Here is a 72,089-nt window from a genome sequence, read left to right on the forward strand (position 1 = left end):
CTGACAAAAGGAGAGGTAATCTTGGGCTCAGTACTCAAAGGGAAAGTTGATTCTGGTTTATCATATTCAGGAGGAGGAGCAGAAGTAGTTACCGAATTTTCTGATTTGATAGTTTGCGCCTTCTTATGCTTCTGATGACGGTCAGGAGTAGCCTCTGGTGGAAGAGGAGTATTATTTTTCATTCTACGTGAACGAAGGAGTGGGGGATTTTGTTCTTCCATGTTAGATAGTAAATTTTAGAAATTAACACAAAAATAAATAAATAAAAAGAGGGTAATCTAGGAATAAAGGATTACCAAGCAACCGTGAACTGCAATATACACCTTGGCTAACCAAGCACTTAATGTACGTGCAAACAATCTCCCCGAATGATGTGTTTGATGTATCACGGTATACAAGGCGACCAACTCGGTCACCTATGGTGAGGATAACAATCTATAAGGGGACTTCCAAAATATACTCGATGGTAAGTGGAAGTGTAGTCCGTAGTAGTGTTGTCTAATGCGTAACTATTCGATGAGAGTGTTCCCATATACTTTACGTGCATGGAGTGTCATCCAATATACCCAAAGGTACGTGGAGAATGATCCTATACACTCACGTATGTGGAACAGGATTTCACCCCCGGGATACAATGTTGGCAAACAACGACAACTCCTACGTTTAACAACACCGGAACACATCTCTAGCCTAGACCTCTAAGTGTTTGCGTTAATGTTACAAATGCTCCTTAGGTTGATTCAATAAATTTTAATGTTTATCTTCAATTAAGTTTCAGTTTTTGGGCTCACCGCGAATTTCACCTGAATATCCTAAAATGCAAACTAGCATGAGGAAATAAAATCTTTCTCATTCAATGAAAATATATCTAAGGAAGGGAAGAGACAAAGAGTATGCAACAAACAATATGCAACAAACAATGTGCAAAGTACAATTCCCTTTTAATGCAATTGTTCCAATGTTGATGCACACACAAAACCCTAAATGTCAATGCAAAGATTTTTCTTTTCAAAACACTTAATTTTTTAAAATGATGAAAACTAAGATGCAAAGTTTAATCACTGATTCAAACAAACTTTTCAGAACGATGACTAAAACATCAATTCATCTAAGCATTCAATGATCAAACAAAATCAATTTGCAAACGACCTAATGATAAGAACAAAGAAAAATCTAAACAAATCCTTACCAAAGGCACTAAAAAATGAAAGAAAACCAATTGGAGGCTTCAAAGAGACCACAAGACACTCAAAGACTCAAGGAAGAGCAGCTGGAAGAAGGCTGATCAGAGAGGAAATCAAGACAAAGGCAAATTTGTGCATGAATAGGGGCCAACACAGGTGCAAAGGAGGCACTAGTGCTATGCAATGAAGGCACAAAGGAGGCTCAGCTGGGGTGCAACGCTCTATCTGAAGACCAGAGGGTGTGTTGGTCATAGGATGCAAGATTTTGACGCAAAGATTGCAATTGAGACTTAACGAAAGGTCTTCCTATGTCTATTCTTGATTGAATAGGACAGTAAAGGTCTGAAAAAGAGGTAAGACAAGCACAATGGACAAAGAAACTACCAAGGGAATACATCGCTCCCCTATGGAGTCGCCAATTTGTTATACGGAATCTACGGCTGCAGATAGAAGTATCTTCCCTAGTCCTGGTGGACTGACCTAGAACAACATAAGGATAAAGGGACTAATGTTTTCCTTAAAGTAAATAGATAATGGGCTGAAGCCTACCTGGAATCTGTTGTATGCTTCACTCGTTCCTTGGCTTGTATGCTCCAATCCTAGCTCTGATCGCTATAATTAGAACTTGCATAATCGGACAACACAAGCCAATGATCTACGAGATCAACATGGTATTGAAATACATTAAGTCATAACATCATATATAGGAGAGCAAAGAACTCTTTTCATTAATGGAAATAGAGTGAGTTACAACCAAAAATAGGTGTTGATCTTGTAGAATAACTCCTCCAAGTTGACTTGTCCTTTCCTTGCCACAAAGTTCACCTCTAACCACCCTAATGCATGGAATAATATCTCTCACATCAACAACATAAGGGTATAATCACTCTCCCAAAGCCAACCCCTTGCTTATGGATGACAATAAATATATAGGTGAAGGAGATAGTTCATGAATTCTTATCCTTTTACCAATTTGGGCTTGAGATCCACTCTTGATGGGAGGATGAACTAAAGGGATAAGGGATGAAAAATCCAAGATAGGATATGATAGGATTCAAGACTTTTATCCAAGGTAAACAGTTATAACAAATCTTGGAAGCTTATCGAAGAGGAAGCTTCAGGATTCTTTTTTGTTTTCCCAACTTTCTAGAATCAACGCACCTCCAACACTGAGAAACCTGTTGATGATCAATGCATGTGTAGATTAGGGAAACCTGGTAGTTAACGTTGGCCAATGACGGGCCAGAGTACGTTGGTCCTAAAAATGAGTGAAATAAAGCAGTTTCAGGCAAAAACTTGGGGATATGACAGAGGCATACTTTAGGGTTTTGTGTAGGGAGGATGACAAAGTGTTCAAAGGATGTGAATGATCCTGTTTGAAGGCCTATTGACCAGATGTGACAAAATGACCTATCAAAATATATCCAAATTTATTCTTGTTGACATTCTTGTTTCCCTTTCTTATGTGGCTAGCAAGGATGAGGTTCTCATCATCACCCTTCTATTAGCCTAGTGGATGTTCATCCTAAATATCCTCCTCGATGAAATCATCCCATATCCCATCGAACTTGGGAAGTGTATTTGTGCAACAATTCCCTCAATTAATGGGGACCATGGCTTTGGTGAAACCATTTAAGGTCATCCTCACCATATCTTCATATGTCACAACCTTCCCAACTGTTTTCAGATAATCGCATACTTGATTATTCTTGGTGAGATAATTGGTCGTAGTATTTGATTTGGTAATCTTGGTTTTCCTTAGATTATCTCTTAGCACCATATTCTTGCCTATGTTATCAATCTAATAAAGCATTTTTGGATCCTCCCATGTCTCCCTTATTGTCTTCTTCTTAGATAGGTGAGGAATCACCTGATCCTTCATCACATTAAAGATTATCCTGATGGATTTCAAAACCATTTGGTTATAAATGATTAGTTGTGCAACATCTACAGGTGGGATGAGCATGCTACTAGAAATCTTCCATAAACTATTCTCCGTCAGGATCAATGTAAACCTCACCTTCCAAGGGATGATTTAGATGCACCCTCCAACCTTTGTGAAACCTCAAATCAGTTGCACCCATCTCACAAATCAAAAACCTAACTGAAAAATATACTACTAATAATTTGATTTTAGCACATTGAAAGAATATATGGACTTTCCCACGTCATCATTGTTGATTGGATTCATCTACAAGCCTATACCTCTAACTCGTGTGAGACTTTGGCTTTACCCCTCGACTAGCTCAACTCCTAGAAGTTGGCTAGGACTTCGATTGCTCTATTTGTCTATCAGTTGGTTGTTACAAGATTTACCCTATGGATTTGCATCCTTGTGACTATCACTTTTCCAACTCAACCTATGAACTACTAGTGGTTGTATCTTCCTTATTGACTAACCCACATTCTTTGTGTACCCATGTTGTCTTATTCTTAGCTCTCGTAGTCTCTTTCATTTAGTTGTTGGCTTACTATTGATAGCTCAACTTATTCCCATGCATGGTATAACTATCCCCCATGCTAATGACCCTATTAGGTTTTTAACCTATTTTTCCCACCCCATGTCTGACCCATATAAAGCTCAACTAGTATGTTGTTCTAGTTAGCTCCTATGGTTGCTCCCACTAAGCCCCACTCACTACACTATGACCCTCTAGATCACCCTAGTAGTTGGAAAAGATATTGGTTGGCTATTGGACAAGTCTACTATGGCTTCTCTGCCTTCTGATAGTGGCCAACAACTAACCCCTTATGGATCTCCAACACTTGTAGAAAGTGGACATTATTGACCTCTTTTACCCATGAACCTTATCTCCTACATTGACTCCTCTTATGAAACTCCACAATATTGAATTGACCCAAGAATTTCTGGTGGATAGCTACATGGTGGAAACCTTTTGTCTCAATGGATACAATAGTTAGTGGTTGTTGGCCACTCACAGCCACATCCTTCTTATTTTTTGTTTCTTTCAACTTTCAGTGTAACCTAAATCTCATCCCCCCATAAATAAATAAATAAACAAACAAAACAAAACAAAAAACAAAATTAAATGTATTTACTTGGTCGATGATGTGTCGCACCATCGTATGGCCCAAGTACTCAACCTACAAAATAAAATAGCTCCTTGTATAGTCACTGGCCAAACCTGACTTTTAATGCCTATATGAACTTGGCATAATGATTATGAGATGAGTTATTTTGAGTTAATACTCCAATACCATGTTAAATTTTGAAAATAACAACATGGAAATTTAATTCCTAACATATTTATCATGAATCCTTTGAATAAAACCATGATTGGGATCATAACATAAACAAAAATTATTCGGTGGAAGAACAACCAATCTCAATCACACTTTACACAACAACAACAACAAAAAAAATTACCCAATCAAATTAGTTCTTCATTAAAATGATCAGAACCTACTTGGGCTAACTTATTGGGAAATTGACCCCAAATGAGGAAAACACATACAACAATAAATCTAGATATGATCCAGTTGATCAAGCCTAGATCTATCCCTAATTTATCTTCACTAATTTGGATCTCCTTTGTTATTCCCTTGCATCTTCCTAAGACTCAAAACACTTGGATGAAACACCTCCACCCAATCACTCAGATCCACCCTCAAGTTGTTATGAACATGAATATATAATTAATAACTAATAATAATCAATAGGTTGAAGAGACATGTCTTAAAGGGAATGATTATTCATGAAAGGGCACCTTGCTTAGTATATAAACAAGGCCCCCTTTTGTAACTAACACATCTCTTGTACATTCGACAATCTTATATATAAATATTACTTGTCCTATCATGGATATTTACATATTTAAGATATTACGAGTATTCATGAGTATACAAACCTTTTTTGTTCAATTGGTATCAGAGCTAATCTGATCTGACCATTGACCACAAATTATTTTTAAGGAGGGCTTTAGCCACACTTTCAAAAAAAAAATAGGGTTTCTCTAGTGCCAACATTTGCAACGAAGTGCATAGAAATTAGGCCTTTGGCCCTATATAGCTCAATTGATTGAGTCATCATTGTTAAATCACCTTTGTTATTGAGAGATCACAGGTTCAATTCCCTCAACACTCTCGAGGTTAGGCTCCGTGGTTGAGTCAGCAAGAAGTGATCCCTTCAAGTGGATCTACCTGGTACAAATATTTCGTGGACGTAGCAGTCACCAATCTCTGGGGTCCATGAACCACATAAATTATATATATATATATATATATATATAACAAATTAAAAGATAAAATAAAAAAAAAACTATACTTGTCGTTGTCTCTAGACGCTTTCCATTATTGCCACCACATGTAGCATAGCAATAATCGCCATACCTAGCCACAACCCTAATCACTTCTTCGTTGCCACCATCAAATCATTGTTGCTATACAAACTATACATGAACCGACACTACAACCATTGCTTGATTCCCTCATGTTGCTCAACAATGTTGTCCTACCACTACTAGATTCCCTTCAGCACTTCGAGCTCCACCTTCTGTGGTGCAACCTTCCTCCTGCCACTTCCAAATCACATAACATCCTCAATCGTCATTACACTTGCTGCAATCTATAGGTGTCATACACTTTTACCATTATTACTTATAATCCTTGCCATCCTACCCATCTTAACCACTATCATACAATGCTCTGATATCTGCCACCTCTACTGTCACTATAACCAAACAGGTGCACCTTTACATGGCCTCTTCGCCCAATCTTTGTACATTGTCACATGTTTTTTAATGTAAATCGAGTTGTTGTATGACTCGACGCATTCGTACATCCACAATTGTCATCTGTGCAAATCTATACCCTCATATAGTTTGGTACCAATTAGTGGATTAATTAACCAAGGTTATATTTAAGGTTATAAGGGTCCTAGAAAATTCATATAAAAGCATAAAAAAAGAGGATTATATATATATATATATATATATATATATATATATATAGCCCCAAGGGATAGATCAATTGGTTGAATTCTTGTTGCTAAGTGCCTCGCCTATCGAGAGGTCACGGGGTCAAATCTCCTCGACGCCTTGGGGTTAGGCCTTGCTAGTTTGGCTGGCGAGTAGATCCCTTCAGGTTAATCTACCTGGATTTTCCCGTGGATGTAGCGGTCACTCAGTGTCTATGAAACACCTTCACACACACACATATATTTATAAAAAACGATTTTATATTATATTTAAATTAAGGTTTATCATAAAAGGGTAGGTCAATATATTATAATAATACTAAAAGAAAAGGAAAAAAATTAGGGAAAAAAAAGTTAAATATCAAAGTATATTGAAATAAGTTTAATAGTTGTGAAGTAACATAGCCCCTACCTCTATTGCTAATTAGTTTATTAATATGTAGTGTTGTATAGGATAGAGGTATGTGAAACAAATGTGTAGAGATGTGGAAGTGGAGATGTGTGCAGAACATTATAGAGGAAAGTTTGTGTTCCTTCTCTCCTTCCTACATAACCCTTCTTCCCCACACAACCCTTCTTCCCCACACAAGACACTTTTGTGATATAGTTAAAAATGATTAGCCAACTTACAAAATTAGGCGATAACCGTGAATGCTTGAACGACAGGATAAACTATTCTATATTTGACCAGAAGCAAAAAAAGGAGAACATATCATTTTTGTTTATGGAGAGATTTTTCTATTATTAATAATATTTTATGATCCATAACTGCATTAATGCAACAACAACATGTAACTTGTTTACGGTAGATTCCAAAATTTACAGAGAACTCAAGGTCTTTTATTTGTCTGTTTTAGTTTAATTTGCAACGTTTTGCGAGAAATGGAGTGATTCGCTATTAAACAGATCTAGGAGCTACACAATTGAAGAACGCAAAATTATTTTGATTTTCAACATTATCTACTATTTGTTTAACCAAAACTTTAGGTTTCTGGACAACTAATATATGTGTGAATCCAACTTTATGATATTTGGACAGCTAATATCTCTGTGTGGATCATAATTTTAATTTTATATTTGTACAATAAGCCTTTGTAGTTCTAGAAATAGTGATAAAAATGGAATCTATAGCTACAATGTCAGGGAGAACATGTAGAATCATATTTCTTGACCAATTTCTTTTATACATTTAGGTGCAGGATGATAGTTTTGTCACAGTTACGGCTATGAATGTTGTTTTCATTGAATATTGGCCTCTGATTTTTTTTTGAAGGTTTTTTTTGTCAGACGAAAAATCAAAATATATTATATTCAGGAAATATAATGATCTGTTTACATATCAAAATCAGAGATAAACAGCTAAAACAAAACCAGCAGGATTGGCTGTTGCAGCAGCATATAAACCCCTGCATCCAATCATGATAAAACCAGCAAAAATGACAAACCACACATCGCCGAACTGAGTGAAACTAAAACGCCTGAAGACCATCATCAACTTAACAGAGCGCTTCATAAGGGGCAGCGGACATATTACGCATCCAGGGGATGGATCAAAAACTGTATTGGAAACTATTGAATCACTTAGACAAAACAGCATGCCAAAAACCTATAGAAACACCCGCATACCAAAATAATATTATTTATCAATGATAAACCACGATGTATCATAATGATACAAATCCGGAACTGGCTCAGTGGGTCGCTGCTCTCTTTGGCATAAATCTTGCGCTGATAAAGGATGGGTTCAAATACCTTGGATTCCACCTAAAATCAAAAGGTTATCGTGCTCGGGATTGGCTGTGGCTGATTGAGCGTTTTTATAACAAAATCTCTTGCTGGGAAATGAGGTTTTTATCCCTGGCAGGCAGATATGTTCTGGTGCAGTCCGTTCTTACTCAATTGGCGTTTTATTGGAGTCATCTCTTCCTTCTCCCTGTCTCCATCACCAGTAAAATGGCCACCCTGGCAGCAACCTTTTTATGGAGCGGTCGCCCTAATCATCCCAAGATCCATCTGGTAAAATGGGATTTCATTTCGAGACCGAAGAAGATGGGTGGTTGGGGCTTGTTGCACATGCCTTCTTTCGGCAGAGCTCTTCTATGCAAATCCCTTCTTCGGGGCATATATGGGAAATGTCAATGGAGCACATTCATAAACCAGCGATATCTCAAAGGAAAAAGCCTGATTTTTTGGTTTCGAAGGCGCTCTCTGGGTATCAGAAGAGGCTCCCCCATCTGGCAAAGTTTCAGAAAGATTCAGTCTCTTTTCTTTATGAATTTGAGATGGATTTTTGGCTCGGGTTCTAGCATTTTCATTGGCATTGATTCGACGGTGCACAATCTGGAATCGGCGATCCCCTCTGACCTGATCTCCTTTTTTCTCTCCAGGGGCTATTTCACATGGGATAAATTAATAAAATCATGGTTATCTCAGTCCCCCATTTGGAAGGATGCAGCGGAATTATCTATGCCCCTCTCTCTTCGTCCTCTATGGACATCTGCTATAAACTGTTTCACTTCAAAAGGCCTCACTCAATTGGGACCAAAAGATGCTCTTATCTGGTCTTTTCAGAACTCATCTCAACGCACCGCCGTCAGAGACATCTATGCTGCAATCCTAGCTGGCCACGCGCCCTCCTCCCCTATCTTTCCTCTTAAACTATGGAAGGCTAATTGCCCGCTCAAAATGATCCTTTTCACATGGCTTATCTTCTCCAACAGGAACCTCACTTGGGACGTTCTACAAAGAAAAGGGTCGCAGGGCCCGGGCAGATGTCAGATGTGCCTTTCGGAGGCTGAATCCAACACGCACATGTTCTTCAACTGTGCCTCTTCATCAACCATCTGGTATGAATTATCCTTGATTTATGGCTTTCCTCACCAAGCCTTTTTTTCTGTACAGGATGCTTTCAATTGGTGGTGCGCGAATCCTTCCTGACGCACACTATTTATTCTCACCTGCTGGTTCCGATGGAAGTGGCGCAATACATGCATTTTTCAGAACATCAGGAGGCCCCTCGATTCCGTCCTCATCTCAATCACGGGCCATATGCCCTCCTCTGATTAACCATGGTCTGATATGTTTTCTATACTTCGTCTTCTTGGTCCTCATTCGCAAAATGCGGGTGTTTCTAGAGGTTTTTGGCATGCTGTTCTGTCTATGATGATTCTATAGTTTCCAATACAGTTTTTGATCCATCCCCTGGATGCGTAATATGTCCTGTTAAGTTGTTGATGGTCTTCAGACGTTTTAGTTTCACTCAGTTCGGTGATGGGTGGTTTATCATTTTTGCTGGTTTATCATGTTTGGATGCAGGGGTTTAATTGCTGCCGCAACAGCCAGTTATGCTGGTTATGTTTTAGCTGTTTATTTCTGAGTTTCAAGTTTCATATGTAAACAGATCATTATATTTTCTGAATATAATATATTTTGATTTTTCGTCTGAAAAAAAATGTGCTAATAATCCAAAATTGGAATGAAAATGATTTATCGTAGGTTTTTTTTTATTATGTCTAAAGATGGAAATGCTTTTGTATTTCTGGATGAAATGCATTGTTAATGACTGATTTATTTGTAAAGATCTGCGCAAGGTCATCTATTATGTGGATTCTCATAAATTTAAAGTTCAGCTTGTTTCTGAACAAGTCTGATCCCCGAAAGTAGTGAAAACCCCTTCATTTGAAGTTCTTAGACAAGTGAGATCATGGAATGCCAAACGACTGTAAATTTCAATTCTTGAATTTATATTTGAAATAGCCGGTCTCACATTTTAGAATTTTCTTGAATAGAGATCCATGATTCTCCTCATAAGTTTAAAACGTTGTAGGATCTTGCTTAGAAATAAAAAGAGTGAACTTCGAAGGTAACGAAGAATCTGCTTCGCGTAATAAAAAAATATATAAATAAATAAACACAATTTTGTTTTTTTTTCCATTTTCAAGCCTGAAGAATGGCTACATTTTTATTTTTATCTTTTTTGGAAAGTGGTGTAAATAGAAATGAATGGAGTCAGCTAAAGAAGTAGAGAAATTGTTCCGATGGTTAAAAGTGGTTGAAATTTGGAAAAATTCAAAAAATCTTGTAGATACAGTGTTTGAATCATGTTTTTGATAATGGAAATAGATTAAATACAATCAAAACAATTTAAGACAGCGAAAATTATAAATTTTGACAACTTTTACTTAGATTTACAAAAATTCTTGTTAAATTTTTTGAAAATATAACTAAAATTTCCATATCTTTTAAAATAAAATAAAATAAAAACATAATTTTTACACTGCAACAAAATAAATACAATATGACTAGTGCATTAATCTTACCTAATAGTCAGACCTTATAATTTCCTCTATTATGTTACAAGCAGTGAGTACATCAAATCTCATCAGTATGGCGAAGAAATATATTACCGACATACTTTTAGTAGTAGATAATTTAGTGTGCCAGTAGGAAAATAATGTGTCTACTACATGTTTAACTGTGACTTAGGGCAAGGCATCCAGTAAGGTAGATATTAAGTTTTTTAACTATTCAAGTTTTTCTTAATGGTTGGAAGTAACGTTTTATTTATGTGTTTTATGTGTATTAGAAATTGTTATTGAGTATTTTAAAGTGTCATTTTAGATGTGGTTGTTTTCTATGTATATGAGTTATTTTTGCATTATGTCTCTGTGATAGATTCAGTTTCTTAAAATCTAGATTTGTGGAATTGTATCTTATATATATGTAATCTTTGTGATCAATAAAAATATGAGAATGATTTGTGTTGTGTGTAATTTTTCATTACACACAACAACTTGTATACAAATTGCATGTATATTTATTATATTTATAAAATTAACCATAATAAATGTATTCATAAATAATTATAAAAAATGTAAATATTAATTTTGATATTTATATTTACTTTTATAAAAATAACTTAGAGCAAAATAAAAGTAAGTTATATACAGTGATTAAATTTGGAAGGGCATATATGTATCTAACCCTTCTGAGATGAAAAGTTATAAAAAAATTGTACATCTAATGGCAAGTGTATATTAAATAAACCCTTCACAAAAAAAAATACAAAAATGAAATAGTATCCTTAAAAATGATTAACAACAATTTGGGGTTGCTTAGATGAATTTAGCCAAAGGTTTATGCAATTGGTTAGAATCCTAAGTCATTTGAGATATGTAATTTTATAGGGTTTTGCTATTTGAATTGTATTTTCCCAGATTCAAGTCAATTCAAAATTCCATATGAATGAAATAAATAACAACTTCATATCTGTTTCAATATTCCAGTCAAGGTTGCCTATAGCTCATAGAATTAATGCATTCCCAAAGGCTAAAACTAACTATAAAATATCATTATGGTAGTTACCCTTTTTTTTTCAAATGAAAAAATATGTGCAGCGACCACTTTATTTGTGGAAAATCCCTTGTCACTGGAAGATCTCAGGTGAATATCTATATGCTTGCCTTATTCTAAGGTGTTTTTGTGTTAGAAGTCGTTTGATATATTTTTGAACCAAATTTATACAAAATTTAACAAGAATTGGTTATAATTTTAAATTTGATTTGTCAACTCCACACAATCTCATGTATAAAAACTTTTATACTAGTTTACTTAAACCCATTTAAACATTCTAAAGAAATTTTGAATAGCTTAAAAACAGTTTTACCAAGTTCCAACCCAAAACTCCATAAATAGAAAATCCCCATTGTAGTGTTTTAAGTGGTATTTGATTAAAAAATGGCTACATACATGTTGAAGAGCCTTAGATAAAGTGTTGTAATACATTGAATAATATGTTCAAAATTAATAGTCTTTTCTATTTCAGTGTATTTTATAATTTTGTTTCTTATTTTACATTTATTTCCCAATAACCACCGACCCATGTAGATAACTGAATTTGTGGATCACATATTCAGTGTGGATTTATGTTAGGGAGGAACAAAAAGCAATGGTAGAAGAGACCATGCATCTAGTTTTAAAACAAACAAAACAAAAGCGAGACAATAAAAAGGATGTCTAATGCTGAGAAATACCTGTGAATCCCTATTGAAATTTGGAATTCTGATGTCCTTCTCTCGGTTCTTAACAACATATATATTTTGGTAGTTTTTCGTGGTTATAAGACAAGTAGATCCCCTTCAAGGGGTTGGCCTCGAATCAATATGGTTTTATCACCAGACTTCCTTGCTCTCCCTTTGGTAGAGCTAACATCGGACTTCCTTGCTCTCCCTTTGGTAGAGCTAACATCTTTTCACCTCTGTTAGGTTCTACGCCCTTAGTTCGAGATAGACATAATAATATGTCTTGCAGTAAAAAGCTTACAAAAAATTTTAAGCCCAGTTTGAACCCTCGACAAATAACCCACCAAATAAGCAAATCAAAAGAATTGATATAAAAGAATGCACCAAGGTAGATTAGCCTTCCTCATGGGTGGGCTCTATTCCATTGCATGAATCAGCCAAGTGAGGTGTGAACATTGAGTTCTAAAATTGATATCATTGGATCATCATATCAGGGAATTTGGCGTTAACCGTCCATTTGATTGACCAATTTAAAGCGGTGTTGTTGGTTTAAAAGTTTAACTTTTGGCTTAACGTCCATAATATTATTTAAATTTAATTATGAGTTGCGTACTTCAAACATCATGCAAAATACTTAATCGTGAGGTGTGGGATTCATGGCGAACTAATGCCTTAAACTTCACAGACACAAACTAGTGCGAGTGGTGGGCAATATTTACTACCAATGATGCCTGAAATGTTGTTTCATGCACAACATCTACTGCTAATAATGCCTGAATTGTCGTTTCATGCACAGGATCTATTGCTTTCGGCCAAGACTTTCAACCGAACAAGACAAATGCACAGATTTAATGCATAGGGAATTTCAAAGAACGCTCTTTACTAATCCACCAACGGAAAATAGAAGCAATGTGACAGAAGAAGCCCAATAATACTTTAATTATATTAGGTAAAGGAGTGCACAATTTTAGTGAATATTTCAGGAATGTCATATATTTCCATGGTGGTACCAAATACCCTCACTTTTTTTTACTGCACATATTTTGTTTATTTTGAAAGAGTGGATGGGGAATGCGTTTGTGGAGCAAGAAACATAAAAAAAAATTGTGCAGATGTGAAATTATTATAATATGGGATTTTTTTAATAAATGAAAAAAGTGATGAAATTTATAAAGTTAGATAAATGAGATTAAAATATAAAATAAATGTGTAAAATTTTAAAATGAAATAAGAGGTAAACAATGTTCCTCACTCTTGCTTACACAAAAGGTCTAAGTACAGCATTAGCAATGTTACGCTAACATTGTTAGTGTTTGAGACATGGTTTTGGCGATAATCACATCGAAATTCATTAGTCGATGGGTTTCTAATCAGCAAGTCTGGTTCATCCTCAGGACAAGATGAAGAACCAGACCTTGGCAATAGATTAAATAGAGATGAAGAACAGTGTTAGTGTCAATGTCAAGCTACTAGTGTAGTGTTAGCGATAGATTAAATAGAGATGAAGAATAGTGTTGTCAATGTTAGTGTTAGAGCACTCACCTACAAAATAGTCATTTAGAAAATTAGTCTTTTTTTTTTTTTTTAATGATTTGTTAGTCCCTCACAAATACCAAAAATGAATTCACCTCAACAAAGGGAATTATGTCACATCAAGGCTCGCTCAGTGAATGGAAAATTAAAAATATGATTTCCAAAAATTAGAAAATTATTATTGAATTTATGGAAAAATAGAAATATTCAACATTTTACCAAAACTTTGGTTAAAGTTACAAAAATTCGGCAATATACACAGTTGGAAGCAATTTGTATAGTCCCTAGCGAAGGCATGGACTGATAAAAAGAAAAAGAGAGAGTATTATTGATCCTCAATAAAATTAAAAGAAAGAGAGTATTATTAATAAGTGGAAAAATGCCCTGGATGCGGGTGTTAATTAAGGCGTTTACGGTGATGAGACGGGGTGATGGCGGAGGGGGTGGCCACATGGCCCTCTGCAACCATCCCAAGATCAAAGTTAATGATACTCAGGGCACCTCGCAGGCGGCATTAAATGCCTGCTACAGTCGAGGCAAGGTCATTCCTTGCTGAACCATGGCGCCAGAAAACATTCCAGTCATTCTGGCCCTGTTTCACTGTGCTTGCCCTCTGCAAGCGGAAGAGCCGAATGAGCGAACCAGCACGGGACGTCGATGTTGGATTGTGTGTTGCCTTGACTTGGGTAATGGCTTCCACCATTCCCATACAAACCTCTACAACTCGGCTCTTGTCCTCTAGCATTCAGTAACCTCTGCGCAAAATTCCTCTGTCAATTCTCCTTTAGCTTCCCCTGACTCTTTCACTGCTCATGTTTCCACCATGGTTCACCACCGCATGTGTAGCAGATGCAGTGGCACGCAAGGAGGCAGCTCTCGCTCCCCGGCTTTGCATCGACATAATTCGGTTTCCCCTGCTTCCTCTGCTGAAAATCCCCAGTATCCGAATACCAGAAGTGGCAGAGGCAGAGCCGGCCTCCACTGCTCAAGTCGTGAAGAGGCAGCTATTCGCACTGCTCCCTTTCCATTGCCTTTGCACCAGGTCCCTCACATGACGCAGTTCCGGTTCCGCAACTCTCTGAATTGCCCGGTAATTGTTGCCACCATCTCCATCTCCATTACAGAAGAGATTGAGCAGCACATCCCCATGACCATCTCCATGGAGGAGACGCACAGAGCTGGTCCAAGTCAGAATAGAGGCAACAACGACGAGCAGGAAGGTAATGGAGGTTGGAACAGATGACATGGGAAAGCCATTGCTGGCAGCTCGCATGATGATTTGGGCATTCAAAGCGACACGCAGGCCGTGGAAAGCCACATGGAGGACACGTCGGGCCCGCAGGTTGAAGCCGGCAGCAGGGAGGGAGGACATCAAGATGCGGGACGTGGCGAGGCGGACAACCCGGAAGACTGGGCTTGTCCAATTGTGGAGGAACCTGCCACGGATGAATTTGTGGCGAGTGTTACGTCTGCCAGGTGGCATTTTTTCTAGTTCTTGGTCTAGTTTTGTCTTGTATTTTGTGTCCTCAGGGTTTTCTGAGGGATGGTGGTCTAGTTCGGACAAACTGTTGTTTTCTGGGTGGTTTTTTAATGTTGTTTTTTATAGAGTGGTCTCTTCAGGAAAACTGTGGGTTAAATCTGGTTGTCTTTTGGACTTTTTTTCTCATTCACACACTGGTTTCCCCTTTGTTGGGGCAATGTCAGACAATATTCATGGTTGCATGCTGATTAAGGTCGGGTCCCTTTACGGCCAGGAAACTCTGTAACTACTTTTTGTATTATATAAATAGATTAACCTTACTTAAAAAAAAAAATGGAAAAATGAAAAAGATTGAAAGTATTCAAATATTCAAGACGGAGAATGACTTATAATATGAAAATGAAAGAAGATTCTCTTATAAAGGTGGCACGATCACATGTTATGGATTGTATACATAAAAGACAATATTAAAAAAAGGGATATTAATATCATTATGAATGAGAACCATGGGGAAAATTACATTAATGTTAATTTAGAAAATCAATTATTAATTCAATAATCAAATATAATTAAGAATAAAGATGCATCTTATTTTGAAGCAGAATAAAAATATAAGAACTTGCAAGTAAAAATTAATTATTATAATGTGTATGTCGGTTTAGTGTGGCAACTATATTTAATGAAAAGATTGACATAATTTTCACTTTACCTTGGTTTAAAGAACTAGGTACGTTCATGTTAAACATGGAGATATTTTTTTTTATGTTTCCCTATAAGAAGAAGATGATGACATTCCAGGACATGACAATGAAGTCAAAATTGATAATACCTTCATCAGAAGACTTTAAAGATATTTTAAAATTGATGCTTCAAGAGAATTAAAAAACAATATCAAAGATGCAGAAAGAACTTGAAGAAATTATCTCCAATAAAAATAAAGAAATTTCTCGTTTAAAAGATCATAATCAGAAACTACTTGCATAAGTCAAGAAGTGTAAAGCTACGAAGCACAAATTAGAACAAGAAAATGAAGCTCTTGAGAAGAAACTCAATGGAAGCTTATTAGAAACTAAAGAAAAGGGAACAAACATTGATCTAGATAGTATCACAATTCAGAAAGATTTAAGTTCAATTGAAACAATGGGAATTTCAAGTGAAGACCCAATGATCAAACCAACGACACCAGTATGCGATGAAGATCATATTCCAAAAATAAGTCAGGAGAATGCTACAAGTACATTAAAAGGAAAGCAGGTCAAAAGAACTCCTTATTGACATCTTAATCATGGCAGATCAGGTACATTAATCAGTTAGTGCATTTGCTTTAGTCAAAAGGAAAACAATCAACATATCTTCTGAAGAATATTGATATCAGTACCATCAAGTCTCATGATAATATTTCATCTTGGAAGGCCTATAACTGCAACATTCCACAGAATATTGATTTAGGATGATTAGATCATTTCACACTACAACAATTCTTTACCACACTCAAAAGTTCATATCATCTTGTATTGTCGAAGATGACAGTTTCAAATATTGAAAAGCTGAGAAAATATTATAAGACAAAAAGATATCAAGCCTTATCATTAGTAAGCTTTGAGGACAAAACTTTTCTATGGGGAAGGCAATGTTATGAACATAAATATATAGTTAATAATTAACATATTGAAGATACATGTCTTAAATAACATGATTATTTGTGAAAGGGCACCTTGCCTAGTATATAAACAAGGCCCTCATTTGTAACCAACATATCTCTTATACATTCAACATTCTTATATATAAATATTACTTCTCATATAATGAATATTGATATATTTATGATATTTTGAATATTCGTGGGTATAAGAACCTTGTTTGTTACACAAGTCTTGCGCTCAATAATTGTTATGTCTGCTCCCTTAGCCTAGCCTTTCTTTTTAAGCTTGAGTATTGAATCCATAACCCTAATCTATAAAGTGATTAATGATTTAGATTATATCTCAACAGAATTTGAGATCGATGATTGAGATTACCTCTAATTCGCTAGTGCAAAAACTTTAGCATTTCATTACATTAACTCACTTTATCTTATAAAAAGAAATATTATAATTGCTAATGCAATTTTCTAAGGTTCAAGGTGTATTAGGTGACTTATGCATGCTTAAACACTTAGGTCTATGCAGAAGTACAAGCATGTACAAACTTCAACATAAAACCCTGATCCTGATCATTATCGGACTATATTGAATATCGAACCGCTAGGAGGAAAAGGGGTTTCATTCTATGCCATTGTATTTGTTCCATATCTATGCAAATAAATTAGGAGTGATAAGTTAGAGAGTTGCAAATTGGGGATAAGATTATGTAACAAAATTAAATGTGTTGGGTGTAGAGCCTGATTATCTTCTGTGTTCAAAGGCATTGCTGCATTGGACCCTAGTTCAAAATAGGGTGGCAACGCCACCCATAAAATATTCGTTGTAGGGGGGGTGGCTGCGACCTTTTAAGAGACCCCCCCCCCCCCCCCGGCAGGGGGTTTCAAGGGCAGCGCCCTCGAAGCTAAGAATAGATGTAAAATTACCTTGTAAAATGTTGTAATTTCATAGTCAATCTGGGCCATCCATTAGGTGGAGATCTGACGGTAGAAGTTAGGATTAATTTAGGGTTTTTTGCCCTAGAAGGCAACCCCTCACTATATATGAGGGAATTTTATTGCGTCTTTGTAGATCTGTATTATGAGTGAGGAAGAGAGAGGAGATTGAGAGCGAATAGGGAGTTACAGCTGATCTTTTGTAGGTTGTATCTCTTCAGTTTGCTAGATAATATAAAAAGGACTGGCTGTTTCTCCATGGGCGTAGCTCAAACTAGGTGAACCACGTATATCTGTGTCTCTCTTGTTATATGTGTTTTCTGTGTTTATATTTCTGCAATATTTTGTGTGTTCCATTGCTCTGTAATATATAATTTTCTTACAACTGGTATCAGAGTCGAAGGTCTATTTGGCTAATAAACTCGCAGGAGAGAAGGGTTCCTGGTTTAAGTGGGAGTAATGGCAGAAGATGGTAAGTTTAGGGTTGAAAAATTCAACGGCCAAAACTACCAGCTGTGGAAGATGCAGATGGAAGATTATCTGTATCAGAGAGATCTGTACCTACCATTGAGCGGAAAGACAAAGAAGCCAACGAGTATTACAGACACAGAATGGAATATTCTTGACAGAAAGGCACTTGGAACAATACGGCTGTGCCTAGTGACGTTGGTAGCGTTTAATATTTCAAAAGAAACAACAACAGAGAGTTTAATGTCTACATTGGCCAAACTATATGAAAAACCCTCGACCTCAAATAAGGTATTTCCTATGAAGCGTTTATTTAATATGAAGATGTCAGAAGGTGGATCTGTTGCAAACCATTTAAATGAATTTAATACAGTTACCAATCAATTAAGTTCTGTAGGGGTAAATTTTGATAATGAAGTTAGGGCTCTGTTATTTCTGTGCTTATTGCCAAAAAATTGCAATGGTTTAGTTATGGGCATTAGTAACTCTTTCTCTAGATCTAGTACTTTAAATTTTGATGATGTTGTCGGTGCAATCCTTAGCGAGGAAATGCGACGGAAAAGCTCCGGTGAGACATCAGGTGATGCTTTGACTGCAGAGACTAGGGGAAGAAAAATGGAAAGAGGAAAGAGCCTAGGATACCGCAGTAAGTCAAGAAAAGGCAGATCCAAGTCTAGATTAGGGATAGTGTGCTGGAAATGCGAGAAGAAAGGACACCTAAAGAAAGACTGTAAGTCTCAGAAGGGAAAAGAAGGAGACGCGCAGCAAGAAACTAATCATGAAGCGAATGTAACAAGTGATGTGTTGCAAGATGCTTTGATTCTTTCATTAGAAAATATTATTGATGCCTGGGTGGTAGATTCAGGGGCCTCATTCCATGCCACACCTGATAGGAAACATTTTCATGATTATGTTCAAGGAGATTTTGGACAGGTTCGATTGGGTGATGATAAACCCTGTAAAATCATTGGAATGGGTACAATTTTCATAAAACAGAAAAATGGAAATCAATGGCTATTGAAGGAGGTAAGGCATGTTCCAGATCTGAAGAAAAAATTGATTTCAACAGGGCAGTTGGGAGGTGAAGGTTGCGTAACTACTTTCACAGATAAAACCTGGAAGGTCACTAAAGGATCCATGGTAATAGCGAAAGGAGGAAAGGTTGGTACATTGTATTTATGCAATGGTATTTCTAATTCTGTTAATGCTTTAACCTTTACAGGAGAAGATACGGCATTGTGGCATCATAGGTTCGGGCACATGAGTGAGAAGGGGATGCAGATTCTTCACCCAAGAAATTTGTTGCCAGGTTTGAAGCATGCTGATTTAAAATTCTATGAGAATTGTGTTTATGGAAAATAGAAGAGAGTCAAATTCCTTAGAGTTGGGAAAGAAAAGAAAATCGAAAAATTAGAGCTTGTTCATACAGATGTATGGGGACCTGCTCAGGTATCATCTCTTGGTGGCTCTCGTTATTATGTTACATTTATTGATGATGCAAGCAGAAAAACTTGGATTTATTATATTCGAAATAAATTTGATGTATTTGATACTTTCAAGAAATGGAAAGATTTGGTTGAAATGAGACAGGAAAAAGGTTGAAGTGTCTTAGATCAGACAATGGAGGTGAATATTGTAGCAAAGAGTTTGATCAGTACTATTTATAGAATAGAATTCGTAGAGAGAAGACAGTTCCAGGAACACCACAAGAAAATGGTGTGTCAGAAAGGATGAACAAGACAATCATGGAGTGTGCATGGTGCATGAGATTGTATGCAGGATTGCCTTTACAGTTTTGGGCAGATGTTGTAGATACTTCTGTTTATCTAATAAACAGAGTACCTTCAAGTTCCTTGGATGGTGGTATTCCAGAGGAGGCATGGACAGGTAAAAAGGTAAACTACTCTTTTTTAAAGACTTTTGGTTGTGAAGCCTTTGTCCACATTAATAAAGAAAATAGAACAAAGCTTGAGGCAAAATCAAAGAAATGTACCTTTATTGGATATGGTGTTAATGATTTTGGTTATCGCTTTTATGATTATGAAAATCACAAAATCATTAGGAGCAGAGATGTCATATTCAATGAAAAGGTTTTGTATAAGGATCAGCTGCAGGAAAAGAAACAGGAAAAAGAAAATAGAGAATACACAGTGCTTGACGAGATCACAGAAAAAGTGATGGTGCCTGAAAATCATAATGATCAACAGCCAAAACAACAACCACAATAGAAACAAGCACTTCAAACACCTGAAAGTGGTGTTAGAAGATCTACCAGGATAAGTAAACCCCCTGAACGATACTCTCCTTCATTATATTATGTATTGTTGACTGATTCTGGTGAACCAGAATGTTATGAAGAAGCAGTGCAGGTAGAAACCAGGAAGAAGTGGGAGCAAGCCATGAAAGAAGAGATGGACTCCTTAGCACATAACCAGACTTGGGACTTAGTCAGGTTGCCTGCACGTAAAACAACATTGCAAAATAAATGGGTTTACAGGCTGAAGGAAGAAGATGGAGGAAGACAGAGGTACAAAGCTAGGCTTGTGGTGAAGGGGTTTGCATAGAAGAAAGGTATTGATTTTGATGAAATATTTTCTCATGTTGTTAAAATGACTTCAATCAGAACTATTTTAAGTCTAGTAGCAGTTGAAGATTTGCATCTTGAGCAGTTAGATGTAAAGACGGCGTTTCTCCATGGGGATTTGGAGGAAGAGATATATATGCAGCAGCCACAAGAATATGAGGTAAAAGAGAAGGAGAAACTAGTGTGCAGGTTGAAGAAGAGATTGTATGGCTTAAAATAGGCTCCAAGGCAGTGGTATCTAAAATTTGACCGGTTTATGTCTGAACAAGGTTATACTAGATGTCACTTTGATCATTGTGTTTATCTCAAAAGGCAAAATGACGGCAGGTATATTATATTGTTATTGTATGTAGATGACATGCTTGTTGCAAGTTCTAACATGCAGGAAATAAATGTGCTCAAAAGAAAATTGGCAAACTCATTTGCAATGAAGGATTTGGGTGCTGCAAAACAAACCCTTGGTATGAGACTAACTAGAGACAGGAAGAATCACAAATTAACATTGTCTCAAAGTGAATACATAGAAAAGGTGTTGAAAAGGTTTAATATGCAGAATGCAAAACCGGTTAGTATACCTTTGGCTATCCATTTCAAATTAAGTAAGGAGTGTCCCAAGACTCAGGAAGAAATGGCCCATATGTCTAAAGTTCCATATGCATCAATAGTTGGAAGCTTAATGTATGCAATGGTTTGCACAAGGCCTGATATTGCACATGCAGTGGGAGTTGTAAGCAGGTACATGAACAATCCAGGAAAAGAATATTGGATGGCAGTGAAATGGATTCTCAGGTATTTGAGAGGTACCACAAATCAAGCATTATGCTTTGGTGGTTCAAACATTGCTCTACAAGGATATGTTGATGCAGATATGGCGGGTGATAGAGATAACAGGAGGAGCACAACAGGGTATGTGTTTATTGTAGGTGGAATAGTTGTCAGTTGGGTCTCAAAATTGCAAAGTGTTGTTGCACTCTCAACAACAGAAGCAGAGTATGTTGCTGCTACAGAGGCTAGTAAAGAAATGATTTGGTTACAAAGGTTTCTAGATGAATTGGGTAAGAAGCAGGAGTTGGGCAGGTTATACAATGACAGCCAGAGTGCCATACATCTTGCAAAGAACTTTGCATTTCATTCCAAGACTAAGCATATACAACTCAAGTACCATTTCATACGGTCAGCGTTGGAAGATGGACAGTTGAAGCTAGAAAAGATACACACTAGCCAAAATCTTGCAGATATGTTAACAAAAGTTGTAACCAGGGAGAAACTGAGAATCTGCTCAATTTCAATTGGCCTTCAAGTATGATGAATAAGATGAGAAACAGCTAGGTCCAAAGTGGAGTCATTGTCTAGCAAATGAAGCAGCGGTGGAGTTGCTATAATCAGTCTCCAAGTGGGAGATTGTTGGGTGTGGAGCCTGATTATCTTCTGTATTCAAAGGTATTGCCACATTAGACCCCAGTTCAAAATGGGGTGGCAATGCCGCCCGTAAAATATTCGCTACAGGGGAGGTCCAGGGGGGGCAACTGCAACCTTTTGGGAGTCCCCCCCTGGCGGGGGTTCCGAGGGCAGCGCCCCCGAAGCTAAGAATAGATGTAAAATTGCCTTGTAAAATGTTGTAATTTCGTAGTCAATCTGGGTCGTCCATTAGGCAGAGATCTAACAATAGAATTTATGTTTAATTTAGGGTTTTTTTCCCTAGAAGGAAACCCCTCACTATATATGAGGGAATTGTATTGCATCTATGTAGATCTGTATTCTGAGTGAGGAAGAGAGAGGAGATTGAGAGCGAAGAGGGAGTTACAGCGGATCTATTGTAGGTTGTATCTCTTCAGTTTGCTGGATAATATAAAAAGAAGGACTGGCTATTTCTTCGTGGACGTAGCCCAAACTGGGTGAACCACGTATATTTGTGTCTCTCTTGTTTTATGTGTTTTCTGTGTTTATATTTCTGCAATATTTTATGTGTTCCATTGCTCTGTAATATATAATTTTCTTACACCACAATGTCTCCCATTACTCCATAGAGAGTACCTCTTTCTTTGTATTTGCATGTTTCTATACAAGAGAAGAGAGAGCATAGAAATCTCACCTCCTAACTAGGTTTTCTATTATAACGGGTCTCCCAAAGTAATTCTTGTATTTATTCGTGGATGGTGTGTGAGTATTTTTCTCTTCTCTGTTTTTCTCATTTCAACTATTTAATACATTTAAGTAGTGAATCATTAATTAGATAATTTTAGATCTAAATGAAATTAACCTTCATACAAAAGATTTCAATATTTTATTAGTTCTATTATGATGAATTATTCCAACAAAATATCCATGGCAAGTTGCTAATCATATTGGTAGCAGAGAAAGTTTCTTTGAGATATTCAAGGGAAGTTGCAGGGATCAAAGAATTACTTAAAAAATAAAGTCAACAAAGATGTGGTTGATGAGTCTATTCACAACAACCTTCAATATTGAACAAAAGAGAGATTTGTGAGCTTGGAAGTTGAAGTCACCAATATCAATCACAATATGAACCTCCTCATGGAAGATTTAGTAACCAAACTCAAATTATTTGGAGAGGATGGATGATATAACTTAGAGATCAAATTGGAGGGGAAATCGGGAGATTGATAAGACCTAAAAAAGGAGTCATGGAAAGAGAAACCCAATTTGAGTGTCATTAACCCTTTACAATCCCTATTCAAAATGAAAGTGAAAGTGGACATAAGGCCATCCCAAGGTAATATTGATGCATTAAATATCAATAGTTGGCTGCAACAAGTAGAATTTTATTTCAACATTCACCATAAAAATGAATATAAAAATATAGCTTTTGCTAGACTCGAGTTAAAGGGCCATTATTTACTTTGTTGGAAATCCATATGAAAACCCTTAAGATGGAAGGTGATCCACCGATAACTAGATGGGTGGAAAACCCTCATTAAGGCCTAATTCTACCTTATTGATTATCTAGAGGACTAATGGATTTGGTGGCACTACTTCATACATAGGTAAGGGTAGAGTGTATAGGAGTACACCATCAAGTTCGGAAAAATGGCCATCATATTGAGCATTTCTCCCAAGAACGTAAATGTACTCCTCAAGTATCTAGGGGGGCTACATAGCCATCCGCCAAAGAAAGTGATGCTTTTCAAGTCAAGGACAACGGATGAGGCATGTGTACAAGCACAATATCTGGAAAAAATAATCGGCAAGAAAGGGTTGTTGGGGTGTGTTATATCCTTTCCACGACTAGCCTACCTAGTTAATCGGGGAGTTAAGGGGGTGGGGGCGAAGCACCCCCTTCGTTGCGCCAATTGCGCAGCAGGGGGGTCACAGGGGGTTTGAGGGGGCGGGTAGGCCCCCTCCATGGGGTTTGGGGCAGCGCCCCGGGGAATTTTTTTGGACCCTATATTAGGTGGGGCAAACCTACCTATGGTTTTGGCATGGTTTTCGCACATGATTTTGGGCGCGATGGTTTTTAGTCCATGGTATTGGATGCTTTGGCATGTATAAATATGTATTGTAAAATTGAACTGAACATAATGAAAAATCAAGCTGGTAGTCCCGGTTTGGGATCCAGGGGAAATCTTTGTGTGTATGTGTTTTATGTGTTATGCTCTCGCATTGTTTATTTTCTGTTCTTAGAATTCGTATGCAGGTAATTTCTGTACGGGGTTAAAACCTACAAGGGCATCCAAGTAGTTCTAAGAAAAAGAGCATTAGGAATCTTCCAGGGAGGGGAATAATAAGTGGAAAGGGTGGAAGGATGAAAATCAAAGCCAGGATCCTAGAAACTATTATAACCATTGCAATATTGATGGTGCAATTAAGGAAAAATGTTGAAAACTACATTTGGATCTCAATCCAAAGAATTGTAAGGAGGATGCAAAGAAGAATAATATTCAAGCCATGGGTTATAACAAACACGTTGAAAGTAGATCTGATGTGGATGAGAATATTTTGTGCACATTAGTGCAGAAGGAGGTGAATCTGAGAAGCCTTCATCACTAGGAAGAGAAGGAGATGACAAAACTCTTCCACATCAAGATCTTGTTAGAATTCCATGCAACCCAAGTCTGGTCTATGATTTAGCTAGAAAACATAAACACACCAAATATTCCTAACTTTAAAACTTTTGCACGATGGAATATATCAACAATTAGATCAATGCATAATACACAATAATTATGCCAAAACATGTTTTCTTATTATTCCTTTAAAAGTAAAAACCATATTGATCCCATATTAGGGATAGTGGCCCTTTACATCTCAATACCATGCTAAATACAATGTCAAATCCTTTTGACCAAACACCGAGGGACATAGGCTTTGTCCTCTAATACTTTCCTGCCCTAATAACAACACCTACGAAACTCTAATACTACTGTAGCAAACTAAGGCATTACCATCACTTCTTAAATTACTCAAACACCAATCAACTTATCTAACAGTAGCTTTTATCCTTGTTATAGCATACTTACCTCCTTTTTAATCCACAACAACCCCCTTCTAGCATTCATGTAGCCTCGTCCTAATCCCTTAGGCCTACGACCACCTTTCTAGCCCTTTGCAGTCCTTTAGCACACTCAACCTTCTTTTCTAGCATGCAGACCCTCGACATAGTCATTTATAGAGCAACAACCCTCTCATTTTGATTGTGCCCTCCCTGTCTTACCCTTGACCAACTTCCTATAGGTATGTATAGGCCTCAACCTTGACCTCTTGTTCCAACCCTAACATACCAACCTATGATGCCCTAATAGGCTTGTGACCTCCTCCCTGGCTGCGACCTCCTTTAGCCCTCCAAAATAACCTTACTCGGCCTCCTTCCAACCACATAAAATAAACCTTGCTTCCTCCTTGGATGCAGTTTACTTATTATGAATTTTTTGGACATCTTTAACCTTGCTTAATTGTCCTTCCATTCTTATCCCATGTGTCCATTTGCTTCCTATGGCTAGGTCACATTTAGCCTCTCACAAGAAGAATGGTCCTTGATATTCTTGTCTCTAAGCCTCTCCATTAGCTCCTTATTTATACTTGTCCTTAGGTATCTTAGGAATTCTTTTTTTCCTTAAAGTAGCCTCCAACACCAACCTTAAAATTAAATTAAAATTTCCTTGGCTTCAAATACCACTCACTTTTAGTCCAAAACCTCGAATTTGGGTGCAAATCCCACACACTCTTTGTGAGTGTTTCCCTCTCACAATTCTAGTACCAGAGACATGCTAGAGTACCTCCCAATGCTACCAAATTTTAACACTCCCTCTTATAAAAGGAGGTACTTCCATTCATTGGAAGCCTCTCTTTTTTCCACACGACAACACAATCCTCTTCCACAACCATTCTCCAAAATTTGTCATAAGTTTCAGATTTCATCATAGAAGTTAAACCTATTGTAAGAACATAATCCTTCTTGGAATTTTCCTTGCTACCATAATCCTCCTGCTTCTTGCTTTCTTGATAGGCCTTTAAGCCATTCCATGGCTCCTTCTTTTCAGATATGGAAGTATCCTTTCTTCTCTCTAGTGATGCACCCTTCTAGGGTTGTTGATTCTCACTATGAATCGGTGAAATCCCTTTGAAACTAGATTCCCTATGAATCTTTGAAACCTTCTTCTTTCCTTGGTCAATAGGCTTTCCCTTTAGCTTGTACATACCATTATCTCCAACTCCAAGAACCAATCCTGGGATAGAGTTAGATCCTTTGGGCTTGAGCATCACTTTTCCATTCTAGAATAGAACATCAAACCCATTTTCCTCAATTCCTGAGACTAAAAGCATGTTTCATCTAACCTATAGTACCAAAAGTACATCTTGGACTTGCCACAATCCACCTAAATCAATCCTGAACAATACAGTCCCAATTCCTCTGAATGCATGTTGAATCTTATCACCAACATTCACATGTAGATCAAAGTCCTACTTGGTTAGGCTCTCAAACACAACTTGTGTTCTTTTCATATGCTTCAAAGCCTTGTTATCTAGGAACCAAGTACCCTCACGAATGGTGCTCTTGGAGAAATGAGAGATAAGAGAAAAATCCTTGTCAACTGTAACTAGAGCAATCATCACCATCTAATGTTGCTTCTATTTCCTCCTTTATTCTTATGCAGACATTTGCTCTAATGACCAAAATATTCACAAGGAAAGAATTTCACTTTGCTTAAGTCCTTCTTCTTGATGTTTAACTTCCCCTTTCCCTTCTCCAACTTACTAATGAGGGAAACATTCTTTGTATTAGGACTCTTCTACCAAAGATACTCATCCCTCGTCCTAAAGTTACTCCTAAATGAAATCATCCCATAACCTATTCCAATATGGAATATTCTCTTGTGATACTACTCCTTTGATGAATGCCTTCCACTAATCTGAGAAGCCCTTTAATGCAATCCTCACCAACTTTGATCCTTCCACGTTTTCCCCTATAGTTGCAAGATCATTATGAACTTGAAAAATCCTTGTAAGATACAAAGTCATGTTCTCCAAACCTGTCATCTTCATGTCCTTGAGTTTCTCTATCCCATACAATCTTCTACTTTTTGTTCTTGTTCTAAGTAAACGTAGCCAGAGCTTCCCACATGTGCCATGCAATTCCTTTTCTAGTAATATGAGGTAACAAGTGATCATTAACTCCATCAAGAAATATCAACTTGGAATTTGCATTAGCTATATTATACAAAGCCAAAGTTATTTCATTAGTTGGTGACCAAAGTTATTGCATTAGTTGGTGACTTGATCTGGGAGTTGGCATAATCCCATAGAACATTCTCCAAAAACAATAGCTTGATTGTTTCCTTCCATGAACTATAGTTAGATATCCCTTCCAACCGATCCTCAAAACCCAAGCCAAAAACCATATTGTCCACTAAATCCTTATCAAGAGACCAGTTTTTAAACCTTCAACAACAAGACAACTGAAACCCTCTTGGAGCTTCCACCCATGCACAATTATGACCTAATTTCGTTCATAGTAGCTTTGACACCATGTTATAAATCCATGCACCCTAGGTCTGGTCGATGCTTTAGCTAGAAAACATAAACACATTGAAAATTCCTAAATTTAAAACAACTTATACCATCAATTAGATCAATGTAAAGTACACAAGATTTATGCCCAATACTTTTTTTCTTATCATTCCTTTAACAATAAAAACCACAGGGATCTTGTACCGGGAATAGTGGCCCTTTACATCTCTGTGCCATGTTAAATACAATGTTAAATCCTTTTGACCAAACCCCCAAGGTTGAGGCTTTATCCCCTAAGCCTTTCCTGCACTAAATAACAACACCTACAACACTTTAACACTATTCTAGCAAACTAGGGAATTACCAACACTTCTTAAATCACTCAAATACCAATCAACTTACATAGAAATATATTTTCTCTGTGTTGTAGGAAAAAATCCTCCTTTTTTATCCACAACAAACCTCTTTCAACCTTCCTATAGCCTTGGCCTACTCTCTTAGGCATGTGGCCACCTTTCCTATCCCTTTACCAGTCTTTCAACACACTCATCCTTTTTTTCTAGCCCATGACCCTTAGCGCAATCCTCTATAGTGATACAAACCTCTCCTTTTGACTGCAACCTCTCTGTCTTACCCTAAACTCGCTTCCTATAGGTTTGTCCAAGCCTCAGTGTCTTTTTCCTAGCCTTTGTCCTCTTATTCCAGCCATAACATACCAACGGATGATGCCCTAATAGGCCTGTTACCTCCTCCTTGGATGTAGTATCCTTCATCCCTCCAAAACAACCATAATGGCCTCCTTCCAGCCACAAAAACTCATCCTTGCTTCCTCCTTAGCTACGACTGACTTCTTATGAAATTTCTAAAACTCTTTAACCTTGTTGAGTCATGCTTCCTTTATTCTCCTACAACTCCTTTTGATGCTCGCAACTAGGTCACATTTAGCCTCTCACAAGAATAATAATCCTTAATCTTCTTGTCTCCAAGTCTCTCCATTGGCTTCTTGTGTATATTTGTCCTTAGGTCTCTTAAGAAGCCTTTTAGTCCTTCAAGTAACCTCAAACACCAACCTTAACATTAAATACAAATTTCCTTGGGTTCAAAACCTACTCACTTTGGGTTTAAAACCCCAACTTTCAGTGCAAATCCCACACACTCGTATTTATGGGTGTTTCTCTCTCACAAGTCTAGCACCAAGTACATGTGAGAGTACCTCCTGATGCTACCCAATTTCAACAGATCTAGGCCAAGAAGACCAAGATAGACGTTATGTTTGACTCTAGTTTAAAAGATATTTGCATAGTAAAGGATATGGATATCAAGCTTGGATTGGAGGTTTGTGATATTCCTAGCCCATATCCATTGGGACGGGTAAACAATTATGCATAGATCAAGGTAAGAAAACAATAAGATTGATTTTTTTTAAGTTTTTTTTTTTAATTGATGAATTGGAACTGGACATAATACCCCTTGCAATATGTGTAGTGGTGTTTGGAAGTCGCTATATGTATAAGAGGGATGGAATCTTCATTCGGAGAACCAACTAGTACTTCCTAATCAAGGATGGAAAATCGTACATCATCAATGCAATAAAGGAAAAAAAAAGATCTCACAAATAAGTTCTAACCAAGCCAAGAAGTTGATCAGTTTTAGTAGGAAATATGTTTTTTCTTTTAAGTCTAATGATGAATCAGTAAGAGTAAAGTAATCCATAGAGGAGTGTACTAAAGAGTAGAAAAATTAGTTGGAGGAGTTTCTACAAGCATACAAGGGAGTGTTTTAGGAGCCTCAATGGATACCACCCAAGAGAGAAGTGAAGCACAAAATAAAATTATTATCAAACTCCTTATTGTTGAATATTGGGTTATATAGATAGTTTGTTTTGGAAGAAAATGAAGTGAAGAAGTAATTGCAACAACTACTACAACAGGGTATGATTTGACCAAGCACTTCACCTTGTGGACCACCTATCATAGTTTTACCAAATAAGGATGCGACATGATGAATGTGTATTGATTACGAAGAATTGAACAATATTACACTCAAGAATCTATGCACTTTTCTCGAGATCAATGATTTATTAGATAATTTGCAGCACACAAAATACTTCACCAAGTCGAACCTAAAATCAAGATACTGCCAAGTACGTGTCAAAGAAGAGGCAAATTGGAATACCATCATTAGACAAGGTAATGGTTGTATGAATGTTTGGTCATGCCATCCAGTTTATGTAATGCACTAGCTACATTTACGAGACTAATCAATTTGTATTTTATTAACATTCATATTCATTTTTTATAGTATATTTGGATGATAAATTGGTTTATATCTCTACCTGGGAGGATCATATCTCACATTTCATGCAAGTATTAGAAACTATAAAGGATCACTAACTAGTCGATAACCTCGAGAAATGTGATTTTTCTCATTAATCGTTGGGATATTTGGGGTATGTGATCAATGCAGGGGAACATAGATCCCACAAAGATGGAGGCCATCATGATATTAACAATTCCTACTAATTTTAGAAAAGTTGGGAGATTTATTTGGGTAGCATAGTGCTTGCAATATTTTGTAGCACCATTTTCAATAGTAGTTGCACCACTCTGTGCCGTAACAATGAGTGGTAAGATATTTTAGTGGTGGAACGAATCAACACAAGGCTTTTGATGAGTTGAAACATAAGATTAGTCAAGCACCAATTCTAGGCTCGCCAAACTTGTAGAAGCCTTTCAAATTGGAGATAAACGCATGTTGGTTTTCGATGGGAGTGTTTCGCATGCAAGGAGGTTAGTTGGTTTGTTATCATACAAAAATATTTCATGGGGGAGTCTTAAACTCACCTACCTATGATAAGGAACTCTATGCCTTGTGTAATTTGTCAAAAAGTGGAAGCATTGTCTCACAGACAAGGAAACCATCATCCACTCATATAACTAGCCACTACAATATTTGCAAGTCCATGATAAGCTTCAACAAACCAAACATTACAAGTGTATGGGGTTCCTAGAGATATTTCACCTAGTTATCAAGTACAACAAGGGTGGCACTAGTAACTTGGCAGAGATGGTGGCAAGGCTACCCACAACTAGGATTATAGCTTTCAAAACTCTTATGCACATGGAGCCATTTACACATGATTCATGCAAATGGGTATACACAAAATATGAGGACTTCAGGTAGGTGTTTCAGTGGTTACAAGGCCAAATTCATGTATGGTGACATCAAAATTGTCTATCATTTGTAAAATGGGTTACTCTACAAGTGGGACAAGCTCTATGTCCATAAAGGTGAAAAATTGTTGCTTATCAAAGAGGCCCCCACCTCTAAGGGTGCAAGACATTTTGGTGTTGTGAAGATAGTTGCTAACTTACAATTGTATGTGTACGCTCCCAAAATGCAAGAAGATGTAGCATTGTATATTAGAGGATACATACTTTGTTGTACCAACAAGCCCAATAATAGAGGCAGGGTATATAATATCCTTTACTTGTACTCACATGATATTGGGAAAGTATCTCCATGGATTTCATGGTTGGATTGCCAACAACACAAAAGGGACATGGCTATTTATTTGCAATAGTTTAAAGGTTCAACAAACTGTGTATTTTAATTCCTTGTAAAAATACCATCCAAGGAAACGAAGCAATAAACATGTTTGGGGGCACTTTGTGATATCATGGATGTCAGACCAGGCATTGGTAACTCCACAAATTAATTAATTTCATTAAGAGAGATCAATAATATATACAATTAGAGGGAGACTATTGGAATTCATATTCCATTGTCTCTTTGTCTTCTTTATTCTCTTATTTATATTATTTACAATTTTCTCAATCCCAAATATTAGATGTCAACATTCCCCCCTTAATCCAAAGGGATGTTGGTGAGTCTAAGCATCATTCTGAATCTTTCAAACTTTTCTCTTCCAAGAGCTTTAGTGAAGATGTTTGCAATCTGCTCATTTGTGGAACAATGGTGTAGGTGAATAGTCTTGGCCTCAACATTATGTTAAATCAAATGATTATTTTTATTGATATGCTTGGTTAAATCATGGAACTTTGGATTCTTGACCAATTTTATTGCATAAGTGTTTTCAATAAATAAATAAAAGGAGTAGAATGCACTTGTTTCTCCTACAAATCTTCCAGAATTTTCTTGAGCCACATAATTCCCTTCGTTGCTTATGTAGCTGCCACATATTCTACCTCTATTGTGGAATCTACTAGAACTGGCTATTTGTGTGACCTCCAGGAGCGACAACTCCTGGTCCAAGACTCATAACATAACATGAAGTGAATACACCATTTTCTTTGTGACCATCAAAATCTGATCAGAGTATCCAATCAACTTGAAGTCATCCAGTTGTGTATACTTGAGTCCAAAGTCTTGAGTCCCTTCATGTACCTTAGAAATATTTTTACAGTAAGCCAATGACCCTCACAAGGCTTTTGCATAAACTTGGAGAGGATTCCAACAACAAATGAAATTTTTGGTCTAGTAGTAGTCAGGTAGTAAGACTTCCTATGAGATGTTTGTACTTTGTTGCATCCTCAAATTCATTTCCTTCTATGGATGTGAGATTTAAATTTTGTTCCATTAGAGTGGTCAAAGGATTTCACTCAACCATGCCAAATTTGTTCAACATATCTCTAATGTACTTCTTTTGAGAGAGGAATATAAACTTCAAATGTTGGGTTACTTCAATACCCATATAGTAGTGAACATATCCCAAATCTGTCATTTCAAAACCTTTCCTCAATTCTTTCTTTATGGATGCAATGTAATTTTCATTTTTCCCTATCATCAGAAAATCATCTACATACACCACAAGATATACAACAATTTTTCCAACTTTCTTGACAAACAAAGTTGCATCATCAAGATCATAGTGTTTGAAATTTAGTTTCAAAAGATGCTCAGTCAATTTCTCATACCAGGCTCATGGTGCTTGTTTGAGGCCATACAAGGATTTGAAAAGCTTACATACTTTTTTCTCCTATCCCTTCACAACAAATCCTTCTAGTTGAGACATAAAAACATTCTCTTTCATATCTCCATTCAAGAAATTAGTTTTTACATCAATTTTATGGACTTTCCAACTGTTTTGAGCTTCCAAGGCAAAGAGAGTCTCAATGGTATCCCATTTTGTTGTGGGGGGGAAAGTCTCCTCATAATCAACCCTTTATGTATGTGTAAAACCCTTTTCCATGAGCTTAACCACTTGCAGCCAATCAGTTTCGTTCCTAATGGAGTGCCCACTAGCTTCCAGGTTCCATTTTTTATCAGAGCATCATAGTCTTTCTGCATTTCTTCTTTCCATTGATTATGATAAGTGACATATTTGAAGGAAGTTGGTTCAAAATATGTAGACAAATTTAAATCACAATAATAAGAAACATCCATACCAATAGTTGAATCAGAATTGTCTACATCACCTCCATTCTATCTAGTTTATCTTCTTGTTCCTGTCTTTCCAACCTCAATAGGATGAACACTTTCAAGTGTCTTAGAGAGCCATTTTGGAGGACCTTTCTGAGATGGCTCAAGCTATTCAGTTGACTAAGATGGGGCTGAATCAAGATTTATCCTTCCAATTCTCTTAATCACATCACTCAAAGTTTCTTCATGAGCATCATGAGGGAGAGAGAGTGATTCATAAGGAGATTCCATAAATTGATCCAGGATATGGATCCCCATTCAAGATGTGGAATACGATTATCAAATTCTTGAAAAGATTTAGCATGCACGAATTTGTCCAAGTGATCAAGCTACAACTAAACAACATTGTTAGTCTTGGAAGATTCAAGAAAATATTACATCTCTAGATGATATAAACTTCTTATTTACTTCACCATAAAGATGATATGATTTGGAGGTGTTTGAGTACCCCAAGAAGGTGCATTCTCAACTCCTTGCACCAAGTTTGTTTCTATGTTCCTTATGTATCAAGGAATAACATGTGGAACCGAAAACCCTAAGATGCCTCACCAAAGGAATGTGGCCATACCACATTTCATAGGGAGTCTTGTTTTTGAGAGCATGATATGGATGCCTATTCTTAATATACACTACACATAAAACTACATCAACCCAAAACATCAACTTAACATTTTTAAAAAGCATCATTGAATGTACCATATTTAAGATTGTCCTATTCATTCTTTCAGCTACATCATTTTGTTGAGGATTATAAGGCATTGTTGTTTGATGTTTGATCCCATGTTGGAGAAGATAGTTTTCAAATTAATTTGAAGTATACTCTTTTCCATTATCAGTATGAATAGAGCCAATATGATATTGTGTATCGTTTTCAATCCATGCATGAAAGTTTTTGAAAGTTTTAAAAGCTTCAGATTTGTTCTTCAATAGATATACCCAACACATTCTGGTGTAGTCATCAATAAAAGTCATCATGTATTTATTACCATTTGCAGAAGGAATAGGCATGACACCACACAAGTTATAATGAATCATTTCAAGCTTTCTATGTGCTCTGGAATGTGAATCGTGAAATGATTGTTTGTTGTGCTTTCCTAAGATACAATCATCACATTGCTTAAGTTTCCTAGGAATGGTTGGTAAACTAGTAACACCATTTCTCTTCAATAAACAAATATTGTCATGGTTCAAATGTCAAAATCTAGCATGCCATAAGAAACTGGATGGTAGTGTACCTTCATCATATTGAAAACTGTATGCAAAGTTTGGTGCACGATAAAAGGTTCCTTGAATATTTATAGTTAAAAACATGTGGAGACTGCTAAACAATGAAAGTTTACAGTCGAAATGATAAAAAATAAATATATAAGTGATGGTTGCATGAAAAACTTGTAAAATCTCGAGAGAGAAATAACACAATAAGAAGCATGCACATAAATGGAAACCAAATAGACCTAATGGATATATATTATTTCATTGGCCAAGCCAACCAAACACTAAGACATGTGAAGCATCTTACTATGAATTTCTTCAAGCCTTTAAATAGGATTCATTACATTAAATACCATGGGCCCGTAAGCCACCAGTGGTAAACACGTGGATGACCTTATCAAGGTTAATTTATCTACTCCATGAGCATGTCAAGATTAACCCAACATTTTCCCCTTTAAAATTGACTTAGGATTTCAACTACCCCCCCTAAATTTTATCTATCAGGATTTTGGGAATAAAACATCCCCCCCCAAACCCTATCACCTAAGTTTACATGAATGAACTTTCAAACCAAGGGTGCACATGCCTAAATAGGTATTACAAATATATTCCCATTTACATGTGATACAATATAAATCCATAAAAAATGTGTACAATTGTATGACTGATAAAATGATGCTTGAAGCATCTACCTGCTTCTTTTTCCACATTCTTCTCTACTCCAAATACACTAAGCTAATTAAAACACTCATTCATTGAGTACTTCTTCCTTAATGTGCTTTTTCCAATGTTCCACTTTAATCCTTATAATGCATTTATGTTGGGTCCCTATAATACTAGTGATTACCCCATTACTATTGTAGTTATACCCCTTATTTATATTGTTGTGCCCCTATTACCCCCATATTGTTATTTATGTGCCCCATAGAATCCCTCTATTGTTATTATTGTGGCTTTATATTATTATTGTTAGGTCGGCTGGATTATATTGTGACTCCTTAGACTCCTATATATAGAAAGGAGGTTTTGTCATTTGTATCATCTAAGAATTGTTCATTTATTTAATGTAAAGGAGGTTTCCCCCCTCGAAGAGGCTGAATTCTAAGGCGTTGATCTATCTTTTCTATCTTTTCTTGAGCTGGTTTCATAACATTTGGTATCAGAGCTTTGGATTCTAGGGTTTCGCTGCTCCAAACAGGTCATCGTGGAATTTTCGCTATAACTTTTTTTCTGTGACGTTTCAGAAGTCGCAAAAAAAACCTATTTGAGAAGAAATCGCGTTGAACATTGGGTCCGAATTTCAGAGCTTTTCGCGTGATATTTGCAGAGATATGATCTGAGGAAGTTGGTCTTTTTGCAGACTCCTGAATTACATTCAAAACAGGTGACTTGGGGAAAATCATTATAACTTTCTCTCTGGGGATCGGATTGAAATTTCGTAAGAAGGTACAGAAAGAGGACGGACTGTAGTTTCTTGTGTGTGTGTTTCAGATTCAAAGGTTGAAACAGTGACTCGTGGTACGTCGTACAAGTTTGCTCTACTGAACTAGTCTAAAAGCAAGTCACTATGGGAGATTTCACATAACTCTTCCTTGGAGAATCCAATTTGGCTCAGACTTATGGCATTGGAAAGAGGACGCAGAAGGCTACTACAGCTAGCAATTTCAGAACTGGATGATCCGAAATTACAGAGATACATCAGATTCAATTTAAGGCTTCTATAGAGTGAAAAAAGGTGTGTAGTTTTTTTTAAATTTTTGTGTAAGCTTGGTTTAACGGAATTCAAAGGGCATAGTAAAGCATTATTATCAGTAACTGATGCCCAGAGGAAAGAAAATGAAAACACCTAGTAAGGAACCCGAAAGCTCTAGCATGACTCATGAAGAAGAGGAAGAAATGCTACATGATATATCAAAATTACAAGAACAAGTACAACAAATGTCACGCTCACAAAAGCTAACAGAAGCTAAGATAAGTAGCGTGGAATCTAAGATAAATGGCGTGGAATCTAAGATAAAGGGCATGAAAGTTAAGATGGATGATTCGAAGACAGATTTAAAGAGATACATGGCAGATTTGAAGATAGATTTGAAGACAGACATGGAAGAATTGAAGAAGTTGCTACAAGAAAGGGTCACTAATGGTGAAAAGGTAGTAAAGGAAACTCATGATGAGAACAAAAGAAATGTTAATCATGATTCCATAGACGCTAATGTTGGATTCCAAAAATCGATATGAGGAAGTTTGATGGCAAGGATCCCGCCACATGGATATTACAGATGGAGCAATTCTTCGATCTCAATAATGTGCAAAACGCATAAAAGGTACGTATGGCAACTGTATATTTGGAACCAAATCAGTTTGTATGGTATCAATGGCTTTGCTCTCGTAAACAATTTATCACTTGGGCAATTTTTACGGAAGAATTGATAGCACATTATGAAGATACAAAAAGCAACACTTTTTTTAGCCAATTGATAAGTCTCAAACAAAAGGGTTCAGTAATGGAGCACATTGAGGAGTTCCAAAAATTGAACATAAGGGTAAAAGATATTCCAGAGGAGCATAGGATTGATGTGTTCATAGGGTCTTTAAAGGATAATATCCAACATGATGTTCGCCTTTGGGAACCCGATTCATTAGAGAAGGCATTCAGGTTAGCAAGAAAAATGGAAAGCAAAATTATGGCAACCAGGAAGCATACCACTCACAACTATAAAGATGGAAGTGTTGTTGCCCCTAGTCTTCCACAACCTATAAGGTTGACACCACAACAATTGGAAGAAAAAATAGCAAAAGGGCTTTGTTACAGTTGTGATAGCAAATACACTAAAGGTCATAAGTGTGCTGAGAAGAAATTATTCTACATAGATTGTGAAGAGGAAGAAGAAAAGGAGCAAGAAAGGTCAAAAGAAGAAGATATACTCCAGGAACAAAGCCTAGATGAAGAACAAATAAATCCGACCATATCTTGTAATGCATTGGTGGGAATTACCACTCCTCAAACCATCAAGATAGAAGGACAAATCAAGAAGAAAAAGGTAATAGTGTTGATTGATTCAGGAAGCACCCACAATTTTATTCATTGTAGGGTAGCAAAAGAATTGAATTGCTTCCTATATCCAGCACCAGAGTGTCAAGTGATGATTGCAAATGGAGGAACAATAAATTGCTCTGGAAAGTGCCATAATATCAAGCTATCCATGGGAGAATATGTATTGACTAGCCCAATGCTTTCCATTCCAATGGGAGGTGTTGATGTTGTACTAGGAGTCCAATGGCTACAATCCTTGGGTACAATAGCTTTTAATTTTCAAGAACTTTTCATCAAATTTTCTACGGAAGGAAAGGAAGTTGAATTAAGGGGTATTGCACGGAAACCAGGAAAGATAATCAGCTCTAATGGCATGACAAAGCTTCTAAAAAAGGAGCAAAGAGGTGTAATTGCACAATTATGTTCGCTAGATGTTTCCACATTGGAATCATCTATTTCTCCAGATCTCCAAAAAGTCCTGGACAATCATTCCAAGGTATTTGAGACTCCAAAAGGTCTCCCACCTATGCGTGATCATGATCATGCTATTCATCTGATTCCAGGAAGTGTTCCTCCAAACATCAGGCCGTACAGATATCCCTATGTCCAAAAAATTGAAATTGAACGTATGGTTGCAGAAATGCTAGAGGCTGGTATAATTCAACCGAGTCAAAGTTCTTTCTCAGCTCCAGTAGTATTGGTGCACAAGAAGGATGGATCATGGCGCATGTGTCCGGATTATAGGGAGCTCAACAAGCTCACTATTAAAGATAAGTTCCCCATTCCTGTTATTGATGAATTACTGGATGAATTGCATGGATCAATTTACTTCACCAAGTTGGATCTTCATTCGGGATATCATCAAATTAGAATGAAGACTGAAGACATTCCGAAAACAGCATTTAGAACTCATGAGGGTCATTATGAATTTTTGGTCATGCCTTTTGGCCTTACCAATGCACCTTCAACATTTCAAGGTTTGATGAATTCAATTTTCAAACCATTCCTTAGAAAATTTGTGTTACTATTTTTTGATGATATACTAATCTACAGCAAGCCTTGGAAGGATCATGTTGAACATGTTGACAGGGTGCTACAACTATTGGAGGAGAAACAATTATATGCAAAAAGATCCAAATGTTTCTTTGGAGTCCAGGAGGTGGAATATTTGGGTCATATTGTATCTCATGAAGGAGTTAAGTTAGACCCTGGCAAAATTAAAGCCATTAAGGAATGGAAAACTCCCACATGCATAAAGCATCTGCGAGAATTTCTTGGGTTGACAGGGTATTATCGCAAGTTTGTTAAGAATTATGGGAGAATAGTAGCACCTCTAACAACATTATTGAAGAAAGATTCATTTTCATGGACTCCGAAAGCAACAAAGACCTTTGAACATCTTAAAGAGGCAATGTGCCAAGTGATGAGCCCCAATTTTTGGTAACAAATTGGGCTCATTTGGCCTACTTACCTTGCTCAACCCTTCATCTTTTATCACTTATGCATTCATTTCTTGGTATATTCGTGTTATTTGTAGGAAGAAGGGCAGGCATTATATCTATGTGGCTAATACATGATGATTTCAGGTTTTTTGGCATTAAAGGGAGCAAAGACCACGCAGAAGGAGACAAGGAGACAGCAAAGGTGGCATTGCAGGTTTATAGGGAGGTTGTCTACAGCCTTAAATAACCTCCCTCGTGATCTCCACCCTAACTCCGAGCTCCAACAGCTCTCCCCACCGAGCTTAAAGGCAGCCAACGGGTTCTACAGGAACAACAGTTTACAGCAGTTTAACTTTTAGTTGGACAGCCGAGCTCCATTAATTGAGGAAGCCAGCTTGATCCTCATCATGTATAAATATTAAGGCCGTAGCCTTTGATAGGAGCTTTTTGAACTTTTGAACTACTGTTGCAATTTCTAAGCACGAGCTACAGCTCGGTTTTTGCTCTTTGTAAGCCAGTTTTGGCATGTCATTAGACTCATGATTATTCAATAAAGACAGGCAGCTTTTGATTCAATTCTGAGTTTTTAAGGGAGCTATAGCTCTCAGGTTAGGGCCCAACCTGAGAGCAATAGACCTCCTCTTCCTTGTATTGTTACTTGTCTTTCTTTTCAGCACTTTATTCCTCTGTTTTGACATGCATTTAGAAATTACAGTCTGCTGATTTGATTTCTTTTATGTGATTGAGTAGGATTAGTTTATGGTTCAAGTGCTTTTAGTTGCTTAGATTAGAGTAGGAGGATCAGCATTCATTAGATCTCCAAGAAAAGGCTGACAGTGCACTCATTGCCATCTCTGTTTAGAGATTGGAGGTGTAGACCGTACCAGCCACCAAAAAACGCAGTCATACACTTCCATTCGAGCTGCAACACAGTCATTTCAATTGTAGATCCATCCATGCATTCTGATCTTGAGCAGTATTTCCTCATTCCAACTCCATGCACGATTTTTCTCTGAAGTATACATTGATTTTTGTTGATTTAATAACACGGTTAGGATAAGTTGATGAATTCTCGGTTTTGTGCAGATTTGTTTCCTTTACACTGCATTGTATCACTCTGTTATCTTCTTCTTTTTCTCAACCACGTCTAAATCCATCTACCCAACCTCTGTTCAGATCGTTTGCCTTCCAACACTTCCACTGTTCACGTAGCTCCATCTTTTTGGACTTTTCATTGCTTCCACCCTTCCATTCACTAACTAGCTGCAAGCACTCTTTCCTCATCTCATATCTCTGTCCCTGAGCCATCATAAGCCCCCTTTTCATTCTATCTATCCACCCATACAACTCCTCCATCACCCAAAACTCCAACCACTTGACATCCTGTAGAAGTTAGCAGACTTCCTGTAGAAAGCCCAAGCTTCTTGTAGGATCCCCTACAGACATCCTGTAGAAACCTGTAACCTCGGTTGCCGAGCACCTAAACGTCGTGGACTTCTATGGAATGATGTTTTGGATCCTCTGGAACCTCTCCTAGTCCTCCTGACCTTTCCCAAGCTTTCTTTCCTTCGAACTACCCCTGCACAGTCAAACCCTAATAAGAAACAAAATCGTAATAACTCCAACCACTTAAGCAAAAATCCAAAAACAATGTTCTTTTCAGTAGAAGTAGCTTAAATTCATGCATCTCATATCACTTGAAGTAATGGCATCATTTCTAGAAGTTTGCACTCCCACCATTGCATCATAGAGATTAGACTAGTCAGATTAGGGTTTACTAGGGTTTCCCTGTTTTGTTGGCTTTCAGTTCATTATTGCAAAGTAGGTCAATTTCCTTTGAGATAGTCTTCGTCCATCATTTAGAAAGCTTCTTCTGAGAGCATATAGAAGTTGGCTTGAGCCCTAGCGGACTTGTGCCAGCTGACCAAGTGACAGCTGCGACAAGAGCTAGTACTTGTGCATACAGCACCGTCGCTTCCAAGTTTGTTACGAACTACCGGGTTGATAAAATTAGAGATAGGAAGCTCCAGGAGTTGTAGCATTATTTCTACAATACTGGAGCCCACCATATTTTTGGCGCCGTTTCCGGGGAAGCGTCAGAGTATTAGTAATTGTTGCTTTTCTTCCATTTTCTTACTCCTGCCTTCTGCTAAATAGTTTATTTCATTTCCATTCTGCAAAAGTAGCATAGACATTTCCTGCTTTCATAGATTAGCATTTCCTGCTTTCATAGATTAGCATTTCAATTCTGCAAGCGTAGATTAGCATTTCATTTCTACAAGCGTAGATTAGCATTTCATTTCTGTAAGTGTAGACTAGCATTTCCATTCCTGCAATTTCATTTGAGCAGAGTAGATTAGTTCTTTCCTGCTTTTAGTTTAATTCGGCATCTTTATAGTTAGTTGTAGATCAATCTGTTTCAGTTTTGCAGGTACCACAGAAAAAACAAAAGCAATCAAAAAAAAAAAAAAAGTCTTTCCATTTCATGCCTCGTAGGAATCGAGATAAAACAGGCAAATTCTTACCCAACACCCCCACCACATCACTGAGTCACCCTTCTCTCTTCTTCGGTGACAGTGATCCAGAAGAACCTATAGGTGAACCTCCTGAGAGATACGAAGATCCTATAGTAGAAGAAGAATTAGAGACCATCCCATCTGAAGCTATGGCTGACAATAGAAGAGAAGATGAGAGAATAGAAGGTGCCTTCCCCATCCGAGAGACCAATGGAGAGATGAAAATGAAGAACATTAGCCCCTCCGCTTTACCTCACTTCCATGGACTGACTACTGAAGATCCTGATACCTTCCTGTTTGAGTTTGTTGTCCTTTGTAGAACCTATGACTATACTGAAGATGAGCAGAAGCTGAAACTCTGCCCTTCAACTCTTAAGGATGCAGCATTACGCTGGTTCATGGGCTTACCTGGGAATAGTATCACCACTTGGGCTCAGATGCAGCAAGCTTTCAATACCAAGTACAGGGATTACTGTAGGTCCAAGGAAACCAAGGGAGAAATCTTTCGGATGACCATGGGAAATGATGAGTCCTTAGAGGATTATGAGGAGAGGTTCCACCTTAGCTATAAGCGGGCCAGGTGCACACTTGACCCTGAATCCCTCAAGTTGGTCCTGCTCCGAGGAGTCCCTGAAGACCTCTTAGATACCCTTCACATGTTAGCTGGGGGGGACATTTACCAATTGCCTTATGAGGACATCAAGAATGTGTTTAGAAACCACTCCAGGGCAGCTCGGAAACGAGGTAGAGGAAACCTCCTCTCAACTGGTGTCCCTTTCTCCAAACATGAGTTTGCAAATCAATTGGAAGATCTTAAGAGTGAGGTGAGACAGACCATTGCCATGCAGCTGGACACATTCAGGATCCAGCAGAAGAAGGAAGAAGCTGAGAGAGCCTTGGCTATCTTCTGTCCTAGATGTACCAGGAGACACCCTAAGAACGAATGTCCATTGCATTCGGTTGAAGTGTGTTTCGTTTGTGAGGAGGACCATCCCACAAACCAATGTCCAACCTTACCTGGATTTAAAGCCATGTACCAAGGGACAGAAGCTCCCACTGAACCTCTCTATTACCTCAACCAAAGGAGGCCACAAGGACCTAGACCTTACCAGCAGGGGATGCAAGGGGCACCTCAAGCTTATTACAGCCCCAACCAATCGACTCCTATGCCTTCCTGGGGCCCCCCTGCTCATCCTTCTTGGTCTATGCCTTTTCCATGGTCTTATCCACCTCAGTACCCTACTCAACCCACTACTCATTCTTATCACTCACATGCCCAGCCTCAGCCTCAGTGGAATGCACCTCAGTCGGGGTGGAGGCCCCAATACAACACTCCTCCTGCCATTTTGCCTCCACCACCAGTTCAACCTCAACCATTACCTCCTGCTCCTCCAAGGCAACCTCAAATACCTGCTCAACCGAACCCGAACCCCAACAATAGACAAGCCCAGCAGGTATACACTGGGGAAACATCATGCCCTACTTATGCTGTGGAGATCCAGGAGATCAATCTTCGATCTGGCAAGACTCTTCCAGATCGCCAACCTCCTCCCCCAGAGGATGAGGAAGATAAACAGGAAAGTGAACCAAAGGCTATTCCACCCTTTCCTGAGAGACTAACAGCCACCACACAACCCAACCCAGAGGAGGATGAGCTTCTGGGTGAGCTCAAGCAGTTGTGTGTGAAAATACCACTTCTCCAATCCATCAAGGACGTGCCAATATACATCAAACTGGTTAAGGAAAAGTGTTTCAAACACCCAGGCAGGCGAAAGAGAGATGCTTCAACCATCAATGTCTTAGGACAACTGTCTGACCTTATGTTAGGACAAGTCATCTGCCCAAAGTATCTAGATCCTGGGAGTCCTGTAGTAGATGTCCACATCAATGGCATCATCATACCTCACACTTTGATTGATTTCGGGGCCGTCATTAATGTGATGACCAGGGATACCATGCTCAAACTCAATCTTCAGGGTTCCTTGAGGAAGACCTCAACAGTTCTGCAACTTGCAGATCGCTCCACTATGACTCCCGAAGGGATTGTGGAGGATGTCTTGGTCTCTGTCGACTCTTGGGAATACCCTGCAGATTTCTTGGTTCTGCAACCCAAGGCAAAGCTTACTAGATATCCTCTTATTTTGGGAAGGCCTTGGTTAGCCACTGCAGATGCTTACATAAGTTGTCGTGCAGGAAATATGACCATCAAAAATGGTCCTATGTCCAAGCAGCTAGTCCTATATCCTCCTGCCCAACCTTCCTTAGAGCATGACTTACCACTTTGGTTGGAGGAAGGAGAAGAGGATGAAGTATACTCAGCACCTTTGTGCACCCTAGATACCACTAGAAGAGACCCCCCAACCGAGGATGACTTGATTGAGACCTTGATCCAGAATCCACCTTCCAGTGCACTATCCTTAGAGAAATTGGTGGAGGATGCCCAAGCCAGCACCTTAGTGGATCTTTGTACGACCAACCTTGTCACTCCCAGAGTCAAGAATGTGGAGTTCGGCCCTGAGAGAACGTTGAAGATCAGCTCCTCCCTATCTCCTTCCTAGGAAAAGGAGCTGTGTAGCCTATTGGCCAGTCACCTAGATGCTTTTGCTTGGAGCTATAAGGAGATGAAAGGAGTCCATCCCTCGGTCTGTACCCATCACATATACATCAAAGAGGGTTGTAAACCGGTTAGGCAACCTCAGAGGAGAATGAATCCAGCCCTTAAGGACATTGTCAAGGAAGAATTGCAAAAACTGTTGGATGCCGGATTCATTTACCCCATCTCCGATAGTGAATGGGTGTCCCCTCTGGTATTGGTTCCCAAGAAGAATGGGAAGTGGAGAATCTGTGTGGACTACCGAGAACTGAACAAAGCTACCAAGAAAGACCATTTCCCTCTACCTTTCATAGATCAATTGTTGGATGGACTGGCAGGAAAGAAGTTCTTCTCTTTCCTGGATGGGTTTAGCGGGTACAACCAGATCCAAATCAGCCCGGAAGACCAAGATAAGACCACCTTCACTTGTCCTTGGGGTACCTTTGCCTACCGAGTTCTTCCCTTTGGGCTATGCAATGCTCCTGCTACCTTCCAGAGAGTTGTCTTGAGCATCTTCTCGGAGCTGGTCCATGATGCAGTGGAAATCTATATGGATGACTTCACTCCTTATGGGGCCAATTTCGAGGAAGCATTGTCCAATCTGGGAAAAGTCCTAACCAAATGCATTGAGATGAACCTGTCCCTTAGTCCTGAAAAATGTGAATTCCTGATGACTGAAGGGACCGTGCTAGGCCATACCGTTTCTTGCCAAGGGTTACAGGTGGATCCTAACAAAATTGCTCTCATCAAGAAGGTTCCACCTCCTCAAAAGGTAAGGGATGTTCGGAGTTTCTTAGGATTAGCAGGGTATTACAGGAGATTCATTAAGGACTTTAGCAAGCTAGCCTCGCCATTGTTTGGCATGTTGGCAAAAGATGTGGAGTTTAAGTGGACTAATGATTGTTAGAGGGCTTTGAATGAATTAAAGGACAAGTTGGTGTCAGCCCCAATCCTGAGAGGTCCAAATTGGGCCCTGTTAGCGCTTGAAATTTCACCTCAGGCTGAAAAGGCAAATCTCAAAGCTACATCAAACCATTCAGCCTCGTAACTAGCCCTACGGGGCAGGAGAAGGCTCTCTCCGGTCAATCTCGGTAAATTTTCAATAGGAAGAGATGACCAATCAAGGTAACACTGATATTAGGCTAGTAAACTGATTTGAAGGTTGATTTGGGGGTTTTTGGGGTTTTTTGGTGGCAAATTGAGGAACTGCAATTTAGGGTGCGGGGATTGGACACAGTTTCTGCAGGGGAGTCTTTGGGGCAAGGTAGGAGATTGTGTAGATGTCTTTAGCTGAAATGGATGATCTGGAAGAAGATAAGAAGGCTAAAGAGAGCAAACAATGGATTTGAATTCTCTTTAGACAGTAGAAAACATAGAAATTAAACAAATTTGAAAGCAAAGCATGCAAGCATGAATTCTAACTTTATCACTTCATTTGTTTAATATGCAGCAGTATAGAAAGGAAATGAATCACATAAAAAAGCTTACAATAACATGAAGAGACACACCATCAACACAATGAGTCCACAAGAATCCCAATGATGACTGCAAAACCCTGGTCTTCCTTAGCCAAAAATTGCAGAGATACAAGCAAAATATACAATGATAGTTCCTCCCTCAAGAGTCCAACCATGAAAATGAGCATGAAAGTACATAATATAGATGATCTAACCTATTCCCCACCTCTAGGGGTCGAGCTCACTATCCTAGGAGCTATTTGAACAACTCCTAAACTAAGCACTAGAAAATAGGCAGTCAAAACAACTTGCCTCTATAAACTTGGAAACCAGTTCATACATTCAATTTTTACCCTTTACATGCAAGAATCTTCTAGAAGAGTTAAACAAGAGTAAAAGTATCCAAAAAGTTCCACAAGTACAGTCAATAGGATCACCATCCACCTCAGAAAGTCAAACTGGAGCTAAACTGCGTTTTCTGGGCTGAACTGGTCAAATCTGGCAAAGTTCCCTCAACGGGTCGCGCACATCTTCCTCAATGGGTCGGGCACTTTGGAGCCCTGTTTGGAGGCCTTCCCGGTGTCAGAATGAGGTGCAGGATAGCTCGTTGGAAAGGTATCTGAGTCTACTTTCCAACCCAACCAGAAGTTTTGGATTTGAAGGTCATTTTCCCAGTCAAAAGTCAATTCTCCCAAGACTACTTTTGCAGCTCAAAAAAGGGGCAGAAAGTCAAAATTTAGCTGTATTTTGACCTTTTGGAGGCCCTAAACTCCATAAAAAACTCAAGTCCATCCATAGGCATGTGTAACTTTGCATGAAAAATCCAAAAATGTTGAGTTTTTGCAAAACGGAGCTACGATGACAAAGGGTCTCACTGGGGGTGAGACCCGTTGAGAAGCCAAAACCTGTAAATTTCCCAAAAATACCAAAATTACCCAAAATTCTCCAAAAATTTTGGGATTTGTGCTGTAGATGATGTTAGTGAGTGTCATGATCTTTGAGTGAAGCCTCAGCCAAGATACGGAGGGGATTTGGCCTCCTTCTCCGTTTTAGTGCCTTCGGTCAACCTCCTTTGAAAAACTTTCATTTTAGCCTTGCAGACATGCATCCTTGCCCAATAACCTATGATGACCGCCCTTTCCACCCTTATGAGGCCTCCTCTGTACCTCAACCTCTGTAGATGACGAATGGTCATCACTTTGCTCATAAGTTTCGGTTTCTGACATGGTTTAGGAGCAAAGTGGACAAATTGAACTGCTGCCTCTGCCTGCAAAAGTACTGAACTCTATGTTGTTTCAAGGGGAAAAAACATGAGGGGAATGTTAGGGGAGGGAACTTCTTAACAAGGAATGGGAATATATGAAAATAATAGGGAATTTCAAGGGAAACTTTACAAATTGTCATGCAAATAGGAACACATTTTAACATTGGGAAATAATTTGCAAAGAACATCTCATATGGGACAAAAACATGTATGATAGTGAACATGAAGGGGCATACATGTATCAATAGGGACATAGGGACACCATACACCAAGTTTACTTATAGGAGTTCATGTGTATCATAAGGCAAATTTTTTGATAAGGAGTACATGTACATTGTTTTAACATAGAGGGAAGGTTTTCATGTACAAGGGGATGCCAAGGGCATGTAGGGGTTATGTACATGACTCTAGATATACAGCAACATTTATTTTCACATGACTCTTTTCTTTATTTGCAAATGCATCTTTTCTTTTTGTTCTATTTTTGCATGTGTATGGTAGAGGGAATTAGGGTTTTGTGTGCTTGTGAGAGGGAGAGGATTTATAGTTTAGGGATGGGGAAAAAGTTTACATTTTATGTACAAATAATATGGGACAGAGATGAAAGCATGACTGTGAATGAAAGGGGAAAAGAGGGAAGGGACCAAATGGGACAAAATCACTTGAAACAGTCACAAAACCCTAGCATTTTACAAACATTAACAAGCAGCCATATAAGTCTTTTCATTTGCATGATTTGAGGTTAAAATCATAGCATCAGGGCTTACATCCATCACCAACCTCGAAAACAATGTGTAAAGAGCCTATCTTGAACAAATTTGATGATTTGGAGGAAGATTGGGCAATTTTTTGAAGTTTGCAGCAAGACAGCTCAACGGGTCGCGCACCTTGCCCAATGGGTCGCGCACCTTGAAGGAGGCTTTTGGAGACTTTCCCGGTGTCGGAATTGGGCGCAGGATAGCTCGTTGGAAAGGTATTTGAGTATAATTTCCAAATCAACTAGAATTTTTCAATTTCGAGTTGATTTGACCTGTCAAAAAATCAAATCTCCCAAAACTGGTCAAAAAGTGCCAAATGAGGTTGCTTCAAGGAAGAGTGCTGTTGCAGTCAACTTTTGAATGCCTTCCTCAACCCCAAATTTAGCCCATGATAGCTCATTGGAAAGCTATTTGTGTCTAGTTATCATTTTACCCATCAAGAAAATCATTTGTCCAACCAAGCTAAGAGAAAACTTGATTTTCCCAAGGTCACTCCAGAGGTGTCTTTGATTCTCCTGAGGCAACGGTATTCTTGACATTTCTCTCAAACCATGACACCTGTGAAAAAAGTGAAGGCGGTTTTTCTTCCTTGGCATGTTTTGGACAATAACCTCTCTAAGTTTTCCAAAATTCATCTTTGATTTCTCAGAAACAGCCTTTGAGTGAAACTTATCCCAATGTGTGAAACAAGGAATTTTGTCGAAATGGAGCGAAATGAAGGGGATAGGGGGCTTCTAAATTCTTGAGGAAATTTTTGGGAGTGGGGAGGGATGTTAGGAATCAGGGGAAAGTGGAATCATGGAGATCGAGTGAGGGGAAGGGGTCCAAAAGGGCAAAACACAGACCCAACCTAGAAAATTGCTAGGTTGTAGCTAGAAACTAGGGTTTGTGCAAAAATGAGGATTTTGGGGGATCTGAGTGTTGGGAAGTGCTTGATAAGGTACATTAAGGATAGGGGAAGGTGTATGAACATCAGGAAACAAGTTTTGCTAATGATTTGACCGCCCAAGAGAAATTACCTCCAAAACCCTAGGAGAGGGAAATGAGCTTGCCTAGGCACAACTGAAGCATGAATAAGGTGTAAAATGACTCATTCGACACTGACATGATAATGAAAACCCTCTGAATGATGATAGGCTCAGCTGAATGATGACATGGACTGACATTTGGGCAAACTCTAGGCCTAATGCCTAGTGACCAAATTTTGCTTGAAGACTCACTGAAATGACAAAATTTGACCTTGACACTTCAAAATCACTTTGTAAGAGCATATTTGATCACTGAAGGAAGGCTGAAAAGACTGACACTAACAGGCCCTACCTTTCCACATCCACACTGATGCCTCGAACAAAGCCATAGGTGCAGCTTTAGGACAAGTCGAACAAAAACTTCCATATGCCATTTACTTTGTTAGTAAAAACTTGTCCAAAGCTGAGCTGAATTACACTGTAACTGAGAAAGAGTTTTTGGCTGTGGTCCATGCACTGAACAAGTTCCGGCACTATATCACTGGCTATCAAACATTTGTACATACAGACCATGCTGCAATTAGATATTTAATGAATAAACCAGATGTGAATTCTCGTATTATTAGATGGTTACTTTTGTTGCAGCAGTTTGATTTGACCATTGTTGACAAACCAGGTAAAGAAAATGTTGTTGCTGACTTTTTATCTAGATTGGATTTGTCTGCAGATGAGGATGGAACAGTGGATGACCAGATGCCCGATGAACATCTGTTTGCTATCTCAGCACTCTTTCCATGGTTTGCTGATATAGCAAACTACCTTGTTTCAGCACAGTTCCCTCCGCACCTATCTTCAAGAGAGAAGAGCAAAATCATCAGAAAAAGTGCCTCATTTACTTGGATCGGGGGCAATCTGTTCAAGCTTGGCCCTGATCAGATCTTAAGGCGTTGTGTAAGGGAGGAGGAAGTCTTTGATATCCTCCTCACCTGTCATGATGGGCCTTGTGGAGGACATTTTGCAGCAAAGAGGATTGCCTTCAAGATCCTGCAGGCAGGCTACTATTGGCCCACACTTCATCAAGATGTCAGAAGATATATCAGCCAATGTGACCAATGCCAAAGAATGGGGAAACCGACTCAAAGGGATGAGATGCCTCTCCAACCTCAAGTGACTCTTGAGCCATTTGAGAAGTGGGGCATGGACTTTGTGGGTCCAATCAACCCTCCTTCGAGGCAAAGGTCTTACATCATTGTGTGTACTGACTACCTGACAAAGTGGGCAGAGACTAAAGCAATCAAAGCAGCAACAGAAGAAAAGGTGGCCGAGTTCTTAAGAGAAAACATCTTCTACAAGTTTGGATACCCAAGAGAGCTGGTCACCGATCAAGGGAGCCAGTTCACATCCAACCTGGTTGAAGACTTACTAGCTCACCACAAGATCAAGCATAGGACTTCCACCCATTATCACCCTCAAGCAAATGGGCAGGTGGAAGTCACCAATAGAGCATTAGAAGGGATCTTGACTAAGGTGGTGAGCAACAGCAGAAAGGACTGGGCAGATCGCCTAGTTGAGGCCACATGGGCTTACAACACAACCTGGAAGACCACCACCGGCTTCACACCTTATGAGCTGGTCTATGGGAAGAAAGCTTTGCTGTCCATTTAGTTTGAATACAACACTTTGAGGATGGCAGCTCAGCTGGACCTAGATCTCAGCCATGCACAACAAGAAAGGTTATTACAGCTGAATGGACTGGATGAGCACCGAATGCAGGCCCTCCTTCACTCAGAATTGGTTCAACTTCAGAGAAAGGTGTGGCATGACCAACATCTCCATGACAAGCAATTTCAGCCGGGAGATTGGGCCTTGTTGTGTGACTCCAGATACAAATATTTCAAGGGGAAGCTGAGAACCAGATGGCTAGGACCATATGCAGTGGAAACATGTCATGACAATGGATCTGTTCTTATTTGGACCATTGATGAGGAAGCCATCCCCATGCTTGTCAATGGGCATCGATTGAAGATCTACAGGAAGCCTCTCTCAAGACAAGAGTTCATCAAAACTATGGAGAAATCAGTATTGGTCATAGAGAAGGGTTCTGCCTCTCCTTTGGGCATACCCTGAAAGATCTAAAAAAAATAATAATAATAATAATAATAATAATAAAATAATAATAAAGATCCTTGGGTGAAAACCTTTCTAAGGCGCCCAAGGCAGGTGGTAGGGGTGAAAACCTCATTGAGGCGCCTCTATTGTCTTTCAAAAAAAAAAAAAAGAGATTTGAAAAAAGATCCTTGAGTGAAAACCTCTTTGAGGCGCTCAGGGCAGATGGCAAGGGTGAAAACCTCATTGAGGCGCCCCTGTTATCTTTTAAAAAAAAAGAGAGAAAAAAGAAAAAAAAACAAGGTTAGCAAATCCATAATGTAAAATTGCATGCAAGTTGCAGGTGTTCTATGGAGGAGAGGAAGCCTCTCAACTCAAAGCTCAGGATCCTTATCATGCAGTCAGGAGACCTTACCAGCACCTCCTCCAAGAATACTCATTTTCTCCAAGGTATGTGCAATTTTATTACAGCTTGAGTCTTCTACAGGAAGACACAGATTTTCTACAGGAAGACACAGATTTTCTACAGGAAGACGCAGATTTTCTACAGGAAGATCCAGATTTTCTACAGGAAGGTGCAGACTCTCTACAGGAAACGCAACCTTTCTACAGGAAGCTCTATATTTCTACAGGAAACTTCCTGTAGAAGTTCAGGACGACCCAAAATCCATCTTATGAGGAGATCTAACGACTAAGGATCGGTTTGGACGCATGCAAACTATTGTTATCTCCCTTGCACATTGTTGTGACCTCGTCCTGCCCTCCTTGTTGACATGCAACGAAGTTACCTGCAGCAGCAAAGCAGATCGATGAGTTATCCAGAAAAAGCAATTTTTAAATGAAAAAACGCTGAGATCTCATACCATATCCGTCCTAGTCATCCAGAAGCCCTGGGAGCATGATCGAGAGGCCAGATCCTTCGTCGTGCAGCATACACCCAAGGAGGAAGAACTGTTACAAGACATCCCATGGGAGTCCTGTAACAGTTGAGCCCGCTAGAATGTATACTACTCACAGCGCTGGCCATATGCAATGAACGCGAACGCATGCAGCCAAGCATCAACTCCATCGTCGGCAGCCTGTAAACATGAACCTCCGAGCCTGTGCAAATTCACCAGCAGCAGATAGATCCATTCATCATCGTCCAGAACCCGAAAAATCGTGTTGCAGCCGCGCAGGTAAGTGTCTCGACCCTCTCTTCCATCAAATCGCATGAATTTTACTTTGAATTGTTTGCAAAGTGTAAAGTGAATGGGTTGAGCGGCTGTATGGCCAGTTGACTGGCCACGTCGACCGGTTAATGGTCCAGTCAGATGTTTGGGTGGCGGCCGTGACAAAAGGAATGATCAGCACACACGTGAGAACAATCCCCGTCGGAAAAAACGGATTTAGCAGAAGAAACGGTGGCGGATCTGCTGGAAGGATGATGCGGTAGTAAGTGAACGCGCAGTCAAATGATGGAACGACGTCATCCAACGGTCCGGCGGGGACAGCTCACCCCCACGCCACGGATTCCGCCGATTCAAATCTAATCAGCTAGATTGGCCGCATGCATTTATCATTCGTCGTTTGAACCTCGAGTGAACATTCAGATCCCTCTGCAGTTCGAAACTCCGAGCCTTTGGCTATCAAAACGGCTGTGGAGCAACACCGAGAGCGCAGACCAACTGCAGTCTTCCCCAGGAATCACGCACTGCTTCTACAGGAAAGCTGCTCCTACAGGAAAGTTGTTTCTACAGGAAGGCGGGTTCCTCACGTAAAAAGGTGGCAGATAAAAAGGTAACCCTGAACTCTCCATGCAATTGGTTTTTAAAGGTGGCAGAATCGTCGTCTACAGTCTGGTTGTAGGAAATGGTTGAAATTGTTGTCTGCTGTGCATAGACTATCGTTCTACAGGATGTCAGTGAATTAAACTGTGTTAAGGTCTTCGGGGATAATTTTTGTGGATTATTTGCACGACGGAGGCGTAATTCTACGCTCTGTCCCAATAAGCTAAACTTCTTCCGCATTCGCCACCTCCAGCAACAGTTTTTATCATGCCGGGTGGGTTTATTAGACGGGAACCCACTGATTCATCAAAATTAAGAGAAAACCAGGAGGTGGTGGAGCTCTTCACACGGGCACAATGGATATCCTTTTGTGACAAGTTGCAGGGTCATGATGACGAAGTGGCAGAAGAATTTTTACAAGCCTTGAGGCCGAAATCCAAAACACTGGCCACCGTGAACTTCAGGGGTCTAAGCCTTAAGCTCACCCCGGAATATATCAGTCGAATTATTGAACTTCCAGTGGGCTTGCCATGGGATAAGGAAGAAAGGAAGTTGAGCCAGTAGGCAAAGAAAGAATTCTTTCCACCTGAGGAGGAATTCACGGAGGACAAAAATGGGGTGCGAAGAACTAGCTTGCTGCCACCATGGAATGAAGTTAGCCTACAAATCATGAAGTATATAACCTGTGAAGGCCGTTTTAGCATCGTGTACGCGTATCACTTCAGGTTGCTCACTGAATTGAGACACCAGATTGATCTTCCTGTAGAAAACAAACTGAGCATTCCTTATTTCCTGCTACAGTCTTTAATTGAGTGTGCCACAAAGTTAAAAGAAGGCATACCAGATCAGGTAGCCCACCATGGATTGATCAAACTTCTCGTGGAGGATGCGCTACATTCATATAAGGTTCCCCTCTCATGGGAATCATTCAGAAATTTGACAAGAGATGGAGACATAAGGATGCTGACCGAGGAAAGTGGTTCCTCCAGCAGTGAGGAAAAAGAATCAGTGGCCGTGGAAAAGAAAGAAACAGGCCAGAAGACCCCGACCACAGTGCAGAAGAAAGAACAAAGGAGGAAGCACGAGAAAAAGGATGCTGAGGAAAAAGGTGACACACCCATCTTGTCAGCAAGAGAGAAAAGGTTGCAGAGTAGAACGGACAAAGCTGAGAAGGTCCACATCAACACAAGTACCTCATCAGCACCCGCAACCAAACCAAAAAGCAAAACCCATGCAGCAAAGCAAGCCAAGGTGGTGACACCTGTGTCTACAGGAAAGCAGAAACAGGCTTCTACAGGAAGCCCAAAAATTATTGAAAAAGGGGCTTCTACAGGAAGCCCGAAAATTACCAAAATAGGGTCTTCTATAGGAAGCCCGGAAATTACCAAAACAGGGTCTTCTACAGGAAGCCCGAAATTGGATAAAACAGGGTCTTCTACAGGAAGCCCCGGAAAAGTGAAACCCAAGGAGAAGAAGGCGGACATTCTAGCAAGGGAGGCAGCAGCTGTACTAGCTGGCCTCAGCACGCCACCTAAGCCAAAAGAAAAGAGAAAGAGGGAGACCCCTCTATACTCTGAAGTTCGAAGAAGTTCGAGAATAAAGACGGGCAAGCCACAGCCCCCATCTAGCAGCCAAGTCACTACAGGGGATGCCCCTACTTCACCCAGTGAGAAGTCCCCCTCGAAGATATCGGTCACCTACGAGAAGGGGAGCCCAAAAGCAACTACTTGGAAAAGAAGGATAGACCAATCGCCTTCAAAAGCCCGGCTCAAGGTCAAGGAAACAGAGAAGAGGGAAGGAGCGGCACCCTCATCGCCACCAAGGGCAGAACAGGCAGAGCCACCAAGAGTAGGGAAGAAAGAGCGTATTCCGGAGCCTAGTTCTCGGCCAAGGACAAGGAGCTGGGGCAAAATTGCTCAAGGATGAGCAAATATTTTAGCTGGGGGGTGATGATGAGCCCCAATTTTTGGTAACAAATTGGGCTCATTTGGCCTACTTACCTTGCTCAACCCTTCATCTTTTATCACTTATGCATTCATTTCTTGGTATATTCGTGTTATTTGTAGGAAGAAGGGCACGCATTATATCTATGTGGCTAATACATGATGATTTCAAGTTTTTTGGCATTAAAGGGAGCAAAGACCACGCAGAAGGAGACAAGGAGACAGCAAAGGTGGCATTGCAGGTTTATAGGGAGGTTGTCTACAGCCTTAAATAACCTCCCTCGTGATCTCCACCCTAACTCCGAGCTCCAACAGCTCCCCCCACCGAGCTTAAAGGCAGCCAACGGGTTCTACAGGAACAACAATTTATAGCAGTGTAACTTTTAGTTGGACAGCCGAGCTCCATTAATTGAGGAAGCCAGCTTGATCCTCATCATGTATAAATATTAAGGCCGTAGCCTTTGATAGGAGCTTTTTGAACTTTTGAACTACTGTTGCAATTTCTAAGCACGAGCTACAGCTTGGTTTTTGCTCTTTGTAAGCCAGTTTTGGCATGTCATTAGACTCATGATTATTCAATAAAGACAGGCAGCTTTTGATTCAATTCTGAGTTTTTAAGGGAGCTATAGCTCTCAGGTTAGGGCCCAACCTGAGAGCAATAGACCTCCTCTTCCTTGTATTGTTACTTGTCTTTCTTTTCAGCACTTTATTCCTCTGTTTTGACATGCATTTAGAAAGCACAGTCTGTTGATTTGATTTCTTTTATGTGATTGAGTAGGATCAGTTTATGGTTCAAGTGCTTTTAGTTGCTTAGATTAGAGTAGGAGGATCAGCATTCATTAGAGCTCCAAGAAAAGGCTGACAGTGCACTCACTGTCATCTCTATTTAGAGATTGGGGGTGTAGACCGTACCAGCCACCAAAAAACGCAGTCATACACTTCCATTCGAGCTGCAACACAGTCATTTCAATTGTAGATCCATCCATGCATTCTGATCTTGAGCAGTATTTCCTCATTCCAACTCCATGCACGATTTTTCTCTGAAGTATACATTGTTGTTCGTTGATTTAATAACACAGTTAGGATAAGTTGATGAATTCTCGGTTTTGTGCAGATTTGTTTCCTTTACACTGCGTTGCATCACTCTGTTATCTTCTTCTTCTTCTCAACCGCGTCTAAAGCCACCTACCCAACCTCTGTTCAGATCGTTTTCCTTCCAACACTTCCACTGTTCACGTAGCTCCATCTTTTTGGACTTTTCATTGCTTCCACCCTTCCATTCACTAACTAGCTGCAAGCACTCTTTCCTCATCTCATATCTCTGTCCCTGAGCCATCATAAGCCCCCTTTTCATTCTATCTATCCACCCATACAACTCCTCCATCACCCAAAACTCCAACCACAGAACATCCTGTAGAAGTTAGCAGACTTCCTGTAGAAATCCCAAGCTTCCTGTAGGATCCCCTGCAGACATCCTGTAGAAACCTGTAACCTCGGTTGCCGAGCACCTGAACGTCGTGGGCTTCTATGGAATGATGTTTTGGATCCTCTGGAACCTCTCCTAGTCCTCCTGACCTTTCCCAAGCTTTCTTTCCTTCAAACTACCCCTGCACAATCAAACCCTAATAAGAAACAAAATCGTAATAACTCCAACAACTTAAGCAAAAATCCAAAAACAATGTTCTTTTCAGTAGAAGTAGCTTAAATTCATGCATCTCATATCACTTGAAGTAATGGCATCATTTCTAGAAGTTTGCACTCCCACCATTGCATCATAGAGATTAGACTAGTCAGATTAGGGTTTACTAGGGTTTCCCTGTTTTGTTGGCTTTCAGTTCATTATTGCAAAGTAGGTCAATTTCCTTTGAGATAGTCTTCGTCCATCATTTAGAAAGCTTCTTCTGAGAGCATATAGAAGTTGGCTTGAGCCCTAGCGGACTTGTGCCAGCTGACCAAGTGACAGTTGCGACAAGAGCTAGTACTTGTGCATACAGCACCGTCACTTCCAAGTTTGTTACGAACTACCGGGTTGATAAAATTAGAGATAGGAAGCTCCAGGAGTTGTAGCATTATTGCTACAATACTGGAGCCCACCACCAAGCACCGGTCTTAGCTACACCGAACTTCACAAAAACCTTTATTGTGGAATGTGATGCTTCAGGAAATGGAATTGGTGTTGTTCTAATGCAAGATGAAAGACCCATTGCTTTTGAAAGTCGTCCAATCAAGGGAAAGTTTTTAAGCAAAGCTATTTATGAGAAGGAAATGTTGGCAATACTCCATGCACTTAAGAAATGGCGACCCTACCTAATGGGAAGACGCTTCAAGGTAAAAACGGATCATGATAGCCTTAAATACTTTTTAGAACAAAGATTATCCTATGAAGAGCAACAAAAGTGGGTCACAAAGATGTTGGGTTATGACTTTGAAATCATCTACAAAAAAGGGAAGCAAAATGTGGTGGCAGATGCACTCTCAAGAAAGGATGAGGATGTGGAAGCATTGTTGTGTGCCATTTCTATTATCCAACCAGATTGGATAAATCAAGCAAGGGAGGAATGGAAGAATGACAAAGAAGTGTGGGCACTTATTCGAAAGCTACAACAAGATTCCAGTACTTCTGATACATTTAGCTGGCAAAATGATTCGTTATGGTACAAATATCGCTTATACCTCTGTAAGAATTCCCAGCTAAAACAAAAGATTCTTATGGAATTGCACACTTCTCCCTTAGGAGGGCACTCGGGATTTTTAAAAACTTACCACAGGGTTAAGAAGGAATTTTTTTGGGATGGCCTTAAATCAGATATTCAAAAGTTTGTGGCGGAATGTTTGGTTTGCTAGCAAAATAAAGTTGAAACAATTAAGACACCAGGTCTATTACAACCTTTATCCATTCCAAGCCAACATTGGGAGGAGGTTTCAATGGATTTTATCACAGGTTTACCCAAGTCTGAGGGAAAGAGTGTCATCATGGTGGTAGTTGACAGACTTACCAAGTATGCACACTTTTGTGCATTCTCACATCCATTTAAAGCCAGTACAGTTTCTATTGCATTTATGGAAACAGTTCAAAAGCTACATGGAAACCCAAAGATTATTGTAAGTGATAGAGATCCCATTTTCACTGGAAATTTTTGGACAGAATTATTTTCTTGTCTTGGTACTCAGTTAGCTCATAGCTCATCTTATCATCCTCAATCTGAGGAAAACTGAGATAGTAAACAAATGTTTGGAAGGATATCTTCGTTGCTTTGTATCTGATAAACAGACACAATGGGTCAAATGGTTGCCTCTGGCTGAATGGTGGTATAACACTTCCTTCCATACAGCAACAAAAATGACCCCATTTATGGCACTTTATGGGTATCAACCACCATCCATCACATCATATTTAAGAGAAAATTCTAAGGTTCAGGCAGTGGAACATCACATCAAACATCAACAACAAGTCCTCCAACTCTTAAAGGATAACCTCGTGTTGGCACAAAATAGAATGAAACAACAGGCAGATCAACATCGCAGTGAAAGAAGTTTTGATGTAGGTGATTGGGTATTCCTACAGCTACAACCATATAAGCAAATGTCCCTAAAGCAAGCTAAGAAGGATAATAAATTATCACCAAAGTATTATGGTCCGTACAAGGTGTTGCAAAAGATTGGTACTATGGCATACAAATTGGAGCTTCCTGCAGCTTCTCGATTGCACCCAGTTTTCCATGTTTCATGTTTAAAGAAGGTTATAGGTGACAAGCTCCCAATTCAAACAATATTGCCAGAAATTGACGAGGAAGGAAAAATTATATTGGAACCGGAAGCAGTCACGGAAACAAGAACTCGACAGCTACGAAATCGATCAATTTCAGAGTATCTTATCAAGTGGAAGAACTTATCCCCTGAAGATTCCACATGGGAGGATGAGAATTTTATGCAGAAGTATCCAGAACTACTCAAGCGTTGAGGACAACACTTTTTTGAAGGAGAGGGGCATGTTGGGTCCCTATAATACTAGTGATTACCCCATTACTATTGTAGTTATACCCCTTATTTATATTGTTGTGCCCCTATTACCCCCATATTGTTATTTTTGTGCCCCATAGAATCCCTCTATTGTTATTTTTGTGGCTTTATATTATTATTGTTAGGTCGGATGGATTATATTGTGACTCCTTAGACTCCTATATATAGAAAGGAGGTTTTTTCATTTGTCTCATCCAAGAATTTTTCATTTATGTAATGTAAAGGAGGTTGCCCCCCTCGAAGAGGCTGAATTCTAAGGCGTTGATCTATCTTTTCTATCTTTTCTTGAGCTGGTTTCATAACAATTTCCATGTTCCATTTACCATAGTTCGTATACCCATGAACCATTATTTAATTTTGTGTCCCCCATGCTCAGAGCCAATATCATAAGTCAGTGGTTTGCATATATAACCAAAAACTACACTAGGTGTTGGAAATGCGACAAGAAAATCCTAATTTAATTTGTCTTTGAATTAAATTGGGAATTAAATTGTAATTCCACATCTCATGACAACTTGTAATAGTTAACTAGGTTAATTTGCTTAGTTAGCTCATTTAATTCAAGTTGAAGGTTTAACTAGAGTCATGTAGAGTGTCTCCTACCATTAGGAGCACCAGTTGAGTTTATTTTGAGTTGTATTTATTTAATTCAATCCAATTGAGTTAAAGATGGTTAAACTAGTTCCAATTGATGAAGGAATTAGTGGGAGATCCAGTAGTGAGGTGTAACTTACTTAGTGGGGTGTAATTTATTGTAGTGGGGTGTAACTTACTATAGTGGGGTGTGACTTATTGTAGTGGGGGTGTAACCTACGATAGTGGGGTGTAGCCTGCAGTGGTGGGATGTAACCTGCAATGATTAGTAAACTAAAGATTCACTCATAGTTAACTCATGCGTGTCAAATAAGAGAAAGACCCAGTTGAGATTGGAGTTCAGGGATAGTGTACTCTCAGTTGTATAATCATTTGAATTGTACAGGTCGTGCATGCAATCAAAGGAAGGCCTTTGAGGATTCCGCAATTCATAATTGTGAGATTTCCCAATTAAGTATAGGCTAATTACCAAGGGAACGATGTAAGGAAATAGGAGCTTGGCAGGCAGCATAATTGGCTAAGTATTGGCTTGAGCTTGTCTCGGAAACAATGAGATAGTTAGAGATAGTGCAGAGGTTGCACGAGATTGAGCAAAGCATTGTAATCTTCTCATGTTTTTTTATTAATTCAATATACAAATAGCAGGGGTTTTTATTTGTGGCTTTCCCCAGAAAATCATTGTGTTATGTGTGATTGAATTCTTTATCTTACATGCTTCGTGATTTCATCAATCGTTTATTATTTCCGCTGATGAGTAGAATATATTCAAGTCAATTTTTTTAGCATATTACAACCTGCAGTTTGAATCTACAAGGAATTTTTACATGGTATCAGAGTTGGAATCATTATAGAAGAGGAGAATACAAGTTTGTCTTTTGCAGGAGAAATCGAATTTGTAGTATCATACTTCAGAGCCAGCAAGATTTTGTTTTATAGATTGAGTCTCGAATATGCCCTTGAGGGTAGTTCAAACTATATTTCTTGGAAGGACAGGATGGAGGTAGTTTTGGAAGACAATGGGCTTAAGGAATTCATAGACAAAGATAATCCTAAGCCAGTTGATGCTCAAGATCTGGCATAGTGGAGAAAGTATGTGGCAAAGGTGAGAAAGATTATGCTAGAAGGAGTTCGAGATCATATTGTCTTGAACCTCCATGGTAAATAAACTCCATTTGTAATGTGAAAGGCCTTGACATACCTATTTTAAAACAATAGTGACCACAAGAAGTTGGCACTGAAGGACAAGCTCAAAAATATCAAGATGGAGAAGGGAAACTCAATACCGAAATACTTGACCAAGTTCACCCAATGTCAAGATGAGCTTGGAAGTGTCGGTGTTACAATTGTTGAAGATGATATGGTGACCCTAGCACTTATAGGCCTTACCAAGAGATGGCACAAGTACCGAGACTCAGTTAATGGGAGGGAGAAGCTACCAAAGTGGGAGTGTTTGTGGTCCGACTTGATACAAGAAGAGATTCGTCAGAGCACCAAAGATGGATCCTCATCCAAGAATGATGATGAGGAGAATTGTGCCTTAGCTGGAAAGGCAAAGAAATGGAAGGGGAAGTCATCCCATTCCAAATCAGATTCCAATAAGGGCAACAAGAAGAAGGACTTGTCGAAGATTAAATGTTTTCACTATCATAAGTCGGGACATTTCACCACAAAGTGTCCGCATAAGAAGGTCGGTAAGAAGCCCTCATGAGGAGCGACAGGTGAAGCTCTTGATTCATAATTTGAGCTAGATTTCACCCTCATCGCTTACATGGTGACATCGGTGATGGGTAGTGTGTGGTACCTAAATAGTGGGGCCTCATTCCATATGACCTGAAACAAAGAGTTATTCAGTGACTTGGAGGAGAAGGACCTCCAGATGCACATTGAGATGGGAGATTATGTGAGGCATAGCGTGACCAAAATTAGTACTGTTACCTTTTTGAGGGAAACTGGTTCTCCTCTCACATTAAAAAATGTCATATATGTTCCAAGTTTGAAGAAGAATTTGGTTTCAATTGCCACGATGGAGGACCGTGGCTATGATGTGATATTTAGAAAGGGAAAGGCTTTCCCTCATCACATAGCCTCAGGACAAGTGAAGCGGATCGAGGTTCGGGTGAAGAACCTCTACAAATTGGATGTAGAATATTGCGTTGCTTTGAGCACAAAAGAAGAGAAGGTGTAGAGCTGAGACATCGGTGAGTTGTGGCATAGAATATTGGGTCACTTGCATCATGGACCTTTGAAAATCATGGAGCAAATTTATACAAGACTTCCCAAGGGTACACTAGAGAAGGGAGACACATGCAAAACTTGTACATTAGGGAAGTACATCAAAGATTCCTTTCATGATAAAGACAGTCGAGTGCAAGCGATCCTTGATAGAGTTCACTCAGATGTGTGTGGATCGTTCTATACAGCCTCCACGGCCAAGCACAAGTATTATGTAATATTTGTTGATGATTTTTCTCTCAAGTGCTAGATTTTCTTTATGCACAAGAAAGATAAGACATTTGCTAAATTTTGTGAATTTAAAGAACTTGTTGAGAAATATACTAGCAGGAAAGTTAAATCTCTAAGAAGGGATAACAGTGGAGAATATGTGTCGAATGAATTCAATAACTTATGTGCATCAGAACGCATTCGACAGGAGTTAATAACACCTCATAACCCACAACAGAATGGGGTGTCTAAAAGGAAGAACATAATTATTGTGGGAGTTGCACGGGCAATGTTACATGATTAGGGCCTACTGTTTCACTTGTGGGCTGAAGCATGCAACACAAATGTTTATTTGCAGAACATAAGCCCTAATCGAATTCTTGGGATGAGTACACTAGAAGAAGATTTTTTAGGTAAGAAACCAAATGTGGCAAACTTCAGGTTCTTTCATTCATCAATATATTGTCATGTTACCAAGGATGCATAGAAAAATCTAGAGCCAACAAATGAGTTAGGCATATTTGCGGGGTACATTATACACCTCACAACTATCGGGTGTACCTGCTAGCCAACAAGATGACAGTGGTTCATAGAGATGAGGAGCTATTTGCTCCAAAGGAGGAACCTCGGGATGATGTGGAGCAACCAAATGCAGAGGAGCAGAGAGTGGAAGCACCCACTCTTGCAGAGACTTCTATAGATGGAAGGAAGTGCACAAGAGATTGGAGAAACACAAGGTGATATTTGTGGCTAGTGGATTTTCTCAGGTGGAGGGAATTGATTACAATGACATCTTTGCTCCAATAGCAAGGTACTTCTCAATCATATCTATTCTAGCACTGTCAGCGCAGATGGGATGGAAGATACATCAGATGGATGTGAAGACAACATTCCTCAATGGTATGATTGAGGAAGAGGCGTACATTGAGCAAGTGGAAGGATTTGATACCTTCAACAGAGAGTCGTATGTGTGAAAACTCAAGCGAGCATTATATGGACTAAAACAAGCACCCCATGCTTGGTACACTAGGATTGAAAACTATTTCACCGGGTTGGGCTTCACCAAAAGTGAAGCAGATGCGTACCTTTACCATATTGTGGTTGAAGGTAAATTGTTTATTATAGTATAATATGTCGATGATTTGATTCTAACGGGTGATGAGAAGCTGATAAAATCTTACAAAGAGGATCTTGTAAGAGAATTAGAGATGAAGGACCTGGGGCTCATGCATTACTTTCTTGGTATGGAAGTATGGCAAGGAGATGGGGAACTATTTGTCTCTCAGGGAAAGTATGCCAACAAGATATTGAAGAAGTTTCACATGGAGAGAAGCAAGCCCGTGGAGACTCCTCTAACAGGTAATTGGAGGAAGGAAGATGCTACTATTTATAGACATCTTGTGGGTTCACTTATCTATTTGGTGACCACATGACCAGACATGTGTTTTGCACTCTGTTGTAACGGCTACAACACCCTCAAAAATTTTGGCTTGCATCCAAATTTCGGAGCCTTCCTTGGTTTTTCCTTTGATGGTTGCAAACACTCAAGCTCACCCCATGAGCTCTTATGAAGTCTCTTCACCCTTTTACTTGTTTGATCAACGATCGTCTTTTGGCATATTGACTACTTTGTCATGCTTGTGATCTTGTTCTGTTGAGTTTGAAGTTTTTTCTTTGTGTGCTTGGTTTGTCTTCGTTATGAAAACATCTTTCGTACTCACACACAAAGTTGTAAGCATTGTCACGCAAGTGTTGTCATAGTCGTCCAAAGGTCTATCTCAAGTGTCACTCTCAACTCTAAGACAATCTCACCAAGGGAATGTTTTGTCTTATTGTATTGGTGGTCTATGTTGTCTCGTTGTCGAAGTATGCTAAGTTTGTGATCACAATGTCAAGTCTGCACAAGTTCACTTACTTTCAACACTTAGCCATTTTCTTGAAAATTTGTCCGACTGGACAACCCTCTTCAACCAGATCCTGACTGAGTTGCATTGCGTAGTCTTAGTCCTCAGTGACCCTACTCTGCTGCCTGGAACTATGCAGTGCTTGAGGTTATCCCCCCAGGTCAAGCACACTACACAATCCTAGAGGTGAGCAGCCTTTCTTCCTCCAACAATTACACAGAGACTGCCTCCATGTCCAAACTGAACTGCACATTTCTCAAGCACAATCATCAAGCCTCCTTCTTGTTTGTCAGAAGCTTGCACTGCTTTGAGACCTAGGTCTTCATTATCCTCTGAAACTACACAGACATGTCTAGCAGGCCCTCTGCTGCCTATCTTACATTGTTCTCCAAAATTGGGCAGCCATGATCAGTAGGTCCCTTGCAGCCCTGTCATGCCTTGCTCTTGAAAAATGCGCAGTCATGTCTAGCAGATCCTTTGTTGCCTTGCTATGAACTATTCTCCAAAACTGCGCTGACATGTTCACCTGACCCTTTGCTGCGTGTCCTGCACTGCTTTTAGAAATTGCGCAGAACTGCCTAGCAGGTCCCCTCCAACCCTGTCTTGTCTTCCCTCCAGGAACTGTGCAAAAGTGCCCCCCTCAGGGTCCCACCTTGCAGCTACCATTGGTGTCCTTCATTGCACAATTCTTCCTCCGAATGATCACTGCGAAGTTTTCTCAATAGTGCAGGTTGTCCTCCCGGTGTTCCTCATTCCAGCCTGAGCTGCACTCTCCATTGTCTCAGTGAGTTGTCCTCCCTCCCCGTCACCGGGAACACGAGAACAATGCATCATTATAGACTAGGATGTTTTGGATTTGATGTTCTCTTGTCATGAGTGAATTATTGGAATAGGTACAATAGTAGATCATGGCGAGATGATGAATGAGATGAAGGAGCGCACATGCTAGAAGACTTGCTTGCAACTGGACAGACATACCAAGCATATCAAGCAACAAATGAAATGAACACATGCTTTGAACCATCATGCAATACCAATACCATCGAAGACCCCACATCACTATGCCATGCGAAGGAGAAGACAAAGCACACCAAGAGTACATCCATCACTCAGCAGCATAGCAACTTGACATGGACACCACAGTCAACCAGTACATGTCAACAATGTCATGTCAAGTTGTGTCATGAGTTGTCTTGGCCACATCACCACTATGGGCCATATCCGTTGTAACTGAATGTAATGTAAAGTGAAGTCCAGTGGACGCACAAAACAAGTCGAAGAGTCATGTCAGTTGAAATTCATGGGAATTTGAACAATTATGAGGGTATTCCAAGAGTCACAAGGGTCAATCATCACCCTTGGATATATATACCCCTACCATTGTATGAGCAAAGACTTTTCACCTTGGCTCCTCCCACATAGCCTTGAGAGTCTGTAGTCTATTCTTGGAGGAGCGAGGAGTGGTTCCAATGTTCCGCTATTGGGACTAGTGATGTATGGTGTACAAATGTGTCTTGGGACTTTTTCTTAATTCAGAAGTCTGTTAAGGCCAGCACGTTTTCACACATGTTTTGTAGATGTTTTTAAGACTACTCTTTAAACATTTGTAATGCATGCTTGCTTAACATGTACTACGATATTTGAACTACTTTGGTTATTTTAGTACTTACATTGTTGAAGATGTGTTGTATTGTTTATCACTGTTGTCTCGTCCGTGTGGACTACTCCACAAGACATTAGATATACCATTCTTGTTTATTGGTTATAATGACTGTCACCTCTATGTGGAATACTTTGATGGATGGTGTACGTGTTTTCCCTTGCACTCTGGTTTTAACGACTGTCGCATCTGTCGTGGACTACTCTGTTGGATGATGGATATACCCTTGCTGGTTCACATGTGTGTCTCCCTAGGTGGTACTACTCCCTCTCATTTAGAGGCTCACTTTACTCTCCCCTTTACAGTAAGAGAACTCGGACAGAAGTTAGATTACGCACTTACAAGGCATACTCACCACTCTTTCTGAGGATACAAGAATAACACTCTCATGTGTTGAACAACAAGAGCTAAGGCAAATCTCTAAGATAATGGAAACCGAGCCATCATACCGGATGGGACTCCTACACCAAACGGTGTGAAGTCTAGTTGGGACTTCATACTAGGGAGATCCCCTAAATGTTGGCGGGTCCAACACCGTCAACATTTTTTGGCGCTAGAAGGAGGGCTGCCAGCAATTTATGGATAAATTTCCTACCAACCCAACTCATCTATCATCTGGAAAGGCAGTAACACGCACTCCCTCCCCCCTACAAGAAAATCTGAATTTGGTTATTCCTCACCTCCCAGACCCAAAAAAGAAATCTTGTATCAGCACATCCACAATGTTTGTCCCATCACCCACCAATTTGCTAAAGTTGTTGGACTGATTACAGGAGTGAACAGTCTTCCCTATTCGTAGAAGAAGTAAAAGAATACTCCCACATGAGTGGTAGTATCATCTGTGGAAGAATAAATCCTTGCCACTCTTGAAGAGTTGGCAAAAGCTGTTGAAAATGAAGAGGAACCTCCAGTCTTCTGAGAGGGAGAAGAAGACAGCCTCTTACTCTTGGGCTCAGGTTTCGGTGGAGGAGGCTGAGGGGAAGGCAACGGAGGAGGCAAAGGTGGAGATGAATCAACATATTCAAAGTTAGAACCTTCATATTCATAGGTAGAGGAGGACAATGAAGAAGAGGACAACATGACTAACCAAAATCTGGAATGGATGACCTAGGTCCCATTGGCACTCCCAGGTGTCTTGCACAAGATGCCAAGACATGTAAATAAGTTGTTAACAAAGTATGACCCTGACAAGAAAATGAAGGCGGAAGATCACTTAGACACGTTCTACCTACATCTACAGACACTCGAGGTACGTTATGACGACATTGCATGTAGAATGTTTCCATGTACCTTGGATGACAGAGCAGTTGTATGGTACCACATCTATCCTGTGAATTCCATTCAGAACCGAGGGGTGTTCAAGAGAATTTTTCTTTTAGAAGTTTTCTAAAGACAAAACCCCCACCATGTTGCTAAAAGAGTTGGGTAGTCTTGTTACACAGCATTTTGTCACAGTCCCTGTACTCCCCGTTCCACGATCTTGGAGGACCTCTACAGTGAACCCTATACTCTTTCCCATTATGTCCCTCTTCATGAGCAGAATGATTCCCTTTTGCATAATTTCCCAATAATATTCCTTTTACCGGAGTTTACAAGACCAGCGCTAATGACCAGTTTCCTCCTCGCGTCGATTTGCAGAGATTAAAACTAGGACTAGCATCGTATGGTGCTACTAACCCTTTTCTTAGTCACGCCAATCCTCTTCTGGCAAGTTTTTTAAATATGGAGTCGAAGCTTCCAGGTCTAGAAGCTTTGTAGCAGAAGTCTGGTAAATGGTTGGGCTAGATGGAGCTGAGGAAGTCAGTTTGGGCTCCTTTCCCCTATTAGGATGGAACCAACCCAAGAGATAAAGCCTTCTCCCATGATAAGAGGAACCATCTCCCCTCTATCCAAGTTATATAAACCCCTCCTTTTACAAGCTTCACTAGTTTCAGTTTTGGTATTTTTGGAGCTTGAATAATCAGTAAGACATTTATAGCTTGTATCTTTCTAGTTTATGTTTGAGGGAGAATAGTGTGTTTGGTTTGTTTGAGACTAAAGGGAAGAGGCCTTAAAAGTTCCATTGTTGGGGCTATTCATGAGATGCTAGCAGAAGTGTGGGAACCTGAATACATCGAAGGAGACCAGCAACATCAAGGCATTGGTTGTAATCTCTTTCTAAACTTATATGAATACAACTATTGATTGCTTTCCTATGTTGAAGTGCTATCTTACATTTGATGGCTTAATGTTCCTTGACCTATTAAGTAGGCTGAATGCAATTTGTATGCTATCATGTTTGTTGTTGTTGTTTGTTTTCTTGTTTCAAATATTCGAAGGAAGGAACGGAAAGTAATTGGAGTAAGGAAGCAGGATCATCACCGAGCAGAATAGCATTCTAAGAGGTAGGCCCTCTTATATGATTCTAGCTTAAGAATATTTTCCATAGAGTCGTCAATTTGTGGTGCAAGTAAATTCTCAGTGTTGGTCCATCTAGGTCAAGTAACATCTAGTAACAACAGCCTAATATGGCTCAGGTTCAATACCAACCTCCTTATGTTCCATATGGTTCACAAGCGATGGTTAATCCACCTTACATCCCTCAGCCTAGACCTTATGTCCAGCCCGGTCCGTCCGTCGCACTTGGTGGATATGGCCAGATACAGTTCACGAACTTTCAAGGTGTCATTCCAGGAATTGTTCAAGTACCCTTGCAACAACAAGGACAACTTCTGCAGCAGCAAGGGAAACCTTCATTGCAGCAAGGACCCTCCATGCAGCAGCAAGGGCAGATAATGTCGCAGCAAGGACAGCTGCAACAACCTCAGGGGCAACCCTCGCAACCATTGCAACAAACCATGCAACCACAAGTGTAGTATGTGCCGCAATACTCCCAGCCTATGCCTTCGCAAGGTCAACCTCTGCAACCACAGTTGTTTGGTTAATTTATTGTCCTAAATTGCTCTACATAAATTATCAATCCAGGTATCGTAAACTGATGAAGTGTAGTGCACTATATGTGCTAGATGACCCTTTCTTACTTCATTGTTTTTGAGTTTTATGTTGTTTTGGGGGTTTTGATCCTTTAATCCCTACTGATTTACAATGTGCTTAACAGAATCTTAAATCTAACTTCTGTAAAGACTGCTAAGAACCTAAAGAAATGAGAATTGAAAGAGCTTAAGTAAGATTTGGAAGCAAAATTTAATCAAGAAATGAAAACAGAGTTTCTATTTCCAATCATATCATTATTTCCAAATCATGAGCTACAAACTAAAAAGTAAAATTGCAACTACTATCTAATTAATTACAGAATCAAAACTAAATGAAATACTAAAAACTGAAAGTGAAATTACAACTATCTATTATAAAAACAAAACTAAATGAAATACTAAAACTGAAAGTGAAATTGCAACTATCTATTATGGAAACAAAACTAAATGAAGTGCTTAGTTACTCTGCCTCTCAATTTTGGGAGAAAAACCTCCTTGTGATGGCATTTTGAGGAATTTTGTACTTCATTATTCTAAGAAAATAAATGCAAGAATACAGAAAAGACTCATTGCATGAATGAAGTATTCAACCACTTAGTTTAAGATGAGTCATCAACTAGAAGGGCTTTTTAGAAACATTCATCTACACCATGAGTCAATAAACTAGTAAGGAAATGGCAAGAGCAATAATGGTACTAATCAGTTTAATTGAAAACCTAAAGACTAATGAAACAACAAATGAAACAAACTACTCTACACTATTGAATTCAACTTCTAACTACTAATAAAGACTAGAAAGAAATTAAGCAAAGAGAAAGCTATTCTGTACTAAAAGAAGCTATTCTACATTAGTAAGAAAATGATGAAGATTGCATTATACACAAGATTAATAAATGGCTATGAACACTATGGAAGAAACGATGAATTTACAGTTTACTAGAGAAGATAAAACAAAGATGAAATAAAACCTCAGTCAGCGCAGGGGCCCTCTGCAACTGCTCAAGTTATGCGTACTCAATCAAAACTCCAAGAAATGCTTTCAGATATCCATGAAACTTGCGGTCTTCATATTAAAAAAACACAGGAAATGAGTTTTCAAAATTACAGAGTAGTAGTCTGAGCTTAATACATGAGTAAATTCGAACTGGCTCTGAGTTCTTTACACAGGTATTTATAGAAAAATTATACAACTATTTATGGAGAAAAATAAGCTACAACCAAAAGCACGTAGCAGACAGGCACACAGAATTCTCTTCCTCGGTTGCTGGAGACATAAATCTAAGATGATGGTTGTTGGATTCGGTTGCACAGATGGCTATTGGAGTCTGTGGTTTCGGGAAGTTGTTTCGAATCCCATCACTGTGAAATGTGTACAAAACATAGTCATGTTGCCTTTTCATCTCTACATTTGACTTCTCCATTGACTGGAGTCTTGAGCTGGTTCCTTTGTCGATTTGGGCTGGTTGACTACGATAGGATCCATGTCGTGACCATTCCAGAGATGCCCATGTGGTTGTTTTCCTTATTTGACACCTGTAACCTGTTGAAGCATGAAGATAGTTGTGGAACAGCCAATTAGCTCCAGAATGGGCTGCGTTCCGTAGCTAAAAGACAAAACCTTATTCAAACAGCAAAACATAAAAGTATAATATGTAAATCATTAAATGTCATCCTTAAGGCAATATATATTGGTCATTGATGATGAGAATGCATTTTCTTCATGGAAAAACAAAGAAAAGGGATGAGAAGAGTTGCTAAGGAAAGGGAAGTTTTGGGGCTCAACAGCAGGGACAACCTTTACAGCCACAAGGTCAGCCCTTACAACAACAAGGTCAACCCGAGCAACAGCAACCCTTACACTCATATCAACAGGGTCAAACTTTGCAAGGGAAGGGTCAGGGTCAGGGTCAAGTCCTGCGGCAGTAGGCACGAAACCCTTATTTCCAAGGGCAACAAGCTTAGAATCCTTTTTTCTAAGGGAAGCAGGTCCAAAATCCTTGTGTCCAAGGGCAGCAAGTGAAAAATCCTTACATCCAAGGGCAATAGGTCCAAAACCCTTTTGTCTAGGGGCAACAAGTTCAAAACCCTTATGATCGAGGAAATCAAGTGCAAAATCCATATGTCCAAGGCCAACATGCTCAACCGCCTTTTAACCCATATGTTGCTTATCAGCAGCCTGCGACTGGACATTTCAAGGCATTAAAGGTTAGAACCCTTCCTACGGAAAAGGAAACCTACAATGGGAGAAAAATCAAATGTTGTATAGACAAAACCCTCCACTGTGGGGACAAAATCCTTACCGACAGGGATGGGTCCCACCAGTTGGGTCCGCATATCAACCTCAAAAGCCTTTCAATACCCAATTCTCGTTCTTGGCTACACTGGAATTTCCAAATGTGTCTAGACTCACGAATGACCCAATTCTCCATTCCCCATACTGGCCTCCAGTTCTGTCCAAGATCCCGAGTGGTTGTCCGAAGTTTGAAGGAAAAGAGAAAGAGAATCCACAAGCCCATGTGATGGCATATCACCTCTGGAACTCCTCGAAGTCCTACGTTGATGATTCCATTCGTCTTTGACTTTCCAATGAACTCTTACAGGTGTTGCAGCCAAGTGGTATATCGAGCTACCTTAGAATACCTATCATGACTTTAACACTCTCATCATGGCCTTTCTCACACATTTCCAGTTGCTTGTTCGTTATGAAACTAGCACCCATTTGCTGACATCACTCAAGCAAGACACTGGGACCCACATCCCCGATCACATCCATGAATGGAGACGTAGACGTCGCCTAATTAAGTTTGAAATTGCTGATAAGTTGCTGACCGAGTGGTTCACCAAATCATTCGTTAGCAAAATTGTTGAGGACATTGCTAGGGGTGGATGCATCACTAAGGAACCAGCCATCACGTGTGCCCAGTATCTCGACCTCATCTATTCACAATCTAGAACATTATATGATATGTTACCTGATGCACCCAGACCATCATCTGATCTGATGACATCTAAGTCTCTGGCTACACCTCATGTTGATGGATTAATTGGTTCCATAACTCAGACCCCTGCAAAATATTCTTCCAAACAAAAGTCGATCTCCAACACTGCTTCCAATGATTCCTCTCGAAATTCACCAGGTCCTGGTAAAACCTCAGAGGTTCATGATGTCCAGTCTACCATAGCAGACAAATCTTCTAAACGTAGAAGAAAGGCAAAGGCAAGGGTAAAGACGATGCCCCGAAACGGACCCTCCTAAGTCGTCTGCTGGTGATGCTTCCCAACGGAAGCCTAAATATCTATGCCTCATCTGTGAGGAGGATCACTATACTAAGGATTGTCCTAGATTATCTGAAGTTAGTCATTTGCTCAAAGGGACCCCAGATGTCCTGAAAGAGCCCTTTCTGTCCCAGCAGACCCAAATCGTAGACCAGCCTCCGTCATCTACTTCCTCAGGTTCACAAGTGTTCATGATTATCACACTGATTAACGTGGCAACCAAGTCAAAAGATTATCAAACTCCTACCCCGAAAGCAGGGAAAGAGAAAGAAGGTACCCCTTCTTCTTTGCCCCGTCCAATTTTGGTACTCTCCATATCGAGTGACCTAATCCTGATTCCACCATTCGACCACCTTCTCAAGGTGTGCTACGAAAGTCCTCATACAATCCAAAAGCTCGAGCTGCTCAACATTATAACATTGTTGAAGATTTGTCTCAAACGCCATCAGCTATGTCTGCTCTCAAGGTCTTTCAAATCTATCCTTCTCAGTGGAAATCATTATTTTCAGTTATTGGGGGTATTGATCCAACCGACTCTAATCTTATTTGTTTTGATCAGGAAAACCACGTTCCGCGTTTACCTCATCATATTGCCTTTCTCATTCAAGTGATCATAAATGAAAAAATCATTCATATGACTGTCATCGATGAAAGTGATTCTACATGCATCATGTTTGTCGCTTGTTGGAAGGAAATTGGTTCTCCTACTCTGAACCAGTCCCCTAACACTTTGGAAGCTTTTGACAGACGTGATTCCCGACCATTCAGTGTCCTTCCCAACCTTGCCATTACTTTGGACGGAAAGATAGTACACGTCGAAGTAGAGATCATTGACACTAATCTTAACTATAACCTTCTACTTGGACGGAATTGGACCCATGCCATGCATGTTGTAGCCTCCTCCCTTTTCTGCGTAATTCGTTTTCCTTATCAAGGGAAGATAGTCACAGTCGACCAACTATCCTTCTTTG

Source organism: Pinus tabuliformis, chromosome 7, assembly GCF_031772625.1.
Source record: "Pinus tabuliformis cultivar Carrire ecotype Pingquan chromosome 7, CPIR1, whole genome shotgun sequence".
NCBI lineage: Eukaryota > Viridiplantae > Streptophyta > Pinopsida > Pinales > Pinaceae > Pinus > Pinus tabuliformis.